The sequence below is a fragment of the Parus major genome, chromosome 17, assembly GCF_001522545.3.
Source record: "Parus major isolate Abel chromosome 17, Parus_major1.1, whole genome shotgun sequence".
Lineage (NCBI taxonomy): Eukaryota > Metazoa > Chordata > Aves > Passeriformes > Paridae > Parus > Parus major.
Genome location: NC_031785.1, coordinates 1,803,940 through 1,875,076, shown reverse-complemented (window position 1 = coordinate 1,875,076; position 71,137 = coordinate 1,803,940). Strand labels below are relative to the sequence as shown.

Below are 71,137 nucleotides of genomic sequence, written 5' to 3'. Positions count from 1 at the left end.
TCTCCCCAGTCACTGCTGGGATGAAGGACTGACCCCACTACCCTGAGTGCAGGGGCTGTGCCCAGGGGCCCTGGGGTGAAAGTTGGCATGAGAGCAGAAGCTGGTGGAGCAGCTCAGTGTGAGCCTCTGCAAGAGTGAGGAGGAGCAGCCAGGCAGCAAAGAGGAGCACAGGAAAACTCAAGGAAATATTTTAATTTCATTTTATGTGATGTTCAGCTCAAAATAAACCAAGTAAATTGTTTCTTTCCTTTAATTACCTATTTCTCCGGTGAATCACAGTGGTTTGTCAGCACCAGGGCACAGGCTGCAGTAGCAGGCCATGCTACCAATAATTACAGGGCCTGCCAGCATCCTTCCTCCTGGATTAGCCCGAGGGAGCACCTCTGGAGCTGGTGCAGGGGCGTCAGTGAGTCCTGATGAAATATCCCAGAGCCACAGGGACGGAATGTGCAGGGTGTGCTGTGCTGGTCGTGAGCTCCCAAGGAGCTGCCAGGCCCTCCTGGGACCTCCTGGAGACAATGGAGAGCTGCCCCAGGGACCACCACGTGCTCTTGTATCCCTCTCATCTCCCCAGTGTGATGGGGTGCCAGGGAGCTGATCGGGCACTGGGGCTTAGGAACAGAGCTGCTTGAAGGCTGCACTTCTCCTGTCTCCAGACCCATCACCAACTCTGTTTTACAGGGGAGTTCATCAAGGCACTGTATGAATCAGATGAAAATTGTGAGGTGGATCCCAGCAAATGTTCATCTTCAGACCTCCCCGAACATCAGGGCAACCTGAAGATGTGCTGTGAGCTGGCCTTCTGCAAGATCATCAACTCCTACTGGTGGGTATCCCGGGAGTGGCACTCCCTCCTCCTGGAGTGTCTGCAGCAGTCAGGACCTGTCTGTGGCTCTGGCAGAGCTGGGGAGGGGAGCTGTGGGGCTCTGCCACTTTGGAATATCTGCTCTGGGGATGTGGCACCCTCCCAGATTCTCTGGCACCCTTGTTTTCAGAGGGGCTGAGGGGTCTCTGGGGCACAGGGACAGGGCAGTGCAGTCAAGGAACACCAAGTGTGACTGATTCAGAGAGATACTTGATACCAAAAGTGTATGAAATTCTGGAATAAAGGGCAGAGATGCATGTCCTGGATCTTCCACCCCTGGAACAAGTCAGTCTGGATGGGACTGATGGATCCACACCTCCAGGAGCATCCGGCAAAGCTCAGAAATCCTGCAGCAGGCAGGGGCTGTGGCACCTGCGAGGAGCTGCCCCAGCACAGGCAGCTTTTGTTTGGGCAGATGTTCTCTGCTTGCAGAGTGCTGGAGCTGGGAGGAGGATGCTGTTCTCCCTGCTTGGCTCAGCATCCCACATTCCTCTGGATTAACCCCTCTCTCTCCCAGCCCTGGGCGGTTGCTGGGTGATGGGAGCCCTTTGCCTCCTTGGCCCAAGGCCTGGTATGCAGCTGGAGGCATTTCCGAGTTGTTTGTTCTCAGGGTAAAGGTTCTTGCAACTGGTTGGGACAGGCCTGAATATCCCAAATGGGCTGGCAGTGGATCCTGCTGAGGAGTGGTTGTTGGGCACAGCTGGGCTCATGGTGTTCCTGCTGAGACTGGCAGCCAGGAGTCCCTGGGTCTGTGACAGCTGCTGCCTGCAGAGGTGACCTCAAAGGGGAAAAAGATGGACTTGGGATTATCTTTACTTGGAGAAATAATTTCTTTCTGCTTCTTGCTAGCATACCCAGAGCCTTTGGTCCTGATCATGAAAGAAAGAGCATTTTTGTCTCACTGCTGAATTTCCAGCCTTTCTGCTTAAAATCTGGGCTTAGTTTTTATTAATGTAGCAACACTGTTGCAAAGTATCAACCAGGGATAACTTTGGAGGAAGGAGGTCTTTGATAATGAGGATTTCTCATTTTCTCTCTTCTCCCAGCTGTTGTGTTGAGGTCAGAAAATTTATTACAAATAATCTCCCAAGATATTGAGTGCCCTCCTGGAAACCAGGAAGGGAACTGCTTTTCCTGATTCTGCTTAGGAAGAAAGCAGGGAGCAAGAGGCTCACTCAGGCTGCTGTTTATCTACCACAGCTACACAAAGGGCAGGTTCTTTACAGGTATCCTATTCCTTCCTTGGCCAATTAATAAATCTGACTCAGGAATGGCGTTTACCTGCTCTCCCAGGAGGGATTCACCACTTCTAGTCAGCAGTGGATCATAATGGTTTGAATTAATGTCTTCCTAAAAATACCCAAAGCAGCACTCAAAGGTCACTCTAAAAATAGCCTTGAAAAGGGACCCAGGGAAAAAGGAATGCACGGGAAGTTTGTTCCTCTCATCCTGCCTTTCCAAGGAAGGCTGGAGCAGCTGAGCTGTGCTCTGAGTGGTTCCCCCCCAGTCCTTGGAGCTCAGTGGTTCTTGGGGATTAATTGGGTTGATGAGTGTTGGGATTGGCCAAGGTATCCCAACAGCCACCGATCCTGCTTTAAATAGAGCACTGGAGTGTGTGTGCTCATCTGTGGAGAGAGTCAGGGAGAGGAAAGAGGTTCACAATAACCGAAAATTGTTATAATTATGACATAATTTGGACATCTGGAAAGTTTCAGTGTAAGCAGAATTTCAGCATGTGGAAGCTCGTTACTGGGAAGTTGGATAATGAATTACGGGCCCGTTTGTCACATAAAGCCAACGATCCGAATTCCATCCGCTGTGACACCATTAAACTTTCACGGGCTCCAGCCTGTGACGGGAACGTGTGGGTGCTGCATTTCAGGGGTTTGCTCTCCAGTCACTGCACAACCTGTCCTGATCATTCAAGCTTCAAATTGCTTAAAGGATTCTTCTGTTTCTGGGCAAGTACCATGAAGTGAAAGGGTTTTGTCCAATTGTGTGGATCGAGCCAAAGACAGAGGAGAATTTATCCAGCCAAAGACGTTGGCTAATGTTATTTGTAGAGCTCAGAGTAAAAAAGCTCATGAGGGTGAAAGTGTGAAGGCAGCACAGAGCAGAATGGCAGCATTTTCCAGGCACTTCCATGGAGTGTCACCGCTGTGTCATAAGATCAGATGGCCTGAAATGGAGCCTGACCCCCTCACTTGCTTTGTACCCCCACTGTCGGAGAACAGCTCTGGGTGTGACACAAGGATGGTGGTTCCTGGCCAGGGCAATGGGATCTGTGTGCCAGGGACACCGGGAGTAGTGGCAGCCCAGAGCCAGCCTGCTTCTGGGTGGGAGTCTCCAGCTGAATAAATAACACATGCTGGGAACAGGATAAGGTGGGAGCAGGGAGCTGGGGCCGAGCAGGAACAGGCAGCAATTCTCCAGCGATAAGGGCTGCTGCAGTGCTGCTGGCCCCCAGGGAATTCTGGCATCCGGGAAAGGCAGGCTGAGATCTGGAGCTACAAGGCTGGAGGAACTCCGGTGGGGCTGTGTGTTTGTACTAGGCACAGTGGGATTTGATCCAGGTGCTTGAACAGGAGTATTACAGTTTGTACAGCCCCCTCCCCCTCCAAGCTCCAGCTGTGCCAGAGATTCCAGTGCTGCTGCTGATTCTTCAGGAGATGCTCTCCTTGCTGGCCGAGTTTCCTCCAGCTCAGAGCACCCCATGGCACAGCCACCAAGTCCTGAAGAGATTCTGTGCACAGTTTGTCTCATATCCCAGTCTCCACAGTTTTCTGGCATCTTGGTATCCAGCATCAGGTCCAAGAGAAGCTGCTTCTCTCACAACTTTACAGAGCAGCTTGAGCAGCTTTGCTTTATCCCCTGTGTGATTTGAGACTCACAACCCTGACAGACACTGCCTGTCCTTTTGTCATTTCAGTGTCTTCCCAAGAGAGCTTAAGGAAGTTTTTGCCTCGTGGAGACAAGAGTGCAGCAACCGAGGCCGCCCCGACATCAGCGAGCGCCTGATCAGTGCCTCCCTGTTCCTGCGGTTCCTGTGCCCGGCCATCATGTCCCCGTCTCTGTTCAGCCTGCTCCAGGAGTACCCCGATGACCGCACCGCTCGCACTTTGACCCTCATCGCCAAGGTCACCCAGAACCTCGCCAACTTTGCCAAGTAAGCCAGGCTGTGGGCAGGGCAGGGCTGGGGAGGGGACAGAACCTCCGGGTGCGTGGGCAGAGCCATGGCACTGGCGCAGAGTCCCACACTGGCCACTCCTTTCCTTGCTGGAAAGGGCCTGTTTGCTTCCTGTTGGCTTTTTCCCCACATCTCTCTGGGACTCATTCCCTCACTGTCAGGTCAGGGAGATCATTCAAGTTTCCAAAACAGGACATGTTTTATGTGCAGGAAAACAGGCTGTTTTGACCAAATGGACGAGCAACAGGGTGGCAGTGGGGACTGTGTCCTGTGGTGTCCTGTGGGTATAGAACCAGAACCCAGTCAGCAGCAGTGATGTGCTCGGCTCAGGAGTTGTTCCATCCCTCCTTTGAGCTCTGGGACCCTCCCTGCTATTAAAATGCAGCTGACTGAACTGGGAAGGCTTGAGAACAGGGACACCATCAATTTCTAACTAAGCCCATTGGTTTGATGGAAACAAAGAGAGAGATTTCTGAAAATCTTTTCACTGGCTGTAGCTCTGAGCTACTTATCCTGAGCTCTGATAACAAAATGATGAGCTTTCTGAAACATGAATGGACAGTTTCTATCTAAAGCTCCTTAGATCTGGAAACTGGCTTAATGCTCACACTCACAGTCAGGAACGCACAGACGCGCCTGCGGACGCCGGCAGGAGATGAACAAGTGTGTTACACTAGATGACAGAAATTCTCTGTATTCCTGACCAATCCCTAACTAAAGGGTTTTCATATTTCCAGCACTTTGCAGGAAAGGTTCTTTAACTAAGCTGACATTAGTCAAGCTGAAGTGATCAAGCTGAGCTGTCCTGTGCATGGCACTGGGCCCAGCGTGTGCCATGGAACCGCTGGCACGGCACCAACTGCTGCCAGGACAGTCCAACCACGAGGTCCTCCCTGTTGTGCTCTAAATCAGACAAAACACTGAGGGTGGAGAGCTTGGAGGGCAGAAGGAGGTGGCAGGAAGCCTGAGGGGCTGGCCCAGCTGCAGGGGTGGCTCTCCAAGGTGATCCCAGAGCAGTTGTGCATTGCTGCAGAGTGCAGGATTCCTGCCCCCATCCATCACTGGGCTCCAGTCAGCTGAGGGATTGCTGTGACAGCATCTTGATTTCCAGTGACAGGTCCTGTTTCTGGAGGCTGTGCCCTGACCCAGCAGTCAGACACTGGGTTACCAAAAACTCCTTTGTTTCTCCAGCTTTTACCTTTGTTTCTGCTGTGCAGATCCCACACTGATGAGGGCTTAGCTGGATCAGGCTGGGATTAATTTTGGTTCCATGGTCAGTGAGGTGTCCCAGGTGCCTGCTCACAGGTCAGGGATCCCAAAGGATCGGAAAGGTTGAGATGCCAGAGGAGGGTTCTTAGCTGTCTTGTGCCTGCCCTTTCCATGGACTGCACGTTTTTCCCCCCTTGATTCAGCTGAAATCTGTGTTGTTCTCTCAATAGGTTTGGCAGCAAAGAGGAATACATGTCCTTCATGAATCAATTCCTGGAACATGAATGGACTAACATGCAGAGATTTCTCCTGGAGATTTCCAATCCCGAAACCATCTCAAACACAGCTGGCTTTGAGGGCTACATTGACCTGGGCCGGGAACTGTCCACATTGCACTCGCTACTCTGGGAAGTTATTTCCCAACTGGAGCAGGTATCCAGGGGATGGCAGGGACAGCTTTGGGGCAGGAAATGATGGAGAAAATGTTGTTCATGTGATTCCCTGAAGAGACTGTCCAGAAATTGGCAAAGCCCTCAGTTCTCTAGCAAAAAGCACAAGATGGTGGTGGTAACTCTTCTCTCTTTTCTGCCCAGGGAACTGCCACCAAACTGGGGCCTCTGCCCCGGATCCTGCGGGACGTCAACGCCGCTCTCAGTAACCCGGCCTGTGTGCAGGTGTCGGTCACGGCCGACCACGCCGCCTCCACACCCAGTGCTGGCAACAGCATCTCTGCAGGGCTGCAGAAAATGGTCATAGAGAATGACTTATCTGGGTAAGAGACCAGTGGGGCCTGGCCACACACCAGGGATATACAGAATATTCACGCTGGGACAGGCAGGACAGGGTGCAGTGTGGAGTTGCCTGATCCTCTGACCAGGCATTGCAGAACTGGTGCTGGATGTAGTGGAGCTCTGACTCTGGAGACAGCAGGGGGTGGCAGTGCCAGTCCATGGCTCCATCCTGGGCCCCTTCAGAGCCAGAACTGGGGATGTGGTCTGGGAAGTTGGGAAACCTGGTGCTTCTGGTCTCAGCTGTTGACATGTGGCCACAGAAGCAAAGTGTTCATCCTTTGAGGACTTGAGGGTCTGTTAATGCCGACCTCGAGGTGATGGGTGGTGGTGTTAATGGCTATGACAGATGTACAGGATTGGCTTTGCCCATCTTTGTACAATGTAGGGTGTGTGCTGCAACTGAGATCCAAACCTGGGTAATTCTGGAAATATCCAAGCTGTAGAGGCCTCACAAGGAATTTCAGTCTACTCTGTCCAGTTTTTATAAAACTGAGTTTTCACTGCTGAGCAGTGATTCACAGACACAGTCACCTACATACTTTTTGGCCTGATTAAGTAAGGAGCTTCATTCATAGGGAGGATGAAGCTTTTGCAGACCTCTAATGTTTCTGTTTGTGGAAAAGGAAATGGAGCCCACACAAACGGAAAGACTGTGCTAGTAGAATAGTTTGCAAGTGCAAACTGCATCATATTTAACGGTTTAATTAGGAATGAAAGGCAGCAATGGCACTGGACTTGCTCCAATCAGAGCTTTCATCTCTAGTGCCTCCCAGCATGAGGTGTAATTATTTAAATCCAGTGATATGGAGGATCTCTGACAGTATGTTCTCCCCCAATACTTGCTTACAGTGCACCATCTTTGATCAGCAGAATATTCACATTAAGCTACTGCAAAGCTCTCTCTTCCTATCTCCAAGAAATCAATATTGCATGAATGTGCATTGCAGCAGGAGTGGGGGGATAACCTTCAGCTGCCAGGCTCTGGCTCTGTTGTGTGAGCACTCACTGGCCTGGGAGGCCTGGTGTGGACCTGGCCCCCACCGTGTTCTGTGCTGTCCAAAGCCTGGCCTGTGTGCCTGCAGGGGCTTGCTGAGCAGGGGACATGGGACTAGCATGGATACAGCCTTTGGGGGCAGGAAGGGTGGCCTGCACTGACCCAGAGCAGAGCAGCCCCCAGGAGTGTGTCCCTGAGCCTTGCGACAGTGCAGTGCCCTGTGTGCACACACTGCCCTCACTCACCTGCCCTCACCTGCCTGCTCCCAGGCCAGCCCAGGGCTCCACAGCACCCTCCCCACTCCTCACCCTGTCCCGGCTGGGCCAGCCCTGTCCCTGCTGCCGCCGGGGCTGGGCCCTGTCCCTGTCCCCATCCCTGTCCCACACAGCTGCGCCACCCTGATTTCTGAGTGATTTCGTTTTCCTGCTCTGGTGCAGCATTCACAACTCTTCTTTTTTGTTTTGTTTTCCTCTCCTCTTCCTTACGCACTGACTTCCCCGCAGTCTGATAGATTTCACACGGTTACCATCTCCAACCCCTGAAAACAAGGACTTGTTTTTTGTCACAAGGTCTGCTGGGGCCCAGCCCTCGCCTGCCCGAAGCTCCAGTTACTCAGAGGCCAATGAGCCCGACGTGCAGATGTCTAATGGCAGCAAGAGTTTGTCCATGGTGGACTTGCAGGACAATCGGCTCTTGGACAGTGGGGCCTACGCTCCCGGCACGGCCGACTCCCTCAATGACAGTCAGTCGTCCCTGGGGCAGTTGCAGGGCGTATGGACCACACGGACTCAGCAGAACAGCGTGACGGGCATGGCCACGGTGCGCCGGGTGGGCCAGACCCCCACCACGCCGAGCGGCGAGAGCGCGCCCGGCCGGCCCCAGCTGCTGGCGCCGCTGTCCTTCCAGAACCCCGTGTACCAGATGGCCGCCGGGCTGCCGCTGTCCCCCCGCGGCCTGGGCGACTCCGGCTCCGAGTGCCACAGCTCGCTCAGCTCCCACAGCAACAGCGAGGAGCTGACGGCCAACAAGCACGGCTTCGCCGGCCCCGCCGCCGGCGAGGACTTCTCGCGCCGGCCGGGGGAGCTGGCCCGGCGGCAGCTGTCGCTGACCGAGAAGGGCGGCCAGCCCACGATGCCGCGGCAGAACAGCGCGGGGCCGCAGCGGCGCATCGACCAGCCGCCCCCGCCGCCCCCGCCCGTCACCCGCGGCCGCACGCCGCCCTCCCTGCTCAACACGGTGCAGTACCAGCGACCCTCCAGCGGCAGCATGATGTCCTCGTCGCCCGACTGGCCCGGCAGCGGGGCGCGGCTCCGGCAGCAGTCCTCCTCCTCCAAGGGTGACAGCCCCGAGATGAAACAGCGCACGATGCACAAACAGGTGAGTTCGGGCTGTCCGGGCCCTGGCACTGAAGGGGCCAGGTGGGGTTAGCCCGTGGAGGTTGCTGCCGTGGGAGGGGATGTGGCTCTGAGCTGCCACATCAGTGCCAACCCCACAGTGACATCACATGGGGGGATGAACCTCGGCTCTGGCACCTCTGGCCTGAGACAGAGGCCCTCCAGGGACAGGAGCACAGAGCAGCGCCCTGTGTCCCTCTGTCATGTGGCACTGGAGTGTGACGGCGGTAAGGTGGCAGAGGCTCGAGGGCAATGGCAGCCGTGCCGCTGTCCTGTGCTACCATCTTGTCACTGCTTTGCCTCTCCATGCCCAGGCTCTCATCCCATGCCATACTCAACCCCGTGCCATCTCCCAGGCTTGGAACAGCCCCTGACCTCCTGTAAGAGCCTCCCTGCTGCTGCTCCCATCCCAGCAGGGCCATGGCGCTCCTGGACATTCCTGTTTGCTCTGTGAGACCCCCGTAGGAGCGGGGAGGAAGGAGCCGAGAGCGACGTTCCCACTGTGCAGAGCTCTGCAGTGATCCCAGTCCCAGACCACGTGCTGGGCTGCACAGGATTCCATTCCACTGTCCGTGGAGGTAAAATGGAAGGCAGTAGGTCACAGGCCTAGGGCCCTCTGGTTGTCCTGGCCTGAATAAATGGTTTTTATAGTGCTCATTTATTCACTCTACATTTCAAAACCAGCCCTACAGAACATTATCACAGTAAGACCTCTGTGCCCAAAGGAAGAGTTGTAAAAGAAAAAGAAAAGCACACAGACTGGACAACCAGTCCAGGAGCAAGGGCCCAGACTGCACCCAGACCCTGAGTTAGCTGTGTTGCTGTGTCTGCCTCTCCCACACAGGGCAGCTGTGGAGCCTGCTCAGTGCTGCCCACGGAAGGTTGTGCATGCTCCCATCCGGGGCTGCTCCCTCATTCCAATCTGTAAGCGCTGGCATTAGCAGTGCCAGGCAGCAGCCTTTGTGTAACACAATCAATATTCACTAGGGACAGAGGGCACAGAGCTGTGCAAGGAGCACAGGCCTGGTTGTAGCAGGGTTTCTTCCAGAAAGAAAAGGATTCTCCAGGTGGCCATCAGAAAGCCCTGGCCAGGTTCTCTTCGCAGAAGACTCCTCTACCCACCCCTGTGGTCCTCTCGAAGTTTCTCTTCAGACCTGAAGTCTCAGAATGCCTCTCCCACCCTCACTCTGCACATTTTATTTGCACATTGGCAGCATGAGGATTTGTAGCAAGCAGTGTTCATGAGCCAAGTCTGATACTTCGGATTCATAATTCTGGAGGCAGAAGACCAGACTGGAAGATTCCATGGGAAAGCCCCTGACTGCAGTGAGAAAATTAAACCAGTCCCCACTCCTGACACAGAACCTCCTGTTCTCTATGGAGAGGCTGGAATGAAGGAGAAAGTCTCTGATATTTCTGATTTGTTAACTTGATTTCCCAAGTCATTAACTTGAATGACCATCCAGATTCCATGTGTTCATCTGACTATTTACTGCAGTTTATAACAAAGCAGGACGGAGGGGAAATAGCTGAGGAGTGACTTCTTTGTAATGTGGTTGGAAAATATTTAGGCAATGCCACTGGCAGTTCCTGCCCAGGCCAGGACTGAAAGGCAGCAGATGTGACTGTAGCTCACTGACCACTGAACACCACTGCTAGTAAGTGATACTGAGCATTTAGATCCCTTCAGCATCCTTAGTGTAGCCTCAGATGAAAAGAAGGCACCTGCACGGTCATAAGGAGTGTTTCAGTTTTCAGATCTTGTTTTATGGAATCCACAGAAGCAAAGATGGCTCATAACAAGATGAAGACTTGAGAGAACTCTGCTCATGGAATGAATAAACCACATCCAGCCACTCTGCTCACCTGCAGCTCAGCACCTTTGCAGGTCACGTCCTTGTGAGGTGGCAGGATCTGCTCAGACACCGGGGCCATGACTCCTTGACTGCTTGACCCAAAATAATGTCCAAGTGCAGAACAGGAGTTATTCCCGCTCCAGCCCCAGCTGCTCTGGTAGCTCAGCCTGGCTCGTTGCTGTCTGAGCAGCTTGGGAGAGGGTCTGCTTGGAAGGAAACTCTCTCTCCAGCTTCATGACCATTTGTGTTACAGGTTTTTCTTTTGTCATGGTTGTATCATTGTTTCATTGTAGGCCCCTTCTCCTGTGAACCCCAATGCCCTGGACCGCACTGCTGCTTGGCTTTTGAATATGAACATGCAGTTTTTAGAAGATGAAAGCATTGACCCAGATTCCAAGCACAGGGATAAGCTCAGGAATAAGGACGAACTCAGCCAAGCAGAAAAGGTAAAACCTGATTGGATTGAAACAAGTTTGTGACTAGAGAGAGGATTTCCTTGAATGTCGTTCCCTGAGCACCCTGGGGAGAAGGTGGGCTGTGTGCAGATCCCTGCCCAGGAGAGAGGGGGACCAGTTGCTCCCCATCCTACTCAGCCTCACAGGGAACTTGTGGGGAACGTTTGGGAGGTTTTCATACACTCAGTGACTGGAATCACCTTCTGATGAAAGCAAGTAAGAAAGACAGGAGCCAGGAATTAAGTGTTGATGCTGCCCTGAAACAAACTCTGCAGCCAACCAGTGCCTCTTACTCTCCCCATTCCAGTTCATCCAGCTGCTGGGAAGAAAGCTTAAAAAGTGGAGTAAGCACACCTGTAACAGAGATGGAGTAAGGCACAGGCAGCCTCGTGCCTCACAACAGGGACACAGAGCAGGAAGCAGCATCCATGTCAAAAAGCTGTTCACAGACCTAAAAATTCAATCCAAATTTTGGTCTCAGAGACAGCGCTGGTGCCTGGGGTGACTTTGTGGCACTTCCAGGAGCTTACGGCAGTGTCACACAGATGAGGGCCTGCCCAGTCAGGGGTCTGCCAGGAAGCCATGTGCAGAGTATTCAGTCTCAGCCCCTAGGCCCAGAGAGGCCCTGTGCCTCTGAAGCAGAGGGGTGCTGCTCCCTACCCCTCCTTCCTGGGTGAGTCTGGGAAGAGACAAAGTAGGCCTGTCTAGGATGAAAAAGAAGGATAAAAATGAAGATCCAGCAGTCAGAAGCTGGGAAAATCCCATCTTTGCTGATTGCTGCTTCTGCAAGATCTTTCCCAGCAGCCTGGCTCTGCCAGGATTGTGGCACTTGAGCACCAGCAGCATTTGGGATGTTTCCTCAATGTGCTTCTCTTCTGTCACACCAGTATTACAGTCATCACCCTTCCCTAAGCCCCCGTCCTGTTTCCCAGCACAGATGTTCCTGGTTTTTTTCCAGCAGTCCTCCTGTGCTCATTTTGCTGTGCTGTGTCACTTGGGGACTGTCACCTCTTAAACCCAAGGAAAATGCTGAGGGCAGGTGTCATAGGAGCCAGGAGGTAGAAGGCAGCAGCTCCCAGCTGTCCCAGGAAGATCAGGGCAGTTTTGTGGGTTCAGCCCATCCTGACTGGGTGCAGGGCAGGCAGTGGTGGGGTTACAAACTCTGATGGCACTGCAACATCCCAATGCTTGGCCCAAGCCCAGCAGGAGCCCCAGCCCAGGCTGTCCCATTGCCATGCAGCATTTTTCCTTACTCTGCTGTCCCATCAGTCACTGACATTCAAGATCACCATTAGCATAACCTCTCTCCCCATTACTGTAAGACCTGAACGGTAACTGAGAATGAGACAAGTGTTCTAGAGACAGGAGCGACTCCTTCGGGCTCTGAGGCCTCTCCTGCTCTCTTCTGAGCTCACTTTTGCTGCTCCTATTTTAAGGCTAGGGTAGGTATTTAATCTTTCCTGTTCAAGCCACTCCCTGCTGTCTGACTTTAGTGCTTCTGTGCAGCTGCACGGGTGCTTTGTTCCCTCATTGCTTCAGGTTCCATGTGCAAACCGTGTTGTTCCTGTGCCGCAGTCAGAGCTTTGCTAAAGGAAAACCGCCTTGCTCCAGTACCTTGGCAGTTCAGGAAGACCATCAGCTTCCTAAGTTTTCAATCCTTGGGAGCTGCAGTTGCTTTTGCTGTCAGTGGAGTGCCAGCCAGTCCCCAGCAGCAGCCTGGCTGCCCTCCCCTCTCCCTAGAGCTGGGCTGAGCTCACACAGTCCAGGAGGACTCTCACACCTGGGACACGACCACCCCACCACTGCAGTGCCTACCCAGGTGAGATGGCCAAAGGGGGAAGGCCAAGTCAAGACACAACAGAGTGCACTTCTCTCAGTTCATTAATAGCACTTGTACCTTTAACAGCCTTCGTGACTCATACTTTTTCCCGTATCTGACTCTTTAAAAGCAGCTTGCCACATTATCAGCTGCATGTTAATTATTCTAAAGTTATTCCAGTTGAGATGCTTTTTTAAAATACTATGTCCAAATATATTTTTTTTTAATTAAAGCAGTTTTCTTGTGCGCACACTCACTGGATTTTCCTTTAGCAAAGCAAGTTTACTGAATGCTGTGCTGCTGCAATAGCTGAACCCAGTTCTACCAAGTTCAAAAGCTCTTAATTTTTTTAATTGCTTTCTGTTATTCTGCTGCTGATTTATAACTTCACCTAAATCAGCAGTATAACTGTGGGGTCTTGGCTTCATGCAGCAGCTCTTCTTGGACTGAACCCTGAGATCTGAGTTAAATGCTGGGCCCCAGAAGGCAGGAGTGCTCTGTGCCCTGCTCAGCCAGCACAGTGCCGTCAGCTCGATGAAGATACAGCAGTGTCCTGTATTTGTCACTGCCCCTCGTGCTTGGCACCCAGCTCGCCCAAAGCCTCCTGTTACTCTGCAGACCGAAGAGCTCCTGCATGAACCCCAAATCCCACGGCTGCAGCCTCTCCTGCCTGTGCGAGCCCCGTGCTGTCAGTGTGAGAAGCTGCCCGCCGCCTTTCCTTTGGCCCGCTCTAACCTGCATTTCCCCTGTGAAATGCCAGACTCTGCTAACAGCCCTCTCTGCACCTGCCAGCGACCTGCCCGCCCCGCGGACCCGGCATCGCTCCTGGCGCCGCGGAGAAGACAGAAGAGGAGGTGTCGGCGAGCGGGGTTGTCTGATACGGGTTTGCAGCTATAGTCTGATACGAGGAGAGGGCGTGAGCGGGTTTGGGGGAAACCCTGGCCAGGGCAAACCCTACGAGGTAACGTGCCACATGTGTTTTCTCCTCCTGTGTCTGTCCCTGCACGCTCAGTACCAGCAGGACCTGGTGGTGCTGCAGGACAAGCTCCGCATCTCCAACAAGAAGCTGGAGGAATATGAGACTCGTTTCAAATGCCAGGAGGAGACCACGCAGAAGCTGGTGCTGGAGTACCAGGCCAGGCTGGAGGAGAGCGAGGAGCGGCTCCGGAGGCAGCAGGAGGATAAGGAGATCCAGATGAAGGGCATCATCAGCAGGTACAGGGAGATGGGAGTGCTGGGGAAGGCAGTAAGGCAGGGCAGTCTGGCTGGTACTAGAGCTCACCCCTTCTCAGGAGAATCAGGATTCTTTGGAGGTGCAGACGCGTTTCACATACCGGTTTTCCTCTCAGTGTTACCTGGGACAAGGAAAACCCCAACGTTTTCCTGATGCACAAGGGCAGAACTTCAGGAGGGGAGAGCTTGGAGGCTCTGGCAGGCTTGTTCTGTTCATATAGCTATGAATCTCATCACCATCCCTTACTTGTAACTCTAAATCCCTTTCTCACACCCAGTGGGAAGTGGTGTTTACATTTGTCAGGACTGTTTCAGTGCAGCTGGTTTCACCTTTATCTGAGCCAGGCCCACTTAGTGCTTTCAGTCAGCCCTCACCACTGGGTCAGCCTTCACTGTGCTGTGTCACTCAGCTTTGGGGCACTCTGAGAGAGTGAGAGAGCTCCAGGGAAGAGTAAGAGCCAAGAAAAAAAGCTTGGTTTATGGGTAAGAGGAGGTAGAGTGTGAGGGTAGCAGAGCCCCACCAATGGAATGTTTTCTTGTGTGCTCAGACTGATGTCAGTTGAGGAGGAGTTAAAGAAGGACCACGCTGAAATGCAGGCAGCTGTGGATTCCAAGCAGAAGATTATTGATGCACAGGTGAGTGCCCCGTTCCAAAGGCTGCTGCAGTTTTCAGGGTGGGTTTGCCAACACACAGTCCCCACTGCAGCAGTGCCAGCCCACAGTGAGACCACATGGGTGTGTCAGCACCAAGCTGCAGGCAGGGACAGGGCAGCTGCAGCAGGACACTGTGACTGCCACAGCTGTCTGCAGCCCTGGAGTGTAGCACAGAGGGTGTGGGGTGGCAGTTTGGGGAGGGATTGTGCCCACAACTCAGTCAGTGAAAGGATCACATCCACTGGCGCATTGCTTGGTGCTTCATGTTCCAGTAATGCCTGGATCATCAGAACAGGACCTGGACACAAGGAACACACAGCCTGCCCACAGCCGAGCCAACATGTTTTTTCAGCCTTTGGGTTTTGATTTACAGGATTGGGAAGCTCAGTTACTACAATTGATTACAGTGGAAGAGAAGCATCACATGATGGATGCAAAACACTGTGCTTGGAAAAGAGAATATGAAAATTCAGCCCATAATCTTCCAGTTTTTTTAACAGAGACCACCATGTCCTCAGCAACCAGGCCTCACTACAGCTTGTGGCTTAGAAGTGATAGTATATTCTGGCCTTACACTTAACAACCCTATTGATCACTTGTGAGTCACAGGACTAATTCATTGTATAGGACTAATTCACTGTATAGGTAATTAAAAAGGTGACAGTAATAACTTTGTGTAAAAAACCCAGCTTTTCTGGGGAGCAATTTGTTCAAAGCTGCTAAATCATCCATCCCATTGTGTTCTGCACTCCAGCAGAGCCAAGGAGACCCAGGGTGTCCCTAAGCTGTCAGTGGTGGTACCTGCAGCCTCCCAGCAGCTCTGGAACCTTCTCCTGTTCCCTGCACCTCATGGGGTACATGTGAGGTCCTGACTGTGCCCCTGCACACTCTCTGCTGTTCTCTTTTGGTCACCTCAGGCTGTACAGGTGTTGGACATGTTCATACACAGACTTCCAGAGTTACACACAAGCAACTGCTGTGCCCCTGAGCTGGTTCTGTTCCTCTGCTCACGGCAGTCACAGGAGGATGACACTTGTTCAGTGTCACAAAGAACAGGACTGGTAGAATCAAGCTGCAACATGGAAGCTCTTGCTCCCATCCTTACAATGCTTTTAATCGGTGTGAGCTACCATCAAAGACAGCCTGGGAGGCTACAAGTCATTTAAACTATTAATTTACACTAATTAAACACTGACAGGAATAACTATCTTGGGAGAGTTTGGGTTTAGAAATGGAATCCTACCATCTTCGTAACAGCTGAGTTAGAACAAACAGTACAGTGTATAGCTGAATAATTAGAGCAACTGCATTACCTCCATTTTCATCAGGATCCTAAAATAAATGTAGCTCACATTGCACAAGCAGGGGAGCTTTGTAGCCCTGTGGATTTCAAAAAGTGCTGCGTAGCACTTAAAAGAATGCCAAAGAGAAAGGTCCTGGTCCAAAAGGCCTCTGTGTCACTATCTTGGGCTGACATCCCAGAGGGACATGGCTCGTGCCTTTCCACTGACCGTGCCCTCTGGCCGTTTGCTTGCAGGAGAAACGCATCGCTTCCCTGGATGCTGCCAACGCACGGCTAATGAGTGCCCTTACTCAGCTGAAAGAGAGGTACAGCATGCAGACACGTAATGGGATCTCCCCCACAAACCCAACTAAATTGCAGATTACAGAGAATGGAGAATTCAGAAACAGCAGTAATTGTTAACGCGCGGAGGGCGCTGCCGCAGGAGAGGCCTGGCCGGAGGGACCGTGCACAGCAGGCGTGAGCCGCGGCTTCAGAGAACGGCTGCTCCCCGAGCACCAGCTCCTTACTGCGGACGGCGCCGACTGACCCTGCTGGGAGATGTCCTGCCAGCACATTGAGGGACGGGAATGTCGAGTGTGAGATGAGTGGCATAAGGAAATAACATATATTTGAGAATCGCTGTCACTGTTGGATTTGAATCAGTGTTTAATGTTCAAACAAAAGTAACCTTTTCCTTCTAAACTGCCCAAAGGATATGCCTCACCCCTCCCAGCAAGGAGTAACGTCCTTGTCATTGCAGTAAGCGAAATAAAGGGAGCTGGGCAGAGCCTGCAGCAGGCAGGGGCCCAGTAAGTCCAGATCAAGTGTGCTGCGGGATGTAGCGTCCGAGGGACGGCAGCAAAGCCTGGCCCGCTCCTCCTGTGACTCCCCCCGGAGCACAGCCCTCCCAAAGTGAACCCCAGCCGAGCCCAGCATCCTTCCTGGTGGCTTTTGTGAGGCCGCTGACTTTTACAGCATCCACAGGGCATTTATGCAGCTAATTAGTGTTTAATTAACTCCGCCCATACAGGGAGTGCAGTGCAGATGGAAGGTCAGGGCGGTGTGGTAGCCAAAGGGGTGCCATGTGGGAACCCCAGTGGCAAGGGGCAGGACTGGTGCTGCTGGGGGTCCCTGGGCAGCCCAGGGGCACAGAGCAAGGCCAAGGCTCTGGCACAGGAGTGGAGGGAGGAGCTGGCACCTGGTGAATGGCAACTCGATTCCTCTCAACAGCTTCTGCTCTCTCACAGATAAAGGGGAAGAGTTTTGTAGCCCCAGGCACTGTCCCACGCACACTTCCCTTCACAGAATAAAGTGAATGTTGCCTGAGCTTGGTCCCTGAGCTGTGATTGAGGGACAGGGGCTGGATTTGCTGGTGCCTGTTGTGGTAGAGGGGGAGCGAGGGGCTACGTGGAGTGGCAGCTTCCTGCTTGATCAAGGGTTCATTGTGGGGATGGAATGCTCTGTGCTGAGAGTTTTACTATTTCTGGGGAGAAAAACAGACAAAGAAACAAGAAAAAGCCCTGAAGAACCATGAAGATCGGTAATTGTATTTCTTTTCTTTCACAGTATGCATTAGAAAAAAAAAGATCCCATTTTCTGGAATACTGTCCTCTTTAAATTGGGAATGAGCACTGCATGGAAATTAACCGGCTTGAAGAATGTAAAACATGGTCATAAGGGAGTAACCACCAAGAACAGCAGCCACCACCGAAAGGCCCCTTGTCAGGAGCACTGTGCAGGCATAAGCCAGGATTAGACTTTCCCAGCGCCGAAACGCGCAGCTTCGGCACAGACACGTTGTGCTCGGCGGAGGGGGCGCCCCTTCACGGGGGTCGTGCCGCTGACCTGCCGCCACGGTGTGCTTGTGGGTTTGTGGTTCTTGCAGTTAGTCCTTCACAAGTCCCACTCTCAGAGCAGGTCCCTCTACCGAGAGCCAGAGGTTTCTCTGAGATACGGATGACAGTGTACAGGACATCTGCCTATGCTCCCTCTAAAGGTTAACACACTGCTCAACGCCTGTCCTAGCTCCTCCTGCCATGTGTAAATGTACAGCCCAAGGGACTAGGACGTTCCCTGAGCTCTGCTCTGCTTAGGTACCGTCTCCAGCCTCACACTTCCCAGGCTGCCTGAGCAGGACACTTTGCCAGTAAGCTCTGCATTGCCGTGCTGCCCCACAGCCGTAAGGCTCCTTAACAGCATTCTTCCTCATGCAATCGTTTGCAAAATTAAAGATGCTCTATTTCCTACACGTTTTTCTGGTCCCTGGAAGCCCTGGGCCAAGCCCAGGAGGAGCGAACGTGTTGCACTGAGGTCTCCACACCCTGCCAACACCTGCCGAAGGGTGCAGCACACAGCAGACCCCAAATGGAGCTCCTCAGAGCAATGTCATAACTCAGTACTTATGGCAAGTACAGTCACCTTTGAATTTTGGAGACTAGCACAGATGGCTTTGAAGAACCTCACAAATCTGACAAGGTTACAACTGGAGAAAGACCCAGACAGGTTAGGAATATACAGGGTACTGTGAACCGTTGGGTACATAGATTTACACCTGCCACTGTCTCAGAGTCAAATACACGATAAGAACCCTGCAAAAAAGACTATTTAAAATGCTTTTGCCCTAAAATGCCTGTTTAGAGCTGATTGTTTCGAATTCTAAGTATTTGTGTTGCAAGAGACTGGAGTTTTTCAAGACAGAAGTGACATAGAGGAATGGAAACGCTAACAGGGCACGGGGCGGGCGCCCCACCAGCGACGTTTCCATTCATACATGGAAGTAATTTTGGGATGCAGTCAGTGCTCTCCGTAAGAGCTGGAAAAAGAAACACCCACAAACCAATTGTTTAGTGCTGAAACTAAGCAGAGTACATCTTAATCTTCTCCTCAACCACAAGCCAAGGCACTGCTCCCCCCCAACCCCGATCTGTCACAAACTCCTGGTTACCCTCAAACTTGCAAATTACTGAACACACTGTGCTGCTGAAATAGCAGGAATACTTAAATCCTTCCACAGCCAGTTATTAAAATCTTAAAAGTTTCAGTGCCAACACCTTCTGGAGTTGTTGCTTAGTTTCCCAAGCCAGTACAAAAAGAAATTTAAATCAGGACAAAGTCTCATTACAGTAGAGATTCCCCCCTGTTTTTCCCTGTTTCCTTTCCCTGCAACTGTCAACAACTGGACCTAACTGTGACCCTCCCCTAAAAAACCAAAGGTTTGGGGGCAGGTGTTCAGGTCCAGGCTCAGTTCTGTTCCTTCAGTTTGTGTTTCTGTTATTTATAAGCTGTACATTTCTCTGTGTGCGTGCGTGTGTGTGTGAGTGCGGGAGCCCCGCGTGTTCCCTGCCGTGGCCTCGGAGCCGGTTCCTGGCATAGCAATACCTGGATCCCGAGAGGTGCTGCAGCACCAGAGCAAACCACCACTGTCCCCAAGGTTTTGTGATCGGCTCCATTTCCTTTCTGGTTCTTGCGCTTCCTACAGTAAGAGGCTGTTCTAGTGCAAACTCGTCAAAGTGTAAACAAAGCAAAAACACTCCAATTTCTATCTTAATACAAGTCTTAATATTTTTTTGTAAATGTTCTCAGTGTTTACTGTACCGTATCTATCTCACTAACAGTTGTATATAGTAACTTACTTCTGGTGCTGCTTATTCGGTCGGGATTTGGCTGTATCTCACTGCTGTGTTGGAGAGGTGGGCTCGGGCTGCCAAATCTGCATCCAGACTCACATTCTGGTTCCAGCCTCCTCCCTTGAGGATCTGAGGGAAGGGAGCAAAGCCATGGATCCAGATTTGTGGCAGGCCCACCTCAAAGATTCTGTTTTAAGAGTTTTGATTTGGGGTTTTGTTAAACTGTAGTGAACGCTCCTGAAAAGATGAGCGGTTTTGTGTGAAGGGGGATGAAGTAGACTGACCAGTATCCCAGGGTCTCTGTGGACTGGAATATCATCATTCTGGACAGGGATTATGGCTTCAGTGCCAAAAGATGGGAGGGGCCCCAGTCCTTCCCCATGCCAACTAATACTACAGTGTAGTCACCAGCCCCTTTTGCACCAGTTTAAGCAAATCCTGCCGCCATCCAAAGAGTCCGGTGTCACTTTGCATTGTCATTTGAGTCTGGTTGGTTTTGTTTTCTGCTTTTGCAGCTGTAAAGCACTGATTGCACTGTGAGAACACGTGGAACCCTCTGGTCTGGGAGCCAGTCCCAGAGGTTGCTGCAAGGTTGCAGGACACAGGTTCTGCTACTATGAATATTTCTAAAGGGCAAAGGGACTTGCTGGACCTCAGTGAGGTGTCACAGGCTCTCCTAGGAAAGCAAGGAATCAGTCATTCCTGAAGTTTAGATAGCTCATAGGCTTTTTCCTGTTCCTAATGCCCACACCCAGATGCAATAGAAAATGTGCTGAGGTCAGTTCTGTGATGGACAAGGAGAGGATTTTCAGTCACAGATGGCAGATAGATTGATGTGTTCAGCCAGGACAGCCACGGGCTGTGGCCCAGGGCTGCGATCTGAAAGGGGCTCATTTGCCCCAGTGATCCCAGGGCAGGGGGAGCAGCCCCAGGCGAGGCCTGACAGCAGCCTGTGACCAGTGGGTGCAGCAGCTCCACCACGGTCCCTGCCCTGTCCTTCACACAGCTTTGCCTGGACAGTGCAAAGCAAAAGTCCAAAGGGAACACCTGTGACACTGTCCCTGGGTAGACATTCTGTCCTTCCCACCTGCAGTGACTGCTGGGGGCACCTCCCCCCAAAGGCTTGCGTTCAAAGCAATCCGGGTCCCCAGGCTGGCCAGGACCTGGTGTGGGGCAGAGCCACGACCTCACGGCCACCAGGAGCTCCCTTCAGTGGCCACAGGAAGGGACACTCCCTGCCCATCCCCAGCCCGTCTGAACCTCAGGGCCGTTTCAGAGGAGACTGCTCAGTCAGGAGGCTCAGACAGTGGCACCCGCCCTGCTCTGACCCCGCACTGCTGCCTTTTCCACCTCCCTTGGGGAAAATCACACGTGGGGGAACGGGAGAACAGCAGCTCATGGGCTTTCCAAACCAAATCCAATCCTGAGGGCGTTGCACAACATCCAGAAACAACCACGCTTCGGAAAAGGGTGTCACATTCAAGCATTGACTTTCACAGATCACCTGAGCTGTTACATTGCTGTAAATGCCATGTGGCTCTGCATCAGCTACCAGTACCCCAGAGTGCAGCCTCCATGTTCACATATTCCTTTATCATACATCACTGTGTCTTAAGATATACCTCTCTCTGTATATCTGCTTAGGCTGATACTTGTTCCTGATAAGCAGTCGCTATGTTTTATATCCTCTTATAAAGAAAAACAAATCTTCTTTTGTAAGTATGTTTAAAAAACAAAAAAGCAAAGTGGAAGTGTTTGCTGAATATCCTTCAGCTCCTTTTAAACTATGTAATAATGTACAGAGAAAGTTGTTGGTGTTCAAAGAAATGATGTGGCTGTGCAATTTATGTACATTTGCAATTAGAAATATTAAAGATTTATTTAGATATTTTACATAAGTGCTCCAGCACCTCTACTCAGTCATTTCCAGCTTTTAGATCATCCTGGCACATGCCACATGCACACACAAACCTGTCTTATCTGCCTCCCCAAAGAGATCATTGAGATTTGCTCCCAGTAGTATTTTAGCCTTGACCTGGCTCCACGACTTTCCCTTCACATGTTCGGGGGGTCTGACAGCCAGGCCTGCTCCTGCCCCCACCAGTCCTTATAAACCACACTTCTACCTCCAATAAAAGTAGCAGAAAACTTGGAGGAAAGTCATTAAAACCCTGGGCAGCATCAGCACCTCTGCCTCATTAACATCATCATAATTAGCTCCTCCGGGAGAGGTGGGAGACAGGCTGGCTGCATCGAAATGAGTCGGGATGTGGAGTGCACCTGTGGCTATTGCTGCGCTCAGCTGCGCTGGAGCCGGGCTGAGCTCGGGGCTCCGCCCAGCCAGGACAACCCTCCTTGTTCCTGTCAGGAACCGGCACCTGCCCAGGGAGGGAAGGCAAAACACACCCAGGCCAAAATCCTCTCTCAGGGTTCTGCCATCCCACTCAACGTTGTTGATTTTGAAGGTTGAGAGAAAGAAAAATGTAGCCCTGGAAACACAGAGGACCTCAGAAAACGCTGCAAGGAGGGATTAGTCAAAACCACCTTGACTTGAATAAAACCTCCTTAGCGGCTGTTCGGCTTCATTAGAGCAGAGCTGAATTCTCAGCCGAAAACACCCAGAACGTCTCTGAGCACTTGACAGCTCTCAGCAACTGCGGCTCCGCAGCCCGGCCGCCGCCGCTCCCAGGGGGCCCTGGCAGACGGGCAGGGCTGGGAGAAGTGAGAGTCGGAATTGCAGATCAGCAGCCAGAACAGCCGCGGGAATACGGGGCTAGGAGGCTGGGGAACGCAGATGTGTTTGCTTGAGGTTTTTAATCTGGAGAGCCATTTTAGCACAAGACTCATCAGCAATAATGATGTTCCAGTAATTGCACCCTTACAAGTAGAGGGGTTTGTTCTGAGTTCGGTAAGTGAGAGCCACTGGCCCGTGAGCTGCTCCTGGTGCCAGGCAGGGCTGAGGTGGTGCAGCCGCGATCCCACTCCATTGTCCCGGCAAAGCCGAGTCCCACAGCGGCAACCAGCAGCTGGGAGATGTCACAACTGGGCATCTTCCATGCAGGCAAATGCCCACCACAACTGAGGACAAAGCAGCAGCCAGAACAGTGACCACTGACACCTGAGGAAGTGACAGCAACAAGCCAATACTTGCCAAGCTAGGGCCTTAAGAGCACAGAAGAGCCTGTTTGTTTCAGTGGGAGGGAGGTGGGGAGATGCAGACATGAGGCTCATAGCTAGGGAGGGAAGGGACAGGAACAGCTTGTGTCGGCTTCTCCAATAACAGTCTCTAATCTGCTCCTGACAAGCATCTTCCCCTCAGAGCTTCCCAAGCCCTTCACAAGCAGACAGCTCCCACTCCACTGCAGTGGGTGAACGTCAGCATCCTTATTTTTACAACAGGGACGTGCAGTAGGAGCACAACTTTCCCAAGGTCTCCCAAAAAGTACAAAAGCCAAACAGCTGATTTTCCTCCCCCCTCCACTTTCTGCACGCAGCCATCCCACACACAGCAGCCCAGGCTCCTAAGCAAACATCCTCTGGAGAAGTAATTCAAAGCCAGGCAGTAAACAAAGCTCCAAAGCCTTGGCCCCAGAGACAGGAGTGCAGCCGCTCCCTGCCAGAGAGTCAATAATAACAGGGGAGCAGAAAGGAAGGAGCTGGAAGAACAAGAGTCATTAGTGGAAACTTGTTGTTTGTGCTAATTAGATCATTATCTGGAAACTGCTATTGATGTTGCTATTTTAGCTCCTGCTGCTGTTCACAACTTTATTTTATCCATGTCTATTGACTGCCCACACTCCTCTATATCCTGCAGCAAGGGCCGGCAGTGCCGCCCACAGCCAGGCCAGGATGGAGATGGTTTGTGTCCTGTGCCAGGCAGCACCTCCTTCCCCACCATCACCTCAGCAGCTGCAGTGTCCTGAGACACTAAGGAAAAATGTTTTCCAGCTTGTTACAATGTGCCCTGTGCTATTATTGATCTTAGACAGACAGTGGATCATGTTACTTGGTTATTAAGAAGATGAGAGGAAGAGAGGAAAGGGCTTGGACACGTGTAGGATTTCTGCCATTTCCCACCTGACAGCCAGCACAGCCCCTCAGCACATAAATAATATTGATGCAGGCCCCATACATGTTCAGATTTCCCCACTGGTGGTATGAGCCATAACTGAATAACCTCAACCATTTGATTTTTGTGCTACATCATTAAGGAGTGAAGCCTGAATAACAGAGCTCCCAGGCTGACTGACTTTGATTTATTACAATCACTAACTACTCTTCCTCCTGGAAGCCACGGTGCCTCCTCACTCCCTGCACGAGGAGAGCTGTGTGCTGGGGGACCTGAGCTGATGGGAGGACAAACATGAGGCTCAAGACTCAGCAAACCACAAATCAGAGAGCTGGGTTTGCCTCCAAAACTCACATTCTCCCTTTCTCCTGTTTATTCACCAGTGTATCTGAACCTGACCTACAGAAGAGCTTTTGGATTTCCACTGATCAGGCAAAGGAAGAGAGAAAATTGCATCACATCACTGTAACAGGCTTTCAATTTTGTCCTTTATTGCAATTTCATACCACTTTTACACTACACCTGCAGTAAATTCAGCAGTGACACAAGTGAACTTAATTCTGCCATCAGAACTGTAAAAAACATTCGTCTCCCGTAGAGGCAGAGGGCAGGGGACAGGGTGTGGGGACACCGCCCCCTTCCCGGGCCATTCTGCACGCACGGATGTGCCTCAGGCTCCCTGGCGCTCAGGCTGGTGCCAACAGGCAGGCAGAGCACTGTGCCCTCCCGCATCTCTTGCTGCGCGCAGCCAGGAGCACTCAATCCCTGTCCCTAACACCTGCTGCATCTGGGACAGCGGTGAGGAACGGGAATACCGAGAAACGTCAGCAGCTGGCGGAGGTGTGAAGCCAGGCTGCCTTCAGCCATCCCGCAGAGCCCGCCGCTCGCTGAGCTCTGCTTAACACACTGCCACACCCCCCCCGCTGCACTGCGAATAGAAACGCGCTCCAATAAATCACCTCTAAGTTAAAAGCAGCCATTAGCTATTAGCAAACACCGCAGGCCTGTGGGCTAGGGTAATTCAATGTGATATGCTTGGGCATGCAAGGTAATAGGTTCCAGCTGAATACCATGTGATACAATCTCTTCAATGGGAGGTTAAATGAGGCTGAGACAGAGACCAGATGGATTTATCTGGGTAGCGCTGATGATTTTTTGTGTGTGTGCTTAAGGTGAAGTGAAGGTAAGTAAGGCAGAAATAATCTGAGAGAAAAGCACGAGCTGGGCTGCGTGCGGTTGGGGAAGGGATAGCGGGAGGCTCGGGACCTCATCCTGCTGGAACAAACCAAGCGAGCCAGAGGATGCTCTCAAGGCAGTACAGATGGAAACAGCCAGAGAAAAATAAATACTTTATCAATTTCCCCTTATGGAGGAACAACCAGAGGGCAGAGCGAGACAAGTCAAGCATAGCTTGGCAGATGTAGACACCTCACTGCTGATACTTCAGCAGAAATTTGGAGCCCAAACACCACCTCTCATCTACCCAGGACATCTCCAGTGGGCAAAGGGACAGACCCCGTGTGCTGTCTCAGGGCGAGGTGGGGCAGCAGTGCCTGTCAGTGTGGCCAAAGGAGGGGCAGCTACATGAGCAGTCAGTACCTGAGAAAATCAAGTGCTCAGCTTGTGCTTGAAGCAGTTTGTTCTTGCTCAGGTGGGCAGCAAGAGGGAGCAGGACCTCTGAGAAAGCAGAGGAAAGCCTTCCCTGTGAGGGTGGTGAGGCCCTGGCACAGGGTGCCCAGAGCAGCTGTGGCTGTCCCATCCCTGGAAGTGCCCAAGGCCAGGCTGGACAGGGCTTGGAGCAACCTGGGATAGAGGAAGGTGATCTTGCCCGTAACACGGAGTGTGATGAGATTCCCCCACACGGAGCTATGCCATGCAGTGCTCCCTGCTCCAGAAGGTTCCAATTAACCTCCGCAATGACAGAGACGGGAGGTGGAACACAGCACCAAGCACAGCAGGTTCCTTCGCACTCATCTCCACGGGCGACTGGCAGGGCTCAGTCCAGCGCAGTGAGGGGAAACCCTGGACATTGCTGTCCTTATGGAACGTCCTTATAGAAACGCCCCACTTTACCCCGGGTAAAGTGACATCCGCTGGGGCCCCTCGGCCCGGGCTGCCCCTTCCCTCACGGCCCCTTCCTGCCCTCACGGCCCCGCCGCCAGGAAGGTTCTGGAAATGCCGGGCTCTGACCACGCCCGGGACCCTCCTGCGGACATTTTCCTGCGCGGGGCTCTCCGGGCAGCCCATGGAGCTTCACCTGCTCCATCGGGAGGATCTGACCGAGGAGTCATCACCCGGTTCTGCTCGGTGAAACCGAAGGGCATCCCAGGCACCGGGCGCCATCACCGCCCCGCAGAGCGGGAGAGGCCGGCCCTTCTCTACCTGCAACCCCAGCACAGCCCTTGGAGATTCCCACATAAAGCAGTGCAGGAGCCACGCCCCGGCCAGCCCCAAAATCCAAAATCAGGTGAGCGAGCAGCCAGCACAAAGAGGAGTGCACCTACCTCGGCAGGCTCCGGCTGGAGCGGGACCAGCTCCCTCCTCAGCGCCGGACTCCAAACTCCGTCCCCGTGCCCTGAGGGAGAGCCCCGCCCGCAGCGGCCGCTCGCGCTGGGGCCCAGGGGGTCCGGCTGGGCTGGGGTCTCCCAGCTGCTCATTAACGGGGGAATTAGCGAGCACCTGCCCCGCCCTTCCTTGTAAGGAATTGGCCACAGGTGTGCGGCAAGGGACGGGATCGCTGTGGGGTCTGTCCAATGTTCCAGGACGTTCGGCAGGGCAGACAGAGGACGAGGAGTGTCCGGAGCCCAGGGCAGATTTTGGTCACTTACCTGCAACCTCTTGAAGAAGAAAGAACACAGAAGCAAACAGGAATCACTGAGCGAGTCTGGGCACATTCAGGCTGCACACAAGCCTGCAGGGAAGAGGGTTGAAATTCTGGACTCACTTGCCTCAGAATTTTGTTAGATGTTGTTTTATTCTGATTTCTACCAAGAGAGGAATACCAGACCTGGTATGTCTGATAACAAGAAAAATTTCACTGGTATACAATATTCATATCATATATGTCATAAATAGAATCATGAGTGCAGTGCTGTGGTATTCTCTGAAGAGAATATATACAAAAGTGCTGTTAAAAATCCAACGCCTTTCCTGTATTGTTTCTTTAGCTAGAGAGGTACCTCAGGATTAACAGATTATCAGTGCATTAGCATTCATATCCTGGATAAAGTGTCTCTGGCCATTTGCATGGGCACAGACTGGTAACTTAAAGGCTCTATGAAATTGGATGCTAAATAATATTCAGAGGAAATTGAATTAGACAGGAGGGAAGAGAAATGTGACTGCCATTAAATCTCTAAAGTACATTCCTGGTTTATTCCCTCCACCCCCCGAGAATAATATGGCATTCAATTTTCCAATTATATAAATACATGAACACTGGATTACTAGAGGCAGATAATTGAATATTTTGACTATTCTACAAGGGACCCTTCATATTTGAAGTGGGAGATGAATAGGGTGTGCAGCATCAGCCTGTGGATGCACGAGCTATAAAAACCTCTATTAGATCCAGAGAGTATAAAGGTCTCCCATAGAGAGAGAGATCTTATCAGTGTTCAATATACAATAGTTAATTTATTCCACTGATATCAGGGTAAGTTATACAATTGCAAAACTGGGATATTTTGGGCCACACATCGTACTACTTCAAAGGTGCAAGGAAAGGCATTCGCAGTCATAGCATTTCAAATCCGACTCCTCTGTAACTCTGTCTTTACAGGACATCAATCATGAGATGAGAGGAACTGTAAGCTATTTTCCAGTAACACACTGCCAATCGCAAGACAAATGTCAGATGTCACAAAAGGAGAAGTAACCATTTTTCAACCTGTGAATGTCTTCAAATATATTACAATGAAAGTGTGAAAAAAATGACCCTTTCAGCTTCATTTGTTCTGACAGGTGCCAGACCTTGGAGTTCAGCATTTTATCTTCATACTGCAATAATCTTTACGACATTTGAACAAGGCTGAGGGCAGTGGCATTAGTTAGTCTACAATTGTCCTCTTATGTACAATACATAAAATTTCAAAGAGTCTGGCCATTGAACTAAAAAAGATCATCTACTCCTATTTTATTTGTGTTACAGAAAGAGGTAAGGAGAAGGGATGCCCACATCTGAGATTAACACATGCTGGGGACTAGTTTTGTGTGGGCTCAGCCTGACTCCTGCATTGCATTGCCATGCTGCTATTGCCATTGGGAAAAACCCATTCTGCTTAAAACTGAAATCAGGAAAAAAACTCTACAAACATTCCCTGAAGTGAAAACTCACTAGATACTGTGTGTGCATTTAGTCCCTGACATGAAACAGGTGGACTCCCCCTCAGTCCCCCTCAGTCACAGCATGTTTCAGTGCCACCAGCCACCAGAACATTTTGACATGGAGCTCAGGGAATGTTCTCCAACCCAAAGCTCAGTGTCATCTTACAGCTTTGCCATTTTTGATAGCATGGAGGACACTAAAAGGTAAGCCAAGTCATTAACATTAAAGAGTAGAAAAAAGAGGAGGAAAATCAAGCTCAGATGTAGCCATTCATTATTGTAATAAATCGGGGACCACAAAGAATTTCACTCAACAGCCCTGAAGTTCCAAGTTATTCCTGTCCTTCCAGCCAGTCCCATGTTTGGCTTAGCCCCCACAAGAAGTGTGTGATCATGGAAGTCATGGTTCATTTCCTGCAAAGTAAGACTGCTCTGTACAACTCCAGCAGTACAGCCCAGCAGTTTTGACACAACATCCTTAGATCTAATTTGTACAGAGTTACACTGTTATTTAAGGGAAAACCGAAGAATATGTGCAAAGACACAAAAAAGATCTGCTCTAGATGTTACTGCAGGTCCCAAAAGGGTAACAAACATGCAAAAGACAAAAAACAAGCAAACCTAGAACAGTTAGTTTAGGCTGAAGTCAGTGACAGAGTTGGTTCCACTGGAATTTAAAATAACCTCTTAGGCCTTTACACTGGACAGCTTTCTGCAGAAGCAGCGCTGAATCCCTGAAGACAAATCCACCACTTGATTCATGAAACTTGACTTAAGAAAGTAAATCTTTTTCTGTGAATAAGTGTGAGCTTACTGGTTCTGTGGAAGCAAAAGGATAAACTGTTTTAGTTCTTCTTTAAAAAACTAACAGTACTTGTCATGGCAAAGACATGTACAAAGAAGTAGAAGCCAAAATATTATTTCAGTGTTTTAAGACTGACTTTAAAAATTAAGTACATAGACATTGACCAATCTGTAGATTACAACATGTACAGTCCAAGCCATGGAAAGAAGAGAGTCAAGGCCTGAAGTCTGACCACAAGTGTAATTCCAGATTTCTGTTTTCCAGTCTGGTATTTGGGACTGCAGTTCTTTCCTAGGTTTCTGTGACATGTCCTGTGCACATAAAGCAATGTAATTCCTTTGACACAAGTGTGCCTCAGTCAGTGCAGTCAATCCCATGATGCTGGTTATCATCCCCTGTGGTTTGGTCCTCTTCCACGCACTCAGGATGAATGCACAGTTTGTCACGGGATGTGCACTGTAAATCCCACAGAGAGGTGAAGAAATAGCCATTACCAGGGTCATTATGTGAAAACAGGAGGTTGCAGTAGACTTTTTTAAAAGCTTAAATAAAAATTACAGCTGAAATAAACAGTTGTCACTATGAAATGAAGGGATTGCAGCACCTGTCTCTCCTCCAGCAGTACACGTACCTGGCTGGGGATTAGCTCCCAGCTCTGTCCCGGCACATGAGCGCCCTTAGCTGTGATGATTTCTGTAATGTGAAGGCCTGGGGGCCGTGGGGCCGAGGGGGGCTGGTGCAGCCGGGGCCAGGCGTGGCCCCCGTGGCTGGCAGGGCCCCGTGGTGCCTGGCGAGGCCGCAGCCCCACACCAGGCGCTTGTCGCGCAGGGCGGCCAGGCGGCACTCGCAGAAATCGATCAGCGACTCCACCTGCTCGTGCAGCGGCAGCGACTTGTACTTCTTCTGGGCCAGGCAGAAGAAAGCTTCCACAAAGGCTTGCAGACACATTCCTGCAAGGAAAAGGTGCGCACAGGAGATTGGGAGTGAGGCATTTCTAGCAGCTTGCATATTCCTTAGGGATAATACTATCTCTTGTTTCTCGTGGCAGCAAGGCCAAATGGGTGTGTGATGGGTGTGAACACAATCATGCTGTTCACATCTTTTCATTTAAATGGCAGCCATCTGGAATGCTCAGAAAGCAAAGAAATTGTCCTTCATAGACCAAAAGCCAAGGTTTGATTTGTGTCACACTCATTGGGTGTTTCAGGGCAGGGTAAGCCCAGGCTGGCTTACAGATGGGTGACATTCTCTAGCACTGAGGCAGCTCCTGGCTTTGCAGACCTCAGCCTGGAATCCACAGGCAAAGTGGTACAGCAAGAACCCATTTAGGGGTTTATCACACCATTTACTTGATGTAGTATTAGCCTTCATTTCTGCTGCCAAAATTATTAAGTTGAAATCAAATGAGACACACAGTAACATACTGAGCATCAAGGAAAACAATCCAGCTGGAGAGAAAAACAAATTTATGTCAGCAGCTGAACAGAGTCTTTTCAACCCTGTATTTTCAGAGATGGATCTGACCCGAAAGTTCACACCAGTGTGTTATTTCAGTCTGTAGCACTATGGAGGTAACCCCATTACCAAGTATCACCTTAGCAAGACGTGAGTTTATTTGCAGCACTACTTCCCTCCTGCACAGCCAGTACCAGGTATGAACCCTTTTGAAGGTGAAGAGGCCATTCTTTCAGTCATACCCAGCAACTCCACAAGAGTTGTTTCCACTGAATGAAGAGTGCAGTTCCAAAAAATGTCTCTACTATAATACAACTCCTCTGCCCCTTTCCACACAAAAGTCCCCTGCAGAAGGCCCATGCTGCAGGGGAGACTCTTCAGCTGCTGTTCCATCACATCTCACTAACAGCACATTACCAGAGCCAAAGGGAAGAGGAGCTGAGTATTAACACTAATTATTGTATTTAAAACCTTGAAGTAATACCTACTCAAATTCTTAATTAAGAAGCCAGACCCCAACTGGCTGTGCAGAAGCCACAATCTCTCCCAGTTTGAACATACACTTATAAGAAGATTATTTTAGGACGAGCCATTGAAAGGTTTGGGGTTTTTAACTGTGTTGGCTTATTGATGCTGTAGGAAAGGCACCTTTTCAAAATATGACAATTACATTCTGAAGTATAATTTCTCTCAACTAAGGCTGCAGCTGGGGTCGTTTACGATCTTGGCTGTAAAACAGCTTGCAAAGGAATTGTTGAGTTATCTGAAAGCAGCAGCTGCCGGCTCAGTAAATTATTTTATCAGTCACAGTGAGCTGCAGGCAGGGAAAGCACCTCCGGTAGCACACACACACACTCTCCCCAGAAGTGACACTCATGTGAAGCATATTATGAAAAAAGTTAGAAGCTGTTTTAGAACAACAGAATCTTGCTTGTCTTGGTTACAGCTGGGAGTGGGCCAAACATAAAGCCAACAGAATCAGGTGCATAGTTTGTGTTTTAACACCTAAAAAGCACCTGGTTCATTGACACCATACACAAATCTCTTCATTTTTGAAAGCCTGAAGATTCAGTTGCATGTCTGTTATTTTTCCTGGTGAAATTCTACCAGCCAACCATGTAAGTGATTTATACTCAGCCTGAAATGCTAAATGCAAATACTCAAATTTTATATAGCTGTGAAGCTGAGGTGACCCTCACATACCTAAAGTAATACTACCCTGAAGGGTAACTGCCACAGCACTAACCAGGAGAATTGGTTGTGTATGTGCATGCCTCAGGTGTACATGGCTTCTTCCCATTTCTATCAAATGTTTCAGGTGTATCTGAGCAATTAAAATTGAAAAAAATAACCCCAAAAGTCAGATTTCATAGTTTTTGAATACAAACCTGGGTTACCTGACTCCTTGTGGTCAATGCCCATGCTGTTCCACCTCCTTGTGATATCAATATATAGGATGTCTACAGCAGCCATTGAGAAATTGCTGTTACTCAGTTTGCAGTTTCTGTTAAAAAGAAACAAAGAAGAGATTATCATTGCATCCAAACTCCCAAGATAGGAAAAATTCTGCAAGGGCAACTTGCAGAAGAAAAGTTTACCTATGTCATGTGTAATGTGCTCAGTCAAATAAAACACACACAGCAGAGAGCAAACCAAGCAGAATTCATTAAGTGCTCCTATCTGAATGGAACAGGCCCAAACCCAGAATATTTCAATTAAAAATATGACCTGACTGTTACAAAGAGCTTTCTCCCAGGGTATTGCCAGTACTCTGAGGCTGTAAGAGAACAGAATTAATTGGTACACGGCAAAACCCACCACAAATCTGCACAGACTATCTGCACGAGGCAGAGTTTGCACAGAGAAATACCCTTTTATTTGTCTGACTGATCCTGTTTGGAAAGGGCTGGAGGAAGCTTTCAGGCACAGCCTTGCTTCTCCATGCCTCAACACCGACAGGATTTGCCCTCGTGGTACTGAACACAGCAGGGGAAGCAGCTCTGGAGGCAGCTCGGGATGTGGAGCTGGGGCTTTGTGTGTTGATCATGGATGGGAACAGGCCCTGTGTCCAGGATTTCCAGATGTCTGGAAGCCTGGCTGCCACCCCTGCACGTGCCAAAGAGCTGGTCAAAATTTCTCACCAAAAGAAACAAACAAACAAACAAAACCCAAACCAAAAAAACACCAAAAAAAACCCCACTCCAAACTTGGATAACTGAAGCAAATCTCGCTCTTTAGTAATCTCAACAGAGCTCCCTTAAAATAGAGTAAGGTTTCACCTAGATGGCCCAAAAATTCCCAGACAGCATTCAAGCAAGGACTAGAGACACAGTTTCCCTTTAAACTGCTTTTTTAGAATGAAGAAAATATTAAAGAACAGATTTTGATGAGCCAAATGAGAATTTGGGCTTTGCAAGCACTTGCCCACACACAAATCCCACTTGTGTACCATTTTATTCCTGAAATGTGATACAACACACAGAAACCTGACCTTCCTTTTGAAATGAACAGCAATGACAGCTCTTCAAAAATGAGCCTTATAGCTGGTATAGATGCTCTGAGAGAAAATAAACAAAAATATCTGCCAGTATTAAAAAGTTTAATTTAACATGCATTAAGAAGCTGCAAATGCTATGTCATTGAGATATGGCAAGTTATCTGAATATTCTTAAAAGCAAACATTGGCATTTATTTTGTGTTCCTCTGACAAGTGCCAAAATAAGGCTGGATTAAACTACAAAAAATACAGAACTGGATGCAATCCTGTGCTGGTCTGTGGATAGAGCAGATGCCTTCAGACATTTTCTATATATCGTAATTTCTATAAACCAAGTTGTTTTATATTCATTCCTGAATGCTAAATGCATCTGCATAGAAACAGGATCTGTGTTTTAAGAGTACATCTGCTGCTGCTGCTCATTTCTTTTGTCATAGTCAATGAAAGACAGAAAATGAGGTATTTGTACCATGACTAGAACAGATATAGGCATAAAAACAATGAAAAAAAAAAAAGCCTCCTAAATAAAAAGTATGTGAAAAAATAAATTGAGTTCCTTGACATTGCAAGGTGCAATTTCACAATGCAAATCCTCCTTGCACGGTGAATCAGGAACTGGCATTTGGGAATCCTTCCTGCGGCCTGGGGCGGCCAGTGGTGCCCCCACAGCTGACAGAATCACATCAAGTGACCCAATTTCAGTTGTCACATCCTCACAATGATATTTCTACCATTTACCAGGAACGTGACATGTTGACGAACACGGCAAATTGTATCTGCCAAAGTATCGCTGATCTCCTGTCAAATAAAGACCCAACTTCATCCCAGACACAAATTCATAGGTCAGGTATTTCAGGAGCTTGGAATGATGAAAACAGATCTATTTTAGAACAGAGCAGGCAGTGGCTCCGTGCTGGAAGGCATCACAAAGCCTGCAAGCTGAGGGTGTACCACTGGCAGGGCCAGCTTTACCCCACTGACCTTATGAAGGTGCGGAACCCCGTTGGGCCCAGCTTGGTGGTCCCTTTGACCCCGAGGAAGCGGATGAAGAGCGCGGCCACCCTGTCCACGAGGCGCAGGTAGCTGAACTGCTTGGCGTACTTGGGGAACACCTGCTTGAGGCACAGCGAGGGCAGAGCAGCCTCGGGGCTCGGGGGAGCGTCCGGCAGCTCCTCGCTCGCTCCCGGCGCCGGCTCCAAGCTCTGGCACCTGCAGCACAGAATGGCAGAGGGGTCAGCTGGGAAGGACCTCAGAGCTCCTCCCATCCAGCCCTTCCATGGGGACAAATCCCACAGACCAGGGTGCTCCTGGACACCAAGCCACTGATGGGGTGGCACTGTCACCCTGCAGTTCACAAAGCACCTGGCCTTCTAAGACTATTGCTGCAAAATGTTAAAATAATTATATTCATTTGTATCCACACTTCTATTCACTGAGGTTGAATGTCTATAAATGTGACCAATGTTTTTATAAAGCCTAAAAAGTCTTTAAAATTAGGTAGTGCTTTGATAATGTTCTTCTTTGCTGCAGATAGTAAAGTAGGAAAATAATGGTATTTTTGTCATTAGTTAAATAAAGCTTAAAGTTATTAGTTTTATTCTTTCTTATGTAAGATGGGATGGTGGTGTCACTGCTGTTGAACACCTGTCAAAAGAGCAAGAGTATGTACAGCCAAGAAACAACTAGCACACAGGCTTCTATTTTTAATCTTAAAAGGTCTGTTCATGAATTTAAAAATTCAAATCTTCAGCCAGTTGAACCAGACCTTGACCAAATGTGAAACCTTGTACTCAGCAGAGAGGAGGTTGTGCTGTTTGTAATACAACTCTCATTTTAATGATGCCTGAAAGCCACAAACCCTTTCTCATTCTAAATTCAACAGTGTTTTGGATTGTACATTATTCATTCATCATTAATGTTTTTAGTTAAAAAAATATAAAGCTTTACTTTAAAAGGCGCAAGCAGAGTTGAGGATATTTCATTTTTTATAGCAAACACTGAAGTGACTATTAAAGGGATCAGCTTCAGAGCTCTGAATTCTGGCCCAGCAATGAGAAATGTCACAGAGAGAACACCCAAACCAGAACCAGTGCTCTGGACACATCATCACTGCTGAGAGCTACAGAAGACTCTGTCTCTCTGGCTGAGGGACAATGGACACAAATTATTAAAATATCTCTGGTTTGGTTTAGGGTCATAAAAAAAATTATTTTGGTCAAAGAAAATATATTCTTGGATGCAATAAGGCAGAGGCTCTAAAGTACCACCAAAATTTCCTGCTTCCCCTCCTTTCTAAGGAGAAAAGCCTACAGCTGTCTTTGAGGTCATGGATAAAACTCAGAACTAGCATTCCATTTCAAACTTTTACTGAGAGAGCTCTTAAATCCATACTTCTTATTAGAAAAGTATTTTAAAATTAAAACCAGCAGTTTTTTGAATGCTACTGCATGTGTCATTCCCTTCCACTTATACACTGGGAACATCTGTAAAATATTTAAATCAGAACAAGAAAACATAATTTAGTCTTTATTGCCAAATGTTGTACTTCCATTTGGTAAAAAAGAAAAAAAAATGAATATACTTCTTAGTTTGCTTTTCCAGGTTAGGACTTTTATAAAGTTTAATGATTTGTTTTCATTTTTAAGTTCCCCCACAAGATTTCCTTACTTTTCCTTTTCTAAAACACTAGAGCCCAATTAATATGATCAGACAATTTGAATTGCAGTGAAAGATATATTTTGCACTTTTATTAAAACTCAGACTTTCCAAAGCAAACCTGCACAAGGGCTTGTCTGTGTCTGCACTATGAATTGATCCATGGACCTGCCTATTCTGCACACTCACCTTCCCTGATTTACACTGACTGGATTCAGGGTACAATTCTCCACTGCTGCTGCAGACATTGCCTATATAAAGTTTATTTTCTGTATTATTCACACACCTGTGTGCCCCTACCTCAGTGTGGTCTCAACATGGCTAACTAAGACAAACTGCCTGGGCAGGTCCATACAGCCAAGTGTGCTGCCTGTAAATACAGAATTTTACTGTGGTTGCATATTTTTCAAGGAAAAGGTGTAGAGCCCATTTTTTCCTCAGCACTCACACAAACTGCACTCCTTGCCATGCCCCATTTCGTGTTCTCTGCCAGTGCCACGTCGTGAGGGGCTGAACTCCCCAAGGGTCACCAGTCAAAGACCAGGATCAGCAGCTTCCTCAGAGCAGAGCAGAAAGAAAGGAAAAGGAGGAAAAAAACCAGCAGAGAGAAGGAGAGATGATGGCAAGAGAGCAGGAGGAAGGAGCTACAAAGAGCAGAAATACAGCTCCAAGCCCAGCAGCAGTGAAAACGTGAGGGGGATTTTAATCTCCATGTCTACCTTTAGTGTGTTACCGCTGAAGATGAATAGATCACGTGGACACAGGTCGAGGTGTGGGGAAAGGAAGAGCAGAGTTTATTTTTCCTCCCAGGATTTATAGGCTTCTTACCATGGCCAGGGATTGGATGGTCAGGATAACACTTTCTCACTGCACTGGCCATGAGAGGTGCCCATCACAAGACGTGTAACAGAAAGAATGTACACATATCTATGTTTACAGTTACTGTCCTGGGAAAGTCCTTAGAAAACCATGTCAGCAAGCTCAGAAGCTGAGTTTTCAGGGCAACATTAGTGCAGCAGTCAACTGGAAAATACCAAAGTACTCATTTTTGTAATCTCGCCTGTCATAGAATCACAGAATGGTTTGGGCTGGAAAGCACCTTAAAGCCCATCCAGGTCCATCCACGGGCAGGGAGACTTTGCACTGTCCCAGGCTGCTCCCAGCTCTGTCCAGCCTGGCCTGGGACTCCTGCAGGGATCCAGGGGCAGCCCCAGGGATCCTGAGGCCCTGCAAACCTCATGGATTCAGCAGGGACCTGCGGTGGGGAAGGGACCAGGATCTCCAGAGAACCCTGCCCAGGTCCCTCCATTAGCTCCTCTCCCACGGGAGTTCCAACAGGCCAAGGGGAGGAGAAGAAAGCTGAGCCCCACTCTTTAAAGCTGCTCGTTAGAATTAATTGTTTTGACTGACACAGCTGAGTCAGGCAAATGAATGAAAGGTCAAATATAAGGTAATGCTTCTGTTGCCACACAGAAAAAAAGCAAAGCTTCATTTACATACTAATGTCTGACCTCAATACATTAGTTTCTCTAATTCTGCAGCTTATGAAAGATCACTCTTTAGAAATGATCAACTGTGGTGCAGCTTTAAAAAAAATTTAAATTTTAATAAAGCTTATGGAAATGACATCTAAGACTACTTATCTTTTATACATGATTACTAATTTATTAATGTTTCCTCCATCTATGTTTTATTCCTTTCTTTCTGACCAGCGTTAATCTTCATGCAAATACAAGTTGCTAAGGGACAAACAAATTTGCAACTACTAATTAACGGCTTCAAAATTTGCAGCATTTTGTACACTTGTATATAAAATTTAGCTGTCAAATTCAGAGTAAAATGGGGTAAGAATCACAATATTAATATTTCTAAGAATGCTTACTTGATGTATTTTACATTTAGGGCATTGCTAGAAGTATAAATTAAGCAATTTCAGTATCAGCTTACAACTGCTTACCTAATAAAAGAAAATATTATGTTCTGGATTCTGAAGCTATAATTATTCCCTCAGCTGAACCTCTATTCTCCAAGCAAGGGCTATGTTAACATAGTTAGAAGCAGAGACTATTTTGCATGACAAATCTATCTATCTACCCATTTATCAGCACAGAATATGGACCTCCCAAAGAACAGGTAAGTGTTTGTACCTGGAGCGTGTAGGAAGGAAATATATTTGTGTGCTCATTCACAGAAATAAATCATTTAGGAAACTAAGGCCAAGCCAGAGCAGTGTCTCTGCATTATCAACCATTCATGAATTTGCTTTTATGAACTAATCCCATTACTTTTATTATCACAGAGACTTCCAGCACTCCCAGCATGTCATAGCAAGCAGTTTCATGGTTTGCCTGCATGTTGTGTGAGTAATCAGCTTTTGTTTTGTTCTGGCCATTCGTGTCATTTGAAAAAAATGAATATTCATCCCCTCTTTACCCTCTGGCAAAGTAAAAAAAAACATTAATAGCACAAGAATTTCCACCTTTCAAAATAATAATATAGTTGCACAAAAATAGAAGTGTTAAAAGAATGTTACCCACAGAGTAAGAGATTTTTGCCATCATGTTAGAAAAATTATGGCTCTTACATAGAGTTTATTCAACACTTTGGAGAATGCTTTGAGGCAGGCAAAGCAGCCCCAGTAAAGACTCCATATTTCAAAGAGCACAATCAATCAGATTAAACATATTATTGATAATCACCATGGTGCTGGCAGACAATGAACTTCTGATCACACCAAATACATTTTGAAAACACAGCAGCTGTCCTGTCTCTGGGAAGCAGAAAAAGCTGAAAGCAGAATTTCCATCTCTCTCTGAGAGAGAAAAAACCCAACCCTTTATCTCAGTTAAAGAAATAAAATGGGTAAATCACCTCACTTAGATCTTAAACTTCACCTGCAGCTTCCATGGTGTCCCTGTGGAATGGTGAAAGACATGGAGCATGTGCACTGCTTATTTCACAGAGCTGGCAAACACATTTTAGGTGAATCCATGGGTAAAATGTACTCCATAGCTTTGCCATTTGCTTAAGAAAACCACAATAATTTATTAGACTGTTGGAAGAGTGGAGCCCAAGCCCCTGCAGCCTGTCAGCTGCCATCACAGCAGCTCTCACCCACAGCATCCTCTCCGTTCCTGTCCCTGGAGTGCTGTTTGTTTGCCACAGCCATCAGTCCCCTTTCTGAGAAGGATGGTTCACTGCCTCTTCAGATTGATGGATTTATTATAAAAATAAACACTTCTCATTAAAGATTAAATAGCTTTTGGCAGAAAACAGAAGACTGGAAAGTTTGCTGCCTTCACACAGTGTTAATGAGTGTTTCCAAGATGTAGAAACTTGGCATGGATCCTGCTCTGCTCCACACCAGGGACACAAAGCCATGGATGAGAACATTACTGATGTTTTCATTTCATATGCAGAGAAGTCTAGAGCTGTGGTTTGAATTCTATAGCCCTCTCTAATTCATAATGTAAATAATTAAAGGCAAAATGCATCTGAGGAGTCTCAGGTGCTGAAAAAACCCAGCTATTTCCTAATTATTAATTGAGATTCTGTACTTTCAACTTTCTCCTCTTAAGAATAATGGCGGTATCATTTTGTACTCACTATAGATTTATTACTCTTAATGTAACACAAGCAGTGAATGCTTATGTTATTACCTGTCAGCTAGGAGTGCAGCAGAAAATATGGCATTACTGTAATGAAATAATGGGTAAGCAATGCAAATCCTGCATCCAAAGACTTTGTTCCACTGTAGCAAAAATTATTACAGAACAAAGATCATTAAATATAGTCCCAAATACTTTATTTTCTGTGGAGGTAGCTGTTATTATTCCTAGTAGATTTATTTGTATTCACTATTTGCATTCAAGGTACTTATGTGCCTCATTATTTCTCCAGAGTTTCTTTTGTTTCTTTAGAAAAGTGTGCCTGAAAAATAATAATGCAGGATAGTGCAAAGGCAAACCAGCTGTAAAGCTCAGGAATCCACTGAAATTAGACCACCAAGTGTTTTACAGTAGAACAGGAAAAAAAAAAAAAACAAACCCCAGGATATTTCTTCCCATGTGGAAATTATTCTTAGAAAGCAGTTATGCTTATGCTGGGACAGAAAAGGAGCTTTTCCCTGTCATCAAGGGAGCAGAAAGCAGCAGTGCAATTGCATTTTATCAGCCTTAATCCTCCTATTAAAGCAGGTGAATTCTCATACACAAAATAACACTCCTGATGATTACACTGCTATTAAGTCATGTGACTTCATGCTTTCATTTTGTGGCAACTGGGTGCTAGGCAGTTTTATTGCTTTCTCAGTGTTTCAGAGACTAGAGACCAATTATTACTTAAAAATAAGCCAATCATCTCTCTCGCTGAAAGATGACTTGCAGCAGAAGTTAAATTATAGAGAACATCACTGCCCCCAATACATTAATTTCTGTCACTCTGTCACTGGAAAAATTTACAGCAGATATAATCTCTTTGAAGGGGGATCAAGTCATAGAAAGTACGAGCCTAGTTTTAAATAGAATTTTAATTTTAATGAAAGCTTCAGGGAATGATGTTTATGCTGCTTATCTTTCATACCTGGTGATTAAGTTAATTTATACTTAATGGAAGAGGATATTTCTAATCCCCAGACAGGCTCAACATCTGTCTGTGACTATGTTTTTGGAAGCCTTAAGCTGCTTGTGATTGATGTAATAAAACCAGGATCCTGCAGAACTGACACCTGAAGGATATCTGTAAGAGGGAAAATGTTATTTTTCTGCTCAATGCCTCTGCTTAAGTCAAACCAAAATCCAAGCACTTAATATTGCTGTCCCTTAAAAACCTGCTTTGCTCTCCCTCACCATTATTAGAGTATGAACAGGGCAATAAGCAAACAGTTCTCAAATATGTTTATGATCCAATATTCACTCATTATGTGCAGTGCCTGAGACACATAACTTTCTGATGGCTTGAAGCTAATGAGAATAATAAACCTCCTGTGAAAAAATCTGTGAAATAGTCTCCATTTCTCCTTCACTTCTCATTCCATGTCTATTTAAAAATAAATATTAGCAAAAATAAATGTTTGCACTTATCACATAATTATAACAGGAAAAAAAAGTCTTGATATGTAAACACCTGGCCAGAAAAAGATAACATTTTCAACTTTTTCCCAAGAAATCACAGTAGTGTCAAAGAAAAAGAAATAGGTATTTCCAGCTGTCATTTATATTCATGTTATTTTAAATTCTAATTCTTACAAGGCACCTGCACAGAAGAACTTTGCACTGGTGTTCAGGGATATAATCCATGTGTGCTCATTCATTTATTCCATTTCACTGTCAGCTATTACAAGGCTGTGATGTGGCCCAGGAGCCCCACACCAAGGAGTGATTTGTTTCTTTCCTTAGTGAGGAGATGCACCTCAGCCTGCCCTTGGCTGATCAATTGGTTCTAACATCTTCTAGGCTGCATGAAATCTGATTTTTTGAAATCAATTTGTTCATGGGTTGTGCCATTCCTGAGAGAACACAAAGTACACACCACGACTCAGGAGTCACATGAGGAACTGGAAGATGGAACTGGAGACCAAGACAAAGCATTCAAGCAAAACTCAAAGCATTTATGCAAAACTATCACAGTTGGCTGTAGTTTTAGTTACACATAACAAAGAGATTGTAAAGATGTCAAGGAGACAGAAATAAGACATTTTAATACCATATACACATAGCCCTGCTGTACATACAGACAAAAATACACACTATGTAACTACTATTTCTGGTTGTAGTATATACCTGTACACTTATGCTATGAAAACTATCTGGTGGGAAGAAATTCAGTATAAGAGAGATTACAGAAAATTAGAAGTTATCGGAGTTTACATTACAGAGCAACTGGGAAAATTGATTTAAAGGCAGAGTTGCTTCTATGCAGCACAAACACTCAAGAAGGTGAAAGGGAAAAATGTCAAATTAAATACACATATATCTTTCACTTTAGACAAGGAAATTAAGCTAATATTCTGAAAATCAAATTTCATTCAAGAAGCATTTAACTGCTTCTTAGATTAGTAATGGAAATTGTGCATATACAAAAGCCAGGAAAAAACTCTACAGTCAAGAGTGCAGCTGAATCACTGCTCCTGCAGTAAGATACCACCCAAAAACTAGATTATGTTAGCAAGCTACAGGCTACCTAGAGGTGAAGATGATTTTGCTGGTGATAGCAGAAACTCAGTTCAAATGATTAACATATTGAAGTGTCAGGAAAAAACACTTTGCACTGAAACCTAACTATTAATGTCCTTCCCTGTATGAACACAAAAATTCAGTGAACCCCCCTAGATAGGGAATGCACACACAGATGTTGCCTTTAAGAGAGGGGAAAAAAAAGTGGTTTTAACTTCAAGCTACAACAGCTTTCTTGTATTGAAAATTAAAGAGGAAATTACAGGGGGTGGAACAAGATGATCTTGAAGGTCCCTTCCAGCAGAAGGCTGACTCCACCAAAGACTTAAATAAACACTTCAGTACTTGATGAATAAGGTCAGAATTGCTATTGTTTTATATCCTATCCAATGTAACTTGAGCACATTTCTGACCACATTTAACCTGAATCTTCACTGGTTTCAGCTGAAGCTTCCCATCAGCAACGCCCGGATACAGCAAACATCTGCATGCAGCACAGCTCCCAGGGATGCTTTGAAGTCCTGCTGACTTTATGGTTTAAAAAACAAAGCAAAGCAACACAAAGCAGCTTACTTTGTTAGCAGTGAGTAAAAGCAGGAGCAGACAGCAGAGGAGCTCCAAGATCCACATGGCAGCTTGGGAAGGAGGCTTGGAGAGCACAGCTGAGCCATCAGCTGCTGCTCCTCTTGCCTCAGTCAGAGCTGCTGGGTCGGTGCTGAGGGACACAAACTGCATCTAAACCTGCCTGAAACCAGCTTCTCCTGCCATCAACACTCACTGACAATGAGACTCTCATCAAATCAAATCACTGAATCCAAAGATGTATTCAGACCTGCTGCCTCCATGTTCATTTTGATGCCATGTGGAAAGAGATGAAGCAGCCACCCCTTTATTCCTGACCCTTCTTTTTGGGCAAACCTTGGAGATTACAGCAACTCTTGAGGCTGCACTACAAAACAAGAGGAAAAGTATATTTTTCCTTTTCTCTGCATTTTATCACAAAGACTTTCTTTTTTGTGTAACAATCACTGTTAGATGGGAAAAATATTTTTAAAAATACCCTTCTTAATGATCAACTTAAAATGTAATATGGTGTGAATGTCTAAGAGATGTAATTACTACAGCATTTTTTGATACATTCAAATGTTTAGAAAGTTCAGGTAATATGGAGACACTTGTGACAGGTCACATTCCTCAGTTTATCTCCGTTCCTTCCTCTACCGCTCACAAGAGAGAAAAAAGAAATAAAAGATATGTCAATAAAAACTAATTAGATTAGCTGCATCTCAAAGCACTGTGATTCAAGTCTAATTGGCCAAAGTAGTCTCCATTCCCAATTTGATAGCACAGACCCAGAGCTGGGCTCACCCCAGAGCCAGGGGCACTGCACACACCAATTACTGCTAAAGCACACCATGGGTTTGGGCCAATTAATTCCACAGTGCTGAAAATGAAACCTTTTCAAATCCTGCAACCCATATCAGTTCTTGTCCATTAAAATTTCCAAATGAGCTGGGCCTGTCATCAGCTCACTTGCTCAGTACATTGTAAGCACTTCCAGCTGTCCCTCAATATGGGGTCATTGCAAGAGATTCAGGGTAAGACTGAATTCACTCTTTACGTGCAAGTTAAAGTACAGCCTGTCCAGTCAAGATGTGAGTGCTTAGAATACAATGTGTGAGCAAACACAAACCTGCCTGCAAAACTGGACTGTGAATAACACCACTTATTGCAGTGGTGAAGGCTAAAATAGGAATAATCATAAATTAATCTGCATCTATGCAAGGAATATGGTTTTAGCTATTTTTAAAGAAATATTATTACCCATTTTAAGTCAATTAAAACATTTCAGATTATATTTCAGATTATAGCCACTTAGTAATTAAAAGATCTATAATCAGATTTAATTATCTTTTCCGTGTTGGGACTTCTGCCACAGGAAATTCAAATTGCTTGCCAGTGTTCTGTCCTGAGAGTCATATTTTCTGTTGTTGTGGTACAACATAAGTGGCTCTTAAAACCAAAGGAGAACTATTCTGTCAGTCAAGCACTACCAGATCCTTCCCTTTATGGAGGGACATCTCACACTGTAGTTCATAGAATTTCCAATAGGGCCTGTCCTAATCAATAGGAGAAAGGTTAAATGCTCTTAAGGATGTAGCAGATAAATAATTGGAAAAGCAAGAACAGGAGAGCAAGGACCAAGACAGCACAACATCTGCATCATAAAACTGAAGAGAGTCATTGAGGCAAGATCTTCTTCAGCAGGATGAGAAATAGCAGTAGAAATAAATACTCTCAACTACAGAAAAACAGAGTTAACATTTCAGTAATCTGAACTGAAGGAACATTGACAAACATCACATTTAAAAGTCTCCCTCACATGTCTAACTCATCAAAAGCTGCCTGGGCTAATGTAACAGACACGAATTGATAGTGGAGCTGGCAGATTGCCTGATGAAGGACAAAACCAGAAAGCCCTCTAGGAAAGAGAAAGGGGCTAATTCAATGTGCTTCCAGAGGGCTTTGGCAGAATGAGCCTGAATATGAACGTTGGGTCATTTTGAGTGATGGAGAAAAGAATTGTGTCAGCCTCCAAAATGAACCAGAGGAGAAAGATCAATCTCAAGAAAGCCACATATAGGAGTATTTCTCAGGCAGAAATCAGACTTGGAGTGAAGAGGTGGTGCTTGAGAGGCATTTGAATAGCTGCAAACCTGAGCAGACTTGCAAGGGATGCAGGAATCAACTGAAAGCTCTGGCAGACAGCTCATAAAGTCAATTAGCAAACAGAAACCCAAACACTGATACTTCCATAGCTGGGTTTATTACATGCTTCTTTTGATAGGCACTAAACTCACTCCATATAATGCAAAAGGCACTGACAGCCCTGAGTAATGAATCCCTGAGGAACATAATACAGTTGCTCACAGCAGTGGAAACTAAGATACATTACAGCCAGCCTGAAGAACAGTCATTATTTTCTGATCAGTGATAGCTGCAGCACCAGCATTCCCCCATCCAGCCTCTCCACATGTCTGTGCACAGAGTTTCTGACCCTCTTCAACCACCCCTGTCACACAATCATAACCTTACAATGCAGATAGTGAGATAAACACAGTAATAAATGGCAAGAATGACTTTATCATCAACAAAATCTAAGCTAATCATACTCTTGAGACATCTCTGCACAGCATATTTTCATTTTTCCATTAAACATGACTCTAACATCAAGGGAGGCTATAAAACTGAAGAAAAATATCTGGGAAATAAACGGAATACAGCTGAACAGGTGATTTCCTGACTTTCCTTATTAAAGTACAAAATTGCTCCTTGACATCAAGAAATTAAAAACAGCATTAGGATTTGGAAAATGTCTTTGGAACACAGAAAAGAATGACCAGAAATTAATTCATGTTTTCATTAAATACAGATCCCATTCTCCTCCTAGAAACTATTCACTTTTTCCTCTATCATAGAAAGGAATCATTTCAAGAGCAAAAATTGTGTAACCAACACAGTGGAAAAAATTAACCATCTTGTTTTGTGCAAGAAAAGAGGAAGATCTTTTGTGTAGCAAATTCTACAAAACCTTGTTTTGGCTGAGTATCTTCCTAACACCAAAAGAATAAAATAAAAAAGTCAGTCTGACAGACATTAATATTTCCAGAACGCTCTCAGAGTGACATTAGCCAATGTTTGCATGCTGATCTTGCAAAAATTTGAGAGCAACCACATTGGGGTTCTTCCTGCTCAGGAAATTAGTTAATCATATTTGACATTTGCTAGAGCCACAGGACCCAGAGAAGAGAATTGTACCTGACATATTTTAAAAAGGAAAAAAATAATCAGAACATCACAAATAAATTTCAAGGCTGGTTTCAAATGGAAAAAAGCACTGCAGTGGCATGAACAGAGAACAGCACCCAAGAAAAGATAAACTAGCAATGAAACAGCGAGGGCGTGATAGGCAATAAACCAAAAGCATTCAGTTTGGAGGGCACAAGGAATTGATTGTTTTTGTAACAGCCATAGATTAAATTACATTTCATTTCCAAAGTGTTTCAATTCTTTCTTCTGTCAATGGCTATTTCTGAGCTGAATAGAAGTCATTATATTACTTAGGGGGCTGCACCTTCATCATCTCTAGCAAGGAAAAAGCAGATTTTATTCCATGAGCAACTCATATTTCTAATGACACGCATGCCATAACGCTATGATTTCTTTATCAAAAGAATAAAATGGTTCTTTTCTGTCTTGAAATATGTAAGAAACTAGGCCTGGAAATGCAAGAGATCACATTAGGACACAGAGTAAACAACAGCAACCAAAATACAAAGGAGTCCTTATTGCTGGATTAATTAGCATTAATAAACTAGGACATAAATATTTTGGACAGGACAGCAAAGTGGATCATTAGCATTTTTGAGATGATATAAATGTTCTTCCTATAACGTGCTGAGCAGACCTGCTCCAAATGATCCTCCCAGCTTGCCTTTATACCTCCAAACATCTGACATCCAGTGGAGAATACACAGCATTTACATGAGACTGAGACTCCTTTTTGCTCCTCCAATCTAATGCAATTTGAGGAAGAATAAATTGCTAATAATTAAACAAACAGTGAAACGAGAACCTTTTTACTACTATCAAGATTCCAAATTAGGCACAGAAAAATAGAAGTTTGCAAAGCCTTTTGAAATGGATTTTCTGTTGGAGGCACAACATACACAATGATTTGCATCAGTGATTATCTTAATTAAACTGCTGTTTACATAAGTAACGTTGATTTACTTTAAATGTTGTTCAGTGTCATTAGACCATTCATTTAATTGTGCAAATTTCCTTTAGCTGAAGCCTTCTCCCACCTTCAGCAGTCTGTGAACAGCACCTCTGTTCACCTCTGAATCCAGAGCAAGTTTAATAATTACAACACAAGCTTCAGACAAGTTTCAGCCACACAAATCACTGGGTTAGCTCCAGCATGTCAATGGCCTGGATGTTTGCCATCATCTACTCAAGCCTTAAAATCCATGAGAACAGCGCTGCCACACAGACAGAGCAAAGATCAGTACCTTCCATGATATTTTATTCAATGTTCGAATTTCTTAATGATGAGCAAAACTTGAGTTCCACATTAAGTGACTTAAAACTAGGAAAAGATCACTTCTGCTGTGGGAAAAAAGCCACCATGTATATTTAAATACATTCATTTGAACATGTATCACAGCAGATTTTCAATCACTAATTGCTGGCAGTGCCAAGATAATTACTAGCAATCCCTGCATGTAAAGACTGGAGTTGTGCTGGAAAAATTAAGAGATATATATGGAATGATAAAGTGACTTAACTTTTTTTCAGTGTTATACACTACATGATAGGAAGGAGGAAAAAAAATATCAAAACACCGTGAAGATGAGGGAAAATTAAACTAAAAAACATTCTGAGTTATTAATCCTTCCTGATAATGAAGTACTTCAGGATGACTTCTAAAACTCACTTTCATTTAGATGCCTCATTTATTTTAATCTGGGAGATAATTAGAAGGAAATCAAATTCTTCACAGCAGAATATTTACCTGAGATGCAGCTCAGACTTCTCAGTATTTCCCCTGCATGTTCAAACTCTATGTTATATATATTGCTAAAACCTTACTGAGATTAATGCCCGTTAATTAATTAGCATCAAAATTTGAATCTCCAAGGTTTGCTGCTGTGGTTAGCTGTCAGAACAGCCATTTTTTCACTTTTTTTTTTCTATTCATAGGCCAAGTTTTGCTCAAGAAGTTCCACACACTGCCCCCAGTTCAATAAAAAGCACTTGGAAGCAGAAGGGGTAAATGCCAGGGGAGGGATGGGCAGTTGTCACACGAGTTCCTGCACATCTTCACCAGCAGGTCCCAGGGCACTGCCCTGTGCTGGCTGACTTATGGTGCACAGAAATATTCATCTTCAAGATGCTCTGTTAACCAGATTTCCCTGGAAGAAACGCTGCACCACTGATGAATTCTTGCTGTGAAGAGCCAGTGGTTTATCTCATCACCAACTAATCCTGTTAGAACTTATTTAGCACTCACAATGTATCAGAGAAGAATCCTCAGCTGAATGAGCCTTCCCCACACACTGGCGTCCTCCAGCAATTTATTTGTAATTATCATTTGCCTTTTTTCCATATCTAATATGAAGCTAATGAATGCCTGACATAACTTCAGCAGAAAAGACCATCATGACTAGTTACATAATTACAGGTTAAAAAATGATATTTTTCAGCTCCATGCACTGAAGTAATCTTTAAGGGTAGAGGTTAAGTACAAGCAACACAGAGTATAAATTGCTTTGCAAAATGTTCTGTACACTGACCACAGCAACCTCTCTGTGTGGCACTGCCTTTGAAGGAAGAGTTTGATCTCATAATAATCTTGCAGTAGTACAGAACTTGTTAGCATTATCAGTCATGGGCCTCTGTCTACAAAAGGACAGAAAATTTGCACTTGAAATCATTATAGAATGTGAGTAACATTTCAGGTTACCACTAAGAGCCAAGAGGAGCAAAATGGATACTTTAGCTTGGAAGCAGACCTAGGAGCAAGAATTTCTAGGGAAAAAAGAAAAAAGAAAAAAAAATCATCCTTTCATATCTTCAAGGAACTGCTTAAAATGAAGTGTTTCATCAAAAAAGAAGATATGATTTCTCTCAGCCTAATCCCACCACAGGCATTCCCGTGCAAGCTGATGCAGGAAGTTCTCATTTCTAGATCATAGATTTAACTCTGTTTATTTTCACAGATTAAGGAAGCAATTTTTAAATACAATATTCATACTTTTCAGCTCCAATGGGGCAATTCATTCAGAGTAATTTGTGACTTTCAAGCAAATTAATAAACAAGTTTATGTCTCATGACTGTTTTGAATAAAAAAAAGAGGCCTCAAGTAGAAGCACAAATAAATAAATCTGAGTTACTAAACTGTTTGCACCAGTTAAGAGTAAGATATTCCAGGGAAACTGGTGTATCCTGATTTACTATCAGCTTGTGGACTTTCTCAGGAAAAAAAAAACAACCTCATTTTTCTATTTATTGCAAGGCACTGATCCCAAACCAAGGAAAATCAACACACTTACTGAGTATCTTTCCTCTTCTTTTTCTGAGGGTCCACCAGGCGCAGAGTGTCTCTGATGACAGCAACTTTCACCTCTTCATCAACAGGGCTTGGGACATTTTCAAATACTCCAGGAGAAAGCTTTACATCACAGAGGGATACAATTATTCACTACAGAACTAAGGGAGATTTATTCCACATTTGCTCAAACTTCATGCACATCATCTATATTTTGAATACACGATGATGGATTACAAAATACTTCTTCAAGGATGCACAAATACCTTCACATTTTCAGTATGATGTTACAACAAATTTCTCTAGTAAACTGAAATATTAGAAAAAATATTGTTGCTGATGTTATTGCTTATATTATGTATACAGACATGAAAAAGATTATTAACAATCCCCTAAACACAATTAATGACTGCAGGAGATGATGAATAAATGCATTTATGACAAAGATGATGGAGAGCTTTCACAATTCCAATAAGTCACATTTCCTATGTATAAGATTAGCAATGATTTCAAAGCAGAAAATTACAGAGAAGCTTGGAGGCTTCATATTAGCAGACAGCTTTCATCTTTCAAACTAGGAAAAAAGCTCAGAAAACCCAACCTAAGCAATTTCATTCCAATATCACATTGACAACTCTTACCTCTTGCTCATGTTCTATTCTCATGCTGGGGTTTGCATTTACTTCCAGTAACATGGGCTTCAAGTTTTTCATCAGGAGAATGTCAAACCCTAAAATCTGTGCGTAACAAGCAATATGTTACTTCAGTTCTACTCAGAGTGTTCTACAGAATGCAGTGTTTGTCCATATGGCAACACTGAGGAGGAAGAAACATTTGAGGGGAAGAAAAGAAGTAACTGAGAAACTCTGCACAGTCAGAAGAACTCCAGAAGCCACTTGTCTCCCATGCTAATGGCTCCTGTCACACCACCCCCATCCCTAAACACCGCATCTGCCAACAGGGAATCTTGGCACCCATGACAAAGTGGGTCTTAAAAGCACCAGGAGCAAAACTGTGTTAGAAACCTGCAAAGCTTCACTGCTAATATATAGAAAATAGAATCTGGAGTGAATAATGTCACTAACAAACTACACCCATTGAAAATTCTCTGTATCTGCTTAGGGCTGGAAGTAACAGAGGTGAGGAGACCGAGGTTTGACTTGTGTGAGGACCTCTGAGCTCCCACCAGTGAGCAGCACCATAACCAGAGAAACCTTTTAGAAAAGGCATTTAACACTCAGAAAATTAATCTATGCATAGAAGTAACTGCATTCCTGGCAGAAATTCCAACTCACCTGGAAGCAAGTTGGCCCAGGTTTTCCTGCTGGTATGTCAGACTGATAGTAAACTTTCAGTTCTGGTGTCAGTGCAATAATTGTTTTAATCACCAATGAAATTATATCTGACCAGAGCTTTTTGACATCAGCTCCTCTGGAAGACAGTCTGCACAGAATGCTTGAAAAAGTCCTCTTGCTGCCAGTGTTTACACTGTCAGAATGGATGAAATTCCCACTATGGATATTTAGTGAATAGTTGGTTAAGTGCATAAAAACCTGGTGCAAATTTTTGAGAGTGGGTTCTTGATAGGGCTGTGTACAAAATCTAGAAAGTCCATCTTTGGCTATATAAATCTCTAAGGGTTCTAAGGATTTCAGTAGGACATAGAGACGAATATCAAATTTCAGTTTGTCCATGAGCAGTGGTTTGCAGATGTATTCCTGGACCACAGCTGGCCGGCTCTGGATGCTCCCTGTCAGCCTGATGTCACTTGGGTCCTTGATGAGGTAGATTCCATCCCCTTGGCAGCCTCCATCAGGCTTCACAATAAAAGTGGGCTTCCAGGATGGATTGCTGTCTTTCATCACACGAAACTAGAAGGAAAAGCAATACAGTGAGAGTCATTAACTGGGGAAGGGAAGAAGGGCTGGTACTGTGAAAGCCAGTAAACAAAAATAAATAGAAATAGCATGATCACATCACCAGAGTAGTAAACATCATGCAAAAAAGGCAGAAGATGAACAGTGCTGACAAGCACAAGGAGAAACAAAAAAACATGAGTAGGGAATTACTAGTACAGATAAAAGGTCATTTTATTTAACAAGCCATTGTATAAATCATTTCAGTAACTTTTTAATATTCTGTTCCAATTTACAGAAGGAAATGGGGTATATCTCATGAGATCCATTTTAGTAGTCACTAGTGTATATGCAACTGCAAAGTTAAACTTTCATGCTGCATTTTGAACAATTACTGACAAAGACAATCATTAACTTAAGGAAAGGTGCCTTATTTATTGAGGTATGAGTGCAAATACTACCAGAAGAAGGAAAACTGAAGTAAAAATCTGTCACTAGCAATACCTTTTTCCACTACTGAAAATATTTCACCATCAGATACCCAGTGTTAATAAAACTGGGGAATGCTGAACCATGTACAGGTATAACTGTGTCACTGACACATCTGCTGAATATCAGAGCTTTCATGTCATATACATATTTCCCACAACCTAAATAAGTTCTAGTTTATTTATTACTTGTACAGCAGAAGTCAGAACTGCAGAGATGGGAATGCCTCAATCAGAAATAAAATTGATAAAGAAAGGGGAGCCCTAACAAAGAAAGCAGCTGAAGAAATGCAGGATGCAGGCTAGCAGGTTTATCAGCTACTCCTGGAATTCAGGACAATAAAGCACTCAAAAAAACACAGGGATGTCCCAGCACTGACCACTCCTTTCTTGCACTCCCATATTTTAGGGCCCCAGCCCTGAGGGCTGCTCTCCCTCCTCTCCCTGCAGCCAGGCACGGGCTGAGCCCTGTCAGAGATCTGGTTTTACCCCATGGCTCATCAGCAACAACTGGAGATTGACTTTTAGAAGCCTGAGGACAGAAGCTACAAAGAACAAATCAGTTGCCACCATCAGCCCTGGAGAATTTAAGAGGGCAAAATCAGCCCACAGGAAAAGGCTGAGCATGGTCAGGTCATTGTGAGAGCAGCAGCCTCTGCTGTACCATCAGGCTGCTGACCCCCAGGAGAGGCCCAGCTCTGTCAGCAGTGACATTCCCAAGGCCTCAAGGACTTCTGGCTCCTCCCTACCCAGTTATTTATTTCACTGAGAGTCACACTGCTAAAAGCCTTTCCTGCCAGCTGCAGCAGCAGATCCATTATCCAGACTAGGATTTTTCTCACGGACAGGTGTCACACTGACTCAGTGAAAGATCCTTCTCCAAAATAGGTCACTCTGAGGGATAAAACGCCTCAGTGGAGGTCAGCCTTACATAAATGGCATGTGGATAAATAGGTCCAAGTAGATCAGCAGGCCTAGATGAGCAAAGGAGGAAAGCAGGATTTATGTCCTAGTCTTTTTACCACTATAGAATAATCTTCCCCTGATGTGACATTACCCAGCAGAGCAGAGGAGTTCTCTGGTTCACTGTTGTTAAAGTCAGCACCACAGAGAGACACCTGATTAACCTGAGCCCTCCATGAGCAAACACACCCTGCTGTGACTGCTCTCCAACACACACAGTGCCAGTCCTGCCCTCCTAGGGCAGAAAATAGTGAAGAACCCCTGTGACACCAGGTGGAAGAATCTGCCCCTGGTCCCACATCTGCTGTTCACCCCTCAGGCTACATCTGCTCTGCTCCAGTGCTTTCCAAAAGAGATGATGCTTTCCAAAAGAGATGATGCCTTCCAAAAGAGATGATGCTTTCCAAAAGAGATGATGCTTTCCAGGGACTATTGCTGAAGATGCAAAAGAACCTGCCTTTCAGAATATTGCACTCTAACAATCACTGAGACGTCTCTTCTCTTAAAATAGAAAGCAAATAATTTTCTCCATCATTTTCTATTCCATTTTTTTTTTTTAATGGACTAAAAGGCCTGGATATTATTCAGGCTTTCTAGTCCATCAAAACCTACACATGGCAGATGAAGATAGGCTGGTGGGGAAAGGGGGAATAGTAATCCAGAGTTAGTTTCAGTCAGTTTTTCAGCAGATTTACTGTCTTGTAGAAAACAGATGGTTTCTTGATCTTCAAGGAAATTCCCAACAGTCATCTTTAAATTCTCCACAATCCCCTCAACTATATTCCTTCAAATTCTCATTATGAGGGGGCTTGTCCAGACTTAGAAAATTCAGTCATGTAGGAAAATGAGTTTATATATGAAATGAGTTATTTCTGTGTCCTTTGCTTGACAGAAGGAAATTATCTTTAAAAAACATGTTAACCATTTACAGTTAACAGCAAGAAAAGAGTTTGGTGAAAATCTGCTGTTTTGGCTTTCATGAGGAAACACAGGCTGAATTAATATAGTATTCTGGGAAAAAAATGCATATAATGGGCTATAAGAACTGACAGCACAAAGACTGGAATATTCATGCCTATGCCTAAGAGGTATCCAAAAGCTAAAAACCTGATTAAAACACTGAAAATATGCTGTGCTGGAAATTAGACCATCCAAATTAGATTCTTATTAAAAATTAATCATACTGGCCTATTCATCATCCTCACAGACAACACAAAGAAGGAAGTATGAGAACAATCATGGTCCTGGTCTGAATCCCAAGCTAGTTACTCTTCAGAAATTGGAATTTCATGTCAGAAATAAGTCCTTAGCACACACATTCCAACTAATTCTTCCCTACTAGTGAAGGAGCAATGACTGCAGCATCTGAGAGCTTTGCTTATCTGTAATTCATCTTCTGTTACAGTGACATGCTAGTACAAAATGTTTTAAAAAATAAGAAATTGGTGAATATTGAAAATAGCTAAGTATATATTTACTTAGTAAAATGAACTTTTAAATCCTTGATGAAAACACCTACCACTATCTCATTTCAATATAAATGACACTAAGGGAACTACCTTTATATTGGTATTTCCAGTGTGAAGCTCATCCACCACAATTCCAGAGCAGTTTTCCCAATCACTGGCTTTCAAAGCACAGAAGATTGATATTAGATTACTTGTAGTGTTTTCTACTGAAACTAGGTAGAGGGGAAAGCTGACAGCATTTGATTTCATTATTGATAGATATGTATGAAAAAGTTCACTATCACAACTACAGAAGTGAGGCACAGTAAGGATATTTGAGAGAGAAATTGTTTTGAAATGTTGTGAAAAGTGCATCAGGGGGAGACAGCAAGATTTAAATTCTCAAGGAGTTTCCTCTTTTAATAATCATTTCTATTACAGGCAAAATCTCACAGGTGTTAATTTCTCATCCAGCCCTTTGCAACAAAATCCTACACTACAAACAGCACCAAACATCTTCTCGTGTCTAACTACACCTGCAATGACACAATTTGACTTTTGATAATTAGTATTTCAGAGTGTTCCAGTTCCTCCAGAGACATGTCTGACATGCAGGCACCACCAAAGCTCTCCCCACTTCTGTTGTGAACAAGCTGAAATGCAGGCTCAAGAGAGCTGACAGTTTTGGCAGCATTAGGGTTGCAAGGCAAACAAAATCACACATGAACAAATAAACAACAGAAAAGACTGGAGAATTCCTGCTGAGAACTCACCAAACTGCAAGTGAAAAGTGCTCAGAACCTTTTATGGTTCACTTGGGGTTTGGAATGTTTTGGGTTGTATTTTTTCTTGTTCTGGAGGGGCTGCACTCCGAACTTGTGTTAAGTAGAACATAAACTCTTACAACATCAAATATAATGTTTGATAACAAGAACTATGCTTTTCTCCAACACAGATGGAAGAACATATGCAAAGGAAACTCCTAGGAGTGTGTCAGTGGACATCTGTTCCTGTTGGAACACGAGCAGCAGCGCTGGCAGTGCAGGGAGCGGAGCAGAGCAGCGCTGACTCGCAGTGCCACCTGGTGCCAGCTCTCAGGGCTGAGCGTGTCCCTGCAGCCCCAAGGGCTCATCCACAGCCCCGGCTGCACCTCCTGCTCTGCTCCGGGTCACGGGCACTGACCTCCCTGCCTTGGGCTGTTCACACTCCTTTTACAGCCTGCTCTCACCCCGTGCCAGTCACCCAGCCCACTGGAAGAGTATCTATTACAATATATTAATGAATTCAATTGGATTATGGATATGGTCACTAGCTAAAAAGTTGCACCCAGTACAAGAGTCTGTTAAATCCCAGATCTTTCTTCTCTCCTATTTCCAAGCAGAGCATACTCTAGGATGCAAGGACACCCTGGCTGAGTCAGACAGGGTTAAACAAACACATATAACATTTTAAAATATTTGTAATAACAGAATCAAACATCAACACACAGCATCACTCATTTAATAAAAAAATTAAAAAGCTGAAAAATACTTGCATTTTATTATATTCTGAATATTTAAACAAAACAGCAGTTTGACATGAGATGATGTGAGTGTATTTAACAATGCATACAATAAAATGCTCTTCAGAAGGGTTTGGGTACAACAGGCCAAGTGGACTAACAGGATTTCAGTGACAGTGAATGTGGTGAAGCACCACACTCTCCCTACACTGTACTGGAACCTCCTCAGGCCAGCAGAACATGAAGGGAAAGGGCTGATGCTTCAACCAGGTTCAATTTTCAAACACCTCTCCTGGCACAGCAGAGAAATAGATTTGTTTTGAAGTTTTTTTCCAGATCATAACAAACAAAACATCCAGACATCCAGACCATAATTGATCCCAGGCAAACTGGAAAAGATGTCATCCACAGTCCCCAGGTGTGATTTTAAATAATCTGCTAGGTATAGATGACCAAAGAATGACATGGATACAATATCCAACAAGTTACAGTAATCTGAGAGTAAAAGTTATGTACCTCAGCCACAAAGAGGGGCAGTTCTTCCGGCAGAATCCAGGAGCGAGGGTAGAAGTTGTATTCCAGAGGAAACAGATCTTGCATTGTTCTCATGGCCCGACTCAGGGTAATTTTCCGAACTGTCTCCATCATGCCTGGGAGGAGAACAAAGTGACAAAAACCCCACACTGAAGTCTCACCCTAACAGTAAATGTATCATTTCAGAGTATCATTGCTCATCCTGCTGGCAAGGCACTCTGGTCATGGCTATCAATAAAGTTGAACATCTTCTGAGATTTAAAATCTGACACAAAAATTGTGCCGTTCCTCTACCATATTTACTATTGTATGTGTTTCTGTATAATATTAGAAAAAAAATAATTCTCAAAAAATACAGCTCAGAATAAAACATAAATATGACTCAAATACAAACTGCCTTTGCCATAATCCAAATGTTATTTTTCTAATCTATCACACCAGGGATAGGTACAAATGTAACTTAAATATAACAAACCACTTTGTGTTTACTTTGCAGTTATTTAGGTGTCTGCATCACAAAGAACTGGTTATTTTGTGAACAGCCAAACAAACATTTGCTGAAGTCTTATGTCCAATGGGAACATGACTAAAAAGCTATTTTTATGGAAAAGTTTCTGGTAAAACCCTGCATCAAGTTAGCACAACATTCCTGGAAATCAGGAATGGCTCTAATTTGATTCCTGTGCAGCTACTTGTTCACCAGGTAGAAGCCAAAATACAGACAGGTAACATTAATCTAACACTGATTTAAACCATCAGAAAACAACATTATCCTACACCTGAATGGGAACTTCCCTCAGGCAGGAGAAAGTCAGGGTAAATAAAGCCTGGAGTTCGATATCTGAGGTTCTTATGCTCACAGCACACTAACAGCAGCCATAAATCTGAAGTAAAGGGCTTAGATAAGTCAATACCTAAGCTCTTAGCTCTTATTTAGAGAGATCTCAACAGGGATTAAATGAGAAAAAAGGAGCTTAAAAAAGTAGAAGAGTCATCATAAGATGAGGACTGACATGAACTCTTCAATATTAAAAAATCCATTTAAGGAATTCTGCTTCGAGCTTCTCCCCGAGATAAGCCAGAGTACGAAACAAAACAGATTCTTTCCACTTTGAATCAAAACCAAATCCAAAGATACAGCACTGTTATCAGTGCCAGATAACAGACAGTAATTGCATACTTCACTTAAATTATAGCCTAACACTCTTCTTTTTCCTAACTTCACGTGTATGAAGTATTCTTCTCAACAAAACCATTTTCTCTCCAAATGTCAGTTCAAAAATTGTTCAAGACACCCACTCTGATATCCTCACCCCCTCAGCAAACGCAGTAATATGCCAAAAATACTATCAGCTGATTAGGCAGATAATTCACATTAAAAACCAGTAAAATACAGAACTAGGTCAAATAATCCTATTTTTAAAGCATTTGTTTAAACTAGAAAGTGAAGTACCTGGAAACTTGTTGACTTGCCCTGAGAAGATGTTGTTATCATGAAATGACACCCCGTGCCAATAAATGTCACACGGCAAGCGGCGGCCAAACGGAAACTGCAAAAGAGAGCAGACAAGTTTTGAGCAACCTGGGAATACCTACTCATTCCTGTCTTCTTTAAACACTCATCTTAAGCATGAACCACTCGAGAACAGTCCTGACTATCAGAAGAAAACAAGCTCTGGATATTGGTTGAAAAACAGAATATTTGGATCAGCTCAAAGACTTTAAAGTAAACAAACCAAGAGAGTTTTTAGAAACCAAACCCAAATAACTGAGGCTTGGGCTGTGCTGAGAACCTCCAAGCTTCTGAGCAGTCAAGTTATAAATGTAAAGTGGACATTCAAAGCAAGATATTTAAGTGCAATAACTGTAATATTCATTTTTATATATCCAATTATAATTATTAATTTCTATAGTATTAATTCCTTTCTGCTACTAATAGCCTGTAATTAAAATAAAAGCTTGCAATTTAACTAATCATTTGTTGAGCATATATATTCCCACTATCAAGAACTAAGTCAATTATTTCAACAATATTAAATATTCCAGATTCTCTTCCCATTCACACAAGATTTCACCATAAATTGGAATTATAAATAATTTGTTAAATAAAATAAATAATTATTATAAATAGTTTGTTTACTATTATCAAAAACATCACCTTTTTTAACCAGGCTGAAGAGCTCAGAAGCAGCACTGCCAATTACTGAGAGCAAGTTTCTAACAGCAGTAAAGTTGTTTATAAAAAACCCAGTTGGTTTTGTGTGAAGAAGGTGGTCTTCTTTTTCATGCTTATTCTCTCTGACAAAGCCCCATTTATCAATCCCAAAACCCCATTTTATCTGCAGCTCCATGAAGATGCCATTTAACTACCATATGGAATACAGTCACAGGAATAGCTTCTATTACTAGGCTACATCTTTTTCAAATAAATCTGCTATATTTAGCATTTTAGGACAAATCTGCATTAAATATCTACCACTCTCATCACCCAGTGCCATTTACTTATTGAAAAAACCACAGTATTTTGCAGAAACTTCTTGTTCTTTACTTGAAATGCAATTTCTTATTTTAAAACATTTCTTTATGCAGTGGATCATTTTTCTTCGAGCATGACAGAAAAAAGAATTGCATAAACCTTTTGAGCGCATTACTTTATTTGCTACTTTAATTAAAATTTCAGTTTCCTCAGTAAATAGTCTTGAAAAATTAATTTAAAATGCTAATTGAGCTATGCAGCCTTTCTGTTTCCTTACTCACAGGGATGAGAAACCCAATTTAACAAGAGCCAGTGGATTCTGCACTTATTTCATTACTATTCAGCCCGCAAAATCTGTTTTTGTACAAGTGAAAATTAATTCTGTTGGGCTCTGAAAGACAATCAGTGGCCTTAACCTCTCTCCACAGGTATATCCAGAATACAGATGCAGCATTCGGTCTCAGAGTGCCCTTCCCACTACAACCTGAACAATTTATTTATTTATTAAATGAAATTGAAATGAAAGGAACAAAATTTGCATTTATATAACACCTTTCATCTACAGAGGATATCAAAGCTCTCTACAAACACTGCACAGAAATCCTTTCACAACAGATGAGGAGTGAGCAGCTCTGGACAGGACGATGGAAGCACTGCATCCCCTTGTCAGTAATTTGGGACAGCACAGCAAGGGCCCTGATCCTGAGAAATCAAGACTATCTGGACTTATCCAACAATGGGATCAAACTCACCTGAATGAGCTGGGCAGGATTCTGTAACCTCTGCACTACACTTTATATAAGAGTGGTGTTTGGAGAGGAGCCAACAAGTTTGATTATCTGGCACCTCTGGCAGTGCCAAGCAGATATAAATTAATCTTACTGTGGTGGGAGAGGCCTTTGCACCACATTACCAGGTCCTGGTGTGGGGCAGTGGTTAAAAAAGAAACATGGTTGGAGCCATCCTTTTTTAAAATCTCATAAATCTTTTTTAGTCAGATTTGGGAAACATTTGTCAGAAAAAAATAAACAAGGAGCCATAAAGAGAATAGAGTTGTTTCCACAGCTTTGACACGATTAATAATCCATCATAGTCAAATCTGACTGACAGGTCATTTCTACCTTTGGATTAGAAGCCAATAATTTAAATTGTCTCACAGGTCACATCAGTCTGTTCCATCATGTTTAATGACAAGTTAAATGACTCGTCTTCCACTCAGCTTTTCCCAGCATAAAACCTGAAACTCTCCCCACGCCTCGGTGCAGCTCCGGAACAGCGAGACAAATGAAACGCTTGACGCTGGGATATTTGATGCCTGGGACATCTGCTTCTTCCATTTTCCTGGTAATTGAAAGCTTGCTGGAGAAATAATTTATTAAGTGATGAATAAACTCGGGATGCAAGCTCAATTTGTGAGCATTATTTCATTTGGCATATCATGTTCATTTAAAGAATCTGACACGCTGGATCAGATGGTCCAGCCTAGCGCCGGAATTGGCACACACATTCAAACTCTGCTTCTTAAAAGGTCCACCCACACAGGCCTATCAAACCTGAGTGTTTCATTTACTCAAAATTCCCACAGATGGAAAAAAAAAAAATACACTTGGGGTTTTATTCTGTCTTTTGCTTCTGATAACAGAATCTCAGTGATCAGTTTGCTGTCTTGCACTTCTTCACCTCTTCCCCATAGATCAATACCACAGGATATTTCACCAATATTGGCAATATTTAGAGTATTCTCCCTTTTTTTGTGCATCTTATAATGACATTTACCATATGTCAATGCACTAATGAATAATAAAATAATAAAGAATGGATATGTGACACTGTAAGAATGCTATACACTAGACAGAAAAAGTTATGGATCCAAAGTGCCTACTTGAAAAAGTACATTATGCTGTCTCCTCCCAACAAAATATTCAGCCAACACATCCAGCAGGAAAAACAAGAGAAATTAAACAAAAGCAAGAATAGGAAAATGTAAAAGAAGTAGAGAGGGAAAAGGATCAAAAGTATTATAGAAGGGATAACAGTAGAATAGCAGTCCCTGACACATCAGTATTTTAAATACATGCATTTCATTACTACTTCCAGGATTTTTTTGCAGTATTTTCCTGGATCCTGGAAGCAACACCCGTGTTCCCTCTGCTGGTCCTGCTGTAACACTGCAACCGGCTCCAAGGCTCTGGTCATCCCTGACAGTGGTCTGAACAAATATTTTACTGCTATTTCTCTAAATGTCTAAAAGGGACATCTTTCAGAATTACATGTAGCTTCAATAAAGAGTTTTCCTTGGATTTATCTTCCCAATTTTTTTTTTCTCTTCAAATCTTGACCAGATCTTATTAACCTATTTATAATATCCAGCAATACATGACAGTGACTTGTTTACAGGGAATGAGTTATCAGCCACACAGATGGTGCAGTCAAGCATCACAAAATTCCGTATTAGGCCTCTTCTTTACTAAGAGACAAAGTGGCCAGAGGAGGAAGCAACAAACTAAATGAAAAACATTGACCCAAGAAAGAGATGGAGGAGAGAGGATATTGAGGGAGACAGGGAACAAAGAGAGATGAAGTAAAGGCAGCAGCAATTGCTGTTGGGGGATGCAAAGCAGGAAGGAAAAAGCTGATTAATGCAGCACAGAGATTCATGAGAGGAACAAGAGCTTGTGAAACAAGTCAATTAGTAGGAAAGACTATCAAGTGCAAGGCAAATGCAAAACAGTGAAGTCTCAGGAAACTAAAAAGACAAAATTAACTACTAAGTGTGGCTCATTCCCAGCACAATCTGCAAGGCTAGCTGCTATCAGTGATCCAGAAACCCTCTCTGGAATGGCTCCCCGAGCTCAGAACATAAAACTTAACAGTAAAAACAAAGAAATTAAGTGTGAAATGTCCCTGCTCTGCATGTCACTGCATAAAACATGGAGCAAGGCTGCTGACAGACACCCCACAGGTGCACTGAGGGCCAAGAGAGGTAAATGTAGCAGGTTTGAATTTCAAGGCTCTGGAATGTTGTATTTTGCTGTACAAGCAGGAGTTGAGAACTGGGGCACTGGTGCAAAGAGGTTTTGAAATCCTGCCACTGGATTTAAATAACAACAATCTTGAAATAAAATTTTATGAAGTCGGAGAAGGAGAAAGTTATTACTCTTCCTGAATGGAGCATACATATCCTTGTGGGATTAGGTATTCAGGACATTATGAATAAACATAGGCAACATTTACGGCCACTCAGTCCTCCAGAAAATTTGCAGTATTTCACTCTGAGGTTAGCAACAGCACAGAATATAGTGGCTACTCCAAGTGTGTACAGATTTTGTTTAAAAAGCATCAGGTGCACAAAAATATCATCTTGGAAGTGGGAATCCAAAAGGCAGCTGTGTAAAGTGGAGTAGCTGTAGGTCAGAGATCACACAACTCTGTCCTAGCTCTGCACGTGAGAAACAGTTCATCTTCAGGTTTTATTCCTCCTTTTCCCTCCAAATTCCCCCTAAGAAATGGACTACAAGTACCCTTTTTCTTACACAAGTTCCTTACAAAGCTCCTAGAAGCCATCTCAACTTCTATAAAACCATTTATAAAGCTGTTAGTGAAAGGAAATCTTTACAACTGGAGAATAATTTACCATCTATAGTAAGATATATCTAAGAAATCTCTCCAGGATTTAAATAAGGAGCTGCAAAGCATGAGTTCTGTGCCAGCTCCCCTATTGTCCTGATTCCAGTTCAGCACATACTGGCACTCGCTGAAATCCTCACAAAGCAATGAGAAAACACATGACTCGAGCAGCAGGAGAAAAAAATAGCTTTTGCTGCTCTACATAAAGTAAATTAGCAGGCTAAAGCCCGTTATGTGCGCGTTATCAGCTGGCTTAACTCTGCAGCATTCATACACCGTGCTCTCTGACACGCCTTGGCGACCAGGGCAGCGGCTCTGCCGGGCCACAACTTCCCGACCGTGGTCCCGAGTTGGGCCCGCGTACCCAAACCCTGAGGGAAGGGAGGGAAGAAATGCAAATCCACACAACAGTCAAACGCTTCCCCGTGGGAGCAGGTTTCTTTCTTGCCCTTTCCGTGATCAGTTTAACCTCGGAAACGCAATACCCGATTACCCCTGTTCTGGTTTGCGTAACTGGCCGTGGCAGTCGTGATCATGAATCAAATCACGGAGCCGGCATCTGGTCAGAAATAGTCCCAGGGTCGGGGGAGCACAGCGGGTGCAGCGGCCCTTAAAGAGGCCCGGGAGGAGGAGGATAATGGAGGAAGGCTTTGCCAGAGGCAGACCCGAGGCAAGGGAGGGGAGTCTGGGCAGGACCGGCGCTAGGCCGGAGCAGGGATGGGGACGCGGCCCCGCAGGGTCCCGCTGGCGAGCGCTCACCTCCTTCCAGCGGAGCTGCCGCAGGCTGATTTTCAGGGCCTCCAGAGAGGTCTTGGCCTTGGAGCTGTCCACAGTGACCCCGGGCCCCCGGGCGCTCTTGCCCCCGCTGCGGCGGCCCGGGGCCCGCCGGGCGCTGCCCCGCACGGCCCGGCCGGCCGAGCCCTGTGCGCCGGCCCTGCACCGGCCCCGCTCCCGTTCCCGCTCCCGGCCGGGCACTGCGGACAGCCTCCCTTCCCCCGAGGGCGCCGCGGCGGGCGGGCCGTCCTGCGGAGCCTCAGCGGGCAGGGCCGGGGACCCCGGGGGCTCCTCCGCCTCGCGAGCCGGGTCTATCTCCGCCGGTTCCAGCCCGGCCGGCTCCATTCCCTCTGTCCCCATCTCCGCCGGTTCTATCCCTGCTGACCCCATCCCCACCGTCCCGAGCCCGGCCGGCTCTATCCCCTCCGTCCCCATCACTACCGGTTCTATCCCCTCTGTCCCCGTCCCCGCCGTCTCCAGCCCGGCCGGTTCCAGCCCGGCCGGCTCCATTGCCTCCGTCCCCATCCCCCCCGGTTCCATCCCCTCTGTCCCCGTCCCCTCCCGTTCTGTCCCCGCCGGTTCTATCCCCTCCATCCCCGTCCCCACCGGTTCTATCCCCTCTGTCCCTGTCCCCAGCCCGGCCGGCTCCATCCCGCCCCCGCTCCCCGCCCGTTGCCATGGCAGCGGCGCGGCCGGTGACCCGCTGGCCCCGCCCCGCCACCGTGAGGCGCTGAGGCCGCCCCCGCCATTTTGGGATCGGGCAGAGGCCCCGCCCCGCGCAGTCCGAAATGGCCTCCGGAGCGGGGCGGGGCCGCCATGTTGGAAGCGGGCGAGGCCCCTCCCGCCATGGCGGCCCCGCCTCAGGCCGGGTTGTGGGGCGGGCGCGGTGCCCGCCGTGCCCTTCGCCACCGAACAGCACCGAACAGCACCGAACAGCACCGAACAGCACCGAACAGCACCGAACAGCCCGGCCGGCCCAGACGCTCGGTCCGCTCCTCACCCGTCGACAAAAAGGTTTTCATGTGGAACGGGGCTCTCGCCGCCGTTACAAAGCGCTGCCTCTCACAAAAGGTGCTCCCGTGTGAGAGGTTCAGCTGCATCGATGCTGGGAGAGCCCCGTGTGCGGATTTTAAACACTCTTAGGCACAACAGGAAAATATAAAAGCGGCTTTTACACTGTCACTAATGGAATGAATAACCTTAAAAGCAGCTCCGTGATCAACCCGAGCAAGCTGGAAGGTTCCCTGCCTATGGCAGGGGGTTGGAACTATGTCATATTTAACGTCCCTTCCCACCCAAAGCATTCCAGAACTCTGACTCTGTGGTACATGAGTCCCTCCCGATATAGTTATGAGACAGTGAAGTGGAGAACACGTCAGTAAAGCGGCTTTGGAGCAAACCCCAGCTTTGTGGGATTCGGGGAGTGTGGGCAGGCGGTGGCGCTGCGCCCTGGGAAATCCGGCCTGGATGCGAGGAATTCGGCACTTCGGGGAAAAAACAGGAATAATCAGGGTTCTGTGTGAAGCAGCGATCACCAGAGTCGTGATCTGGAACAGGACTAAAACAGGATATCAGCAGAAATTCAACTACAGAAAAATTTTGAAAAATGCAGGAAAAGCTGGCACTGCCAGTTAGCTGCAAGATAAAATAATAAGGTCGTATCAAGACCCTTATTTTTTCTGTGCCTCACCAGTCTTCCATCATTTACCCTTGCAGGCAGTGAACTAATTAATTAGAGTTGTGTCTTGCAACGTGAAGTGACCAGGAAGGCTGAGGTCAGGTAGCTCGCTCTCGAGTGCTCTCATGTTGCTATTAAAAGATCTACATTATATTTTTATAGCTGTGACAGTGTTTAATTAAAAACTTGGGAGCGTTTCCATATTCCAGCAGGAGGTCAGAGGGGCTGGTAATGTTGGCAGGATGAGCTGTCTGGGTGGTGTCTTTTCCATGTCCATCACTGAAGGCACATCCTTGGCTTCACCACCACCACCAGATCACAGAAAGGTTTGGATTGGGAGGGACCTTAAAGATGATCTTGTTCCAAACCTCTTCCATGGGCAGGTGCAAACCAGGGAAAAAAAATTAATGTTTTGCTTATGTTCAACATTGGCATAAAAAATCAGTCTTAAGAAAAGCAGTTCAGAGACGTTGGAGTGTGATTTCAAGTGGTGACCTGACTATCTCTTATTTTACTGCCAGGCTCCCAGATGAATATTTTTAACACAGAGATTTATCCTCACCAATTTCAGCGGTGCTGAAAGAAAACCAGGGAAAGAGTTAAGATGGGTCAAAGCATTAAGATGCATTGGAGCATGGGAAATACCAAACAAAATGATTGCAAAGGGGAAATACTTTTATATCTAATTATCATATATCCACATTTCTTACAGGCTAATAACAGACTAGTTGTTCCTCTACCAGAGAAGCTGTAATAGATCCAATACCTGGTTTGCCTGTGTTGTGTGGATAAAACCTTCATTTCCTGTTGGGATAAATAGAGATGGGCTGCAGTGTGCAGCGTGGGGTCAGACTGCACGTGGCATTCAGGTACAGCAAGGAGGAGAGTAAAGTATAGGTTGGGCAGTAACGAGGCACAGGGTAATACAGAAGGAGAGCATATCCTGATTAATACAGCAAGCTGGATCTAGCAGCAGGAGAGAAATGGGAAACTTAAGATCATCTGTCTCCTGTGAGGAGAGGGGAAGTTTAGTTACGGGGCACTCTTAAACACAAGGCTGTTTCCTGAGACCCTTGCTCAGAGGAGTTGTTGATAAAAACAGACTGTTACTATCTTGTGATAATAAGTGAACAAAAATGTGGATTCCATCCAGGAGAACTGTAATATCCCTATGCTCTCATTAATTAAATTCAGGATATCAAAGATAACAGAGGTACTGGTCTAATTTTATGGGAGTGGGGAAGGATCCTGTTTGATTGTACAGCATTTTACCCATCTCTCAAGTCTAACGACTTCACTCTCATTTACCCAAAATCATCACTTACCTGACGAATTGTGTGTGCACAGGTAAGTGCCAGATCCAAGGAGGAATCCAGGAATAAAGCAGTTTACAGATGCAGCAAAGTGAGCAGTTTTCCATCATGACACCATGCTGATCCCAGCAGCTCACGCTGAGGGACTGTACTGCCAGCCTGTGGTATATGGAATTCATGAGCTGGGCATGTCAACATGTCAAGCTTATGAGGTTAACAAGTAACATTTTTCTTTACTGATATATTTTCCTTCTTCTAGTAAGCATTTTTGTTTCCAATTTGGGATCAACATTTTTAGCTTTTATGTAGCATCATAAGGACAATAACTGTATTCATTTCTATACTTTTCTTTTTTAAAGGTAGCCAAGACAAGAAAAACAAAGTAGCATGTAATTTGCAAAAAGAACATACCCTCTTTTTAAAATGTAATATAAAACTGGCCTCTTGTCAGTGGCAAATTTGCAGAAATACTTCAGTGTACCCTTTTGAAAAAGAATACATTCCTCAATCTATTGTTAAAAAAAAAAAAGTTACTCATGAAGAACTATTCATCTGTGTCCGAAGTTAACAGTTCCTTTTGCAACGATGGTGAGTATCTCCTGTCAGTTGCTCTTTCACAAATCCATGAGAAAGCAATGCTCTATAAAATGAAAAGTCAGAAGAAAACAAATCCAGCAAATGGACTCCACTTGGAAAACGTCCATGGTGGAGTTATGCTTCAGCCTGCATTTAAATCCATACACATCACCCCGTGCTGCCCATGTTTATGTTCAACCACAGAAGATTTGTGGTTGACCTACATATGCAAACAAAACATTTGCTGCATATTTAGGGTGGGGGGATTTGCATGATAGAAGATGATGAAAATATGCATAATTGTAGATGACATTTTTCATTGCCAAGTCCTGCTGCACAGCCCTTTGGAGCTGGCCATGCATGAAAGAGGTTTGCAGTCCTGACGGGCAGATTGCCTGGCCGCGCTGCGGAGCTGAACCGCCGAGACATTGAGCTTCTGTTTCTTCTTGAGCAACACAAATCTGCTATAATCATCTCACCAAGCAGCCCCTGTGCTCGCAGAGGACACCTATGACACTTGCTGAGGGGGCTGAAACCATGAGTTAGTTCCACATGTCACCTCCGAGTTCACCTCATGTGGCAGCTCAAGAGACTCAAAGGTTTTGTTTAGGAGTTTTCTCGGTATTCTTAAAATCCCCAATGCATTGGGGAGTAACATCACATAACTTACTCAACAGCAGCTGGTTTATCTGTTCTTGCCCCCACATTTCATCCCACAGCAGCTTTTCTAGGAAGTCTCCTGGTGTGTTAGTACCCTGGAGGCTTTGCTCTAAAAATTCCACCAGCACAAGTAAATATTAATAATGTTGATAAAGTGGCATGACAAACCCAGATCCCCTGAGACAGTAAGCATGCACAGACCTCTCAGCTTTTATGTGTGCTATGGAAGTGCTCTCCTGTAACAGGTTTTGTCTGCCATTACTGGATGTCTGTCTGATTGCTCTTCCTATGTCACATCTTATTTATCATTCAAAATCTCTGCAACACTGCTGTGCAGAAATAAGTGCTTATAAAGGTTAGCAGGAAGGAGGAAAATTCCATGGCATGAAGGCCAGCTCTCCTCCTCTATCCATGAAGGTGAGTTTGGAAAAATCTGACAGGATCAGACAGGAGCAAAAGCTCCCGTCCCTACAAGCCAACCAAGGAACCAATTAAACACCCTGCCTATAACACCCACCACCCAATTTACACCACACTCAAGGTCTCTTCAAAAGATGAACTTATGTAAGAAGAGAGACTTCCATGCAGAGTCCTGGGGAAGCAGAAATGTGCACCCATGTGAGAGAAAGAGAAGGAAGGAAATCTTGGGAGCTTGTGCCTGAGAAAGAAAGCTGATACAAACCTGGTCCCTGCAGAAACACTTGCAGCTCCGAGCCAAGAAGCTGTCTTGGGGCTTCACTCCTACTGTGTTCAGAGAAATGGGACTTTCTGAGTGCTTTGCACATCAAAGGAATAACTCGTTCAGTACCTCCATGTGATGCAAACACCCACCATGAGGTTTGGCCAACTGTTCAGTGCTACTCAGGGTTTGTTTATACTAAATCCGTGACGATGTCCTGTGTAAATGCTTCATTCCACATATTTGCCCAGTTTCATTGTCCAGAAGAAAAGGCATACAGCTTTCTTACTTCCAGTGGAGTCAAAGAATTTTCTTTGCCCAACAAACAAGCTAGAAAATTAACAGCTTTTTAGGTTTAGCAGCCTTCAAACTCAATTCTTGAACACAGATCCAAACCATTAACCTCAGGAGATTTAAGCCCTATGAAAAGTTCACAGAAGTTCATGAACAGGGAGTATTAAACATCTCCATTCAATTGTGATCTAACAGAAACTGGCACTGCAAGCTTTATTAAATAACAGTTGCTTTCTTTTTCTCAGGATTCCCATGAGATATTTCTTTCCTCCTACCCAGAGGATTTTATAATCTGCGGGATACTGGAAAGCACCAGAATGGAATTAAAAAGACCATTCTTGTTATTTCATCCTGTTCTTTCTATCAGATTTAAAATTTTAACTCTCACAAGTGAAGTCCATATGCACCCACATATATAGGAATGCTCTTGTGGCAATGAGAGGGTAATGAGGAGAAGCTTTGAGCAGCTCAGCACGATGGCAGGTTCCTGCATGCCTCAGCTGAAATGCAGTATTGCAGAATCAATGTAGACACTCACCAGTAGTGGCTGTGTTAGGTTTTTCCCCATATGAGTTGAGCTTTGCTGGCGTTAGCATCAAAGGAAGTATGAGCATAGCCTGACTGGGTGGCATCTCCTCCTCCTTGGGCTTAGGAGAACCAAAGACCTGAATGTTGCTCAGTCAGTCCAAGGACATTTGCACACAAAATCTATGTTATTTATTCATGTCAACAGATATTTTTTTTAATCGTGATAGGTACAAGGTAAGAAAAGTGCCATGGAATGTTCTAAGTACACACAAACCATCAGCACAGACCACACAAAAAATCACCAACAAAGAACTAAACCGATGTATCTGCAGGCGAGATGTGTATCTAGAGGAGTATCTTGGACAGAAACCAACTGACAAAACCCATATTGAGTTATGCTGTATAAAAGCAGGATTAGCATAAAGTTGTGAATATTTAAATGAGAAGGTAATGCAGTGCTATAGATTGGAAGGAAAGAAGTCTGTCTGGAAAGAGAAAAACTTCACAAAGACAGAAGGCTGACCACAGAACCCTCCCCAGAAAGAGCTGCTAATACCTCAAAATACTTGAACATGTAGGGTCATAGTCTGTGAACCAATATTAATTCCTTGGGCTTTTTCTCCCTCTCTTAATTATAAGTTTCTGGATTCTTGGCTCTTGCCCATCTCCCACTGACTTACAAGGACTCAAAATGCCAAGAAGCTCAGGGTGATCACACTCCTGAGATGGATACTGGGAACTGTGCACTGTCTGCCTGTGGCCAAAGTTTTCTTTTTGGCTAATGCATAAGCCAAATAAAAGGGGGTGTCAAAAAACTTTCAAACATCTGGCTGGGAGTTACTTTTATGACTCAAAAATTAATTTGGGGGAACTCAGATGAGGTCCATTGGCACTCGTGTAACCCTCCACCCTTTGGATTTTACACAATTCACATTTCTGATCACTCCTGTAAATGGAGTGTGGCTGTACCAACAGTCAGAGGACAAACCTTGGGCCTTGCCATCGCAGCTGTGCACATCTCATCCCTCACCTGTGCTGGTGCTCACTGAGGAATGTCGTGCTCAGGTGTGCCAGGTGTGCCAGACTGGCATCCGTGAGGGCTCACCTGGCCCTGGCAGTGCCTTGTCACCAAGACTAAGCTGGAAGGAAAGAACACCATGAGCACATGGGGTGCCACAAATCCTGAGAGTATTCTGGTGACACAGTGGGCATCGACTGCGTTCCAGGATTCTGAGAGACGGCACGTGCTAATTTCTATCAGAGCTGTAAGTCACACTGACATGAGACACACATAGTGTATCCACTCATTCAGGACAGCCCTTGGAGATATTTGCACGGATTGATGAGATCTCCTCTCAGTCTTCTCCAGACTAACCAGGCCCAGCTCCCGCAGCGTCCCCCCCACAAGCGAGATGCTCCAGGCCCCTCATCATCTTCTGTCCGTCCAGCGGAGCATCCCTCACGCCCCGGCCGGTGCCGGCGGTGGCTCCGCGGCGGGGCCGGGGCGGGGCGGCCGGGCAGGGCCGGGCGGCTCCCACCGCCCCCCGCATCACATGAGGGAACTTCGGGCCAATGGCGCCGCGGCGGGGCCGGGGCCCCGCTCGCTCCCGCGGACGCTCATTCAAAACGCGGCCGGGCTCGGGTGCCCGCAGCCCTGCACGGCGCCGGGGGCTCCGCGGGGCGGGCGCTGCCGGCCGCGATGCCCGGCGGGGCCGCGGGCTGAGGCGGCCGCCCGCCCGCCGCCATGCCGGTGAAGAACCGGTACAACCTGGTGGACGATGGCTGCGACTCCCGCGTCCCGCTGCACAACGAGGAGGCCTTTCAGCACGGCATCCACTTCCAGGCCAAGGTGAGCCCCGGGCGTGCTCCGCTCCGCAGCCCCTGGGCCGGGGGGCGCAGCCGGTGCCCCCCGCCTGTCGCAGCCCCGCGGCCCCCGCGCTCCGGGGCCTTGGCAGCGAACCCCCGGGAGGTTCCCCCTCCTTGGCTGTTGCAGAGAGGGCCCCGGGGTCTCTGCGGGCTCGGGGTCCCCGCGGGCTGGGCTCCGGTGCTGTCCGGCAGCCACCGGTGTGGCACCCGCTGGCCGCGGGCCCGTGGCCGGGCTCGCCGGGCCTCCCCAGCCCTGCCACGGTTATTCTTCAGCTCTGGAAGTGCCCCTGGGCCACGCTGAGGGAGTCTAAAGAAAACAGCAATCAATTATGAAAGCCTTACATTTAATTAGCACAATCAAACAGGTTCTTGCTCTTTTCCGAGTATTTTTGCAGCTGTGTAATCCTTACACGCTGCCTTGTGAGCTTCATTTGGGAACTGCTCTGGAATGACCCCTCTTGACAGCACCGTGGATGCTGTTCCAGGTGCTCATCCCTGCCTGATCCAGTGCCTGTCCTGTCCCCCACCGGGCTGCCCTGTCCTGCCACGTCGGGGTGACAGCTCCCTATTCCCCTGGAAACCGGCAGACTGCTATGTGCTGCTCAAATAATAGTGCCTGACTCCAGCTGACCCTTTCCCTGCATGAAAAGCTGGACAGACAAGGTCTGCAGCCTTCAGGCATCAGAAAGAAATACTGATATTGTCAGAAATCCCATATTGATCATGAAGAACAGCCTGGCAGCACAGCAGCACTCTCAGAAAGTGACTCCATTGGAATTGGCACGCTGTAGACAGCATGGGGAATGGGTTTATAATTCAGCTGACAAGAAGAATTGCATTTTGCTGGAGCAACTCACAGGCTCCCTTCCCCTCTTTGCAGGTGGCCTAACACAGATTAGAAATGGAATTCACGCCTGCTGTCTCCTGAGCTGGAAAGAAGGGGCATATACATTCCAATAAAGCTTTGAAATACGGATTTTGTGCCTCTTGGTTTTCCTGCTGAAAGAGCTGTAAGATTTAAGCAGGATACAGGATGAATCTGAATAGACAGCTAATCATGTATTTTAAAAATCTATCTTCCTTAGGGAAGAAAACATTTAATCTGTGATTTCTCTATTTAAATTAACATTTGCTCTGCTGCAGACTGTGCAGAGGAGAAGAAAAATTCTTAATTTGGTTTCTAAAAGATGAGAAGCAACTGTACCTTTAACTGAGTGAAACTGGCTTTTCAGATTGACAGCTCCAGGCATCCAGAGCTAGTGAGTGGATAACACCCTGTTAGGATGTGTGGGTCTGGGATGGGGTTTGCATTACCTTAGTAACATGCCTGCTCAGTTCTGCTTTACAGTCTGTCTCTTCCAATTATGCTGCTCATTGTGGGCACATCAGTCAGCTGCAACGCTGACAATGACA

The 71,137-nt window shown here is 45.9% G+C and overlaps 3 protein-coding genes across 15 annotated transcripts in view; 2 read left to right on the top strand and 1 right to left on the bottom strand.

The window, feature by feature from the left end:
• Positions 1–17,069, top strand: part of DAB2IP (DAB2 interacting protein) — a 156,794-nt gene extending 139,725 nt beyond the window's left edge. For 10 of the 12 annotated variants that reach the window (XM_015644695.3, XM_015644696.3, XM_015644698.3 and 7 more), the window contains 9 exons: positions 682–826; positions 3,795–4,031; positions 5,492–5,693; positions 5,855–6,033; positions 7,550–8,423; positions 10,590–10,742; positions 13,583–13,785; positions 14,352–14,439; positions 15,995–17,069. In XM_015644695.3, coding sequence (XP_015500181.1) covers positions 682–826; positions 3,795–4,031; positions 5,492–5,693; positions 5,855–6,033; positions 7,550–8,423; positions 10,590–10,742; positions 13,583–13,785; positions 14,352–14,439; positions 15,995–16,162 — 2,249 coding nt within the window. In that variant the 3' untranslated portion in view covers positions 16,163–17,069. The remainder of the gene's footprint in view (positions 1–681; positions 827–3,794; positions 4,032–5,491; positions 5,694–5,854; positions 6,034–7,549; positions 8,424–10,589; positions 10,743–13,582; positions 13,786–14,351; positions 14,440–15,994) is intronic. The other 2 variants (XM_015644697.3, XM_015644700.3) reach the window with 2 other exon arrangements.
• Positions 17,070–26,392: 9,323 nt separating this feature from the next.
• On the bottom strand, positions 26,393–62,541 carry TTLL11 (tubulin tyrosine ligase like 11). Of its 2 annotated transcripts, none has more exons than XM_019008430.2 (9): positions 62,116–62,541; positions 56,707–56,803; positions 55,236–55,369; positions 49,759–50,334; positions 49,105–49,200; positions 48,468–48,586; positions 33,502–33,729; positions 31,421–31,527; positions 26,393–29,518 (listed from the first exon to the last, which is right to left on the bottom strand). In XM_019008430.2, exons 1-9 carry the CDS (start codon positions 62,518–62,520, stop codon positions 29,211–29,213), a joined length of 2,070 nt encoding a protein of 689 aa, XP_018863975.1. In that variant the 5' UTR covers positions 62,521–62,541; the 3' UTR covers positions 26,393–29,210. The 2 variants fall into 2 exon arrangements, with proteins under 2 accessions (XP_018863975.1, XP_015500193.1); XM_015644707.3 differs by having other exon boundaries at positions 31,412–31,527; positions 62,116–62,540.
• A 7,009-nt stretch (positions 62,542–69,550) lies between these two features.
• LOC107212204 (carboxyl-terminal PDZ ligand of neuronal nitric oxide synthase protein-like) overlaps positions 69,551–71,137 on the top strand; it is a 29,610-nt gene continuing 28,023 nt past the window's right edge. The window contains exon 1 of the mRNA XM_015645216.3: positions 69,551–69,707. Within this exon, the coding sequence (XP_015500702.1) occupies positions 69,603–69,707 (105 nt within the window). The 5' untranslated portion in view covers positions 69,551–69,602. The remainder of the gene's footprint in view (positions 69,708–71,137) is intronic.

Coding starts and splice junctions, on each gene's coding strand:
- TTLL11 (XM_015644707.3), bottom strand. CDS start 62,520: ATGGGGTCAGCAGGGATAGAACCGGCGGAGATGGGGACAGAGGGAATG. Junction 56,804..62,115: donor GGCAGCTCCGCTGGAAGGAG/GTGAGCGCTCGC, acceptor TCTCTTTTGCAG/TTTCCGTTTGGCCGCCGCTT. Junction 33,730..48,467: donor AAGAAGAGGAAAGATACTCA/GTAAGTGTGTTG, acceptor TCTGTGCTGCAG/GTGCCAGAGCTTGGAGCCGG.